Consider the following 60948-nt stretch of genomic DNA (forward strand, 5'->3'; position numbering starts at 1 on the left):
TTATCACATTAATTTGCAACAATTAGATACTGTATTTTATCACATGGTATTATGTATAATATAAAAATAATAAAAATAACTTTTTTGCTATATTATCATTTTTCTACTGATAACAATTATATATATATATATATATATATATATATATATATATATATGTATATACATGTATTGTATATTATTTTATACATGTATATATGTATATGCGTATATTTTATATAGGTATATCTTTTAAACAATTGTATATATTTTTATATAAATAAATAATTTTTCCTAGAATTATTAAAGATGAAGATAATGAATTATCTCAATTAAAAATATAGTATGTAGATTCTTTCTCTAATGCTCTAAAAACATATTTATAAACTGTAAGGAACTGTAATTTTGAAAATACAACCGAGATAAATTAATTGTATATATTAACCATAAATTCATTTATTGCAAATTTTTTGTTAAAAATTTATTGAATTCTCAAATTACTAAGCTCTGATAATAAAGTCTAATATAAATTAATATGCGTTCAAAATATAATACAAGTCCTGAAAAGATGCTAACAAAAATAAAATATATTGAGACAAGTAAAGATGTAATTTTATTTTTTTTTCATTCATTATTAATACGCACTCGTCGTACCATAGGAACGTCATATACCAAGTTTAAGAAGGCATTTATTATATGGACGAATGTTCTTATCCATGCAAGAATCTTATAATTAATTTCTTTTAATAATCGTGGCGTATCTTCTATTACTGGAGGAGGTTCTCTTCTGAAAAAAGGAGACAAAGTGTATGATTTCTAAAAGAAATTGATTTGACTTCAGAATTTTTTAATTTAATGTATAGAAGTTTTGTTTATTTTATTTAGTATAAAATATAAGTTATATATTATGAACACTGTATAAAAATTTGTAGAATTTGTTGTATTGAATCAGGACATACCAAAACTTTAATTTTTATGAATATGACATATATTGAATAGTAGTAGTTTACTAAAAAATTTAAATAAAAATGTTCTATATTTTAACTTCGAGATATATATATATATACATATATATATATATATATATATATATATATATATCGTATAATACATATATTTACATAATACGGTATTTACCTTTTGCTATCCAATTGTTTCGTTTGATTCGTATAAGTGTACATGTAGCATGCAGGATAAGAACTCATAGTCTTTATTCGATGAAACCTCCCTGTTTCGACAGGAATTGATTTTTTCTTCGACACAGTGATCACATCCATCGATTTTTCTTCACTGAAAGTTACTTCACCTTCCAGCACCGTTAAAGAAACGTTCGCAAAATCGGTGGATATGTAATTTTCCAAGTACATTCCTGGAAAATCGGCCACGAACAACACATCCGTGTAATTGGACCAAGTGAATACATGCTGCTCAATTTCATCCATTTTATGTCTGAAAACGATAAAAAGTAGAATTGTTAGACTAAGAAAATAAACGTATAGCTATTATTAAATTAATAACAAATTTTAAATAATTTTCCATAAGTTCTCTTGATCAATCGAGATAGTTGCCAGTTATTAATTATTTTTCATAACTTTTGACGATATATTTGATCGCGAATATTAATCTCATATTATATCTAATAAATTAATTTAATGATTATACAGATATACATACCGATACGAATTATACTGCGTGAGTAACGGCATCAGGAACGAAACGGGCTTAAATGGATGCCAGTCGACTGTCAGCATATCGACGTTCGGGTCAAATATTCTCTGTTGAAATCTGCCATTTAGCGAACACCACACGTCCATGTAAATGCTTAAATTCGTAGATAGTTTCGTCCACTTTTCTTTATCCTCAGACTGATGATTGATCCTCAATCCTTTCTCTTTTCGATGCATCAGATTATCCTAAATTTACACACAGACAAATTCGATATTAGATTAACGAGATAAATTGTTTCATAAATAGCTATGTAACAATGTGGCATATAAGAAAGAAAATGATTAAGAATTTTAGGCACTTATTTATTTGTGGCACTTTAAAAACCTTTAAACATTGCGAATATTGTATCGCCATGTCTCCGTGCTTCAGCCATCGATCTCCTTGCACCCATGCGTCAGGATCTAAATATCGTATCTCGTTGTTCGCGTTATCGTGCACTTTGATCACTACGAGTATAGTGTCCCAGGCATGAACCATCATGTCCCAGGAGTAACCATATAGACCAGGTACCCAATTGTTATAGCCCTGAAGTACAGAACGTTTTATTTTCATTATAGATATGGCGATCATACGATGATTTATGTAAATTTATACAAACTTGCATTAAAGTACTTTTACGTATTGTGTGTAATTTTGCAGAATTAATTTAAGTGTGAAAATAAATGTATCGCCACTTTTTAAAAATACGATTACTATTTGTGTGAATACTGCAGTGAGATACAATATAATGTAATAATAATATTGTTAATGGGCTTGATACCTTCGATATGAAATGCGAGTACGGCAGAAAAAACTGCAATACAACATGGCACAGCAATAGCGACGCTACAAATTTTTGTTTCCTCGTAGCTTTCGACGATTGCCGAGCTATCTGAACCTTTTTATAAATACTTGTTGTTTCTTTTTCATTAGGCTTAATCGAATTGTTAGATAATTGTGTATCGTTATTTTTTTTGTCGGTTTTCTTTTCAGATTTTGATTTAACAGAATAATTTTCATTCTTTCCCTCGCTCGTTGCTTTCTCTGAAAATAGTTGTAAATATTTTTAAGCTCGTATTAAATTATTATTGTTCAAAAAGAATTATTTACCTTTATGTATCGCTTCATTACGCGAGATCTCATTTGAAGGCAATACTAAGCAGTTGGGCTTCATAGATTCTTCTGCTTGACTATCAGTCTCTCTTTCGTTATTTGCGTCGATTAAATTTGCATTAACCGATAAAATCTTTTGCTTTCGTCTAAAGTACAATCCTAATCTACGTGGCCAGTCTACGCGACAAAAGAGTGGCATTGTTGTCAGGCACACATATGGAAACATTCCTGAAAAGATCTTTTCTGAAGCCTTTTCCAAAATTTTGTATAAAGAATAGGGCACAAAAAATCTTCGAATATTCTTATCAAGTGTTATCCAAAATTTCTGTTTGTTTTAAATAATAATTATATTACCTATGCTAAATAGTCTTGAGTTCATAAAATGAAAAGCTGTGCAGAATACCATGGAGGGTATACGTGTTTTCTCGAGCAGCATCCAAAATCCGACGGACAGATCGAAGATAAAGCCGAACCAATGGACGATTAGAAAGTCGATCTGTTCAGTAGACAGAAATATTCTAAAAGAAAGCATTTTCCTCGTAGATATACTCGTCAGTCGGAAACAATCCTGTTTTTATTTTACAACAGTGAAACTTTGCTCGCTAGAATACGAGATTTGTTTTGGTTTCGAATAATGTGAATTCCACTTACTTAAATGGATAAAACACCCAGTGTCTAGACAGATTCATCATAGAGTAACCTTCGAGCCATTCTCTGCCGGACTTCTTCAAGCCGGCCAAGAAGTAAAGCGCGAAGAATTGAAATTTCAAGATAAAGTAATTCCAGTACGGCACGGAGTCCCCATCTCGTGTAGCATTACTTGCATCTAACGCACTAACGATAGCACATTAAATTTCACTGGCGACTAATATGCGTGTTTAGGAGAATTATGAAAATACAGATATTCGACTTACAAATATTTGTTTGCTTCCGTTCCCCAGAACAAAGTGGCGACGATGCCGTAGAGATAGGTATGATTGTTCCAGTAGCTCTTTTCTAGCAAGAAGATATACCAATAAGGCAACACGAAGCAGGCGCACGCGATCTTGAAATGCAGACCGAGCGCGATTCCGAAGGCACCTATCCACATCACCGTGTATATCATTATCATCCACGGCAGCGATGGTGATTTCATCCCGTGGATCAATGGGAAGTGACAGTCCCACGGATCTCCCCATTTTATGTCGACGTCTGCGAATCCTCTCTCCTCGACGACGTCTATCACCATGCACAGACCTGGAGAAAGATTTGTCACTGAATTATTAGGATGTACTACTGAAATTCTACGAATACATCGGAAACTAGATTGGGATTGTTTGTGATTTAAATTGCTTTATAAATGTATAAAAGAATTTTTCTGTGCTTTAAATGTCAGCTATTTTAAATATTTAATCAAACTAGATTGCACACTGCACAAACGTTATGAAGATAAAGACGTTCGTAAGTAATACACTTTTTCTACGGGCGATATAGAATCACGGTCGTGCTTTTATTGGCTCGAGCCATTAATTCTCATGACTGCTTTAATAGGTCTTAAATCGTGTCTAGTTCTTACAATTCAAATTCTTCGCTCCGTTTATAAAGTGTTGCGATGAGTAGGATTAAACTGTATGGTAACAGCGATGAGCCAATGTGTTGATTTGTGAAAAATTAACTCACAAAAAGATTCTTTCAATCTTAACGTCAATGCTATATTATATGAATTACGTAATAATACAATTATCAAGTTAACTTACCAAATAAAGCTCTGGCTACTCCTAGACTGGCTGGATCCGTCGGACGATATAGGAACCGAGTAAATTTCTCTAAACTCGACAAATCGTTTACTTTAAAGCCAAATAATCTTTCGAAATTGTTATTAAATGACAATTTCAATGATAACCAACGTTCAGACACGAATTTCATGAAATTTTTTATAAGTGGTCCATCGTTTGGCGACGCATCTTTCGTCGGCTCATCTTTTTTTCTCCACATACCACCGCTTCCAGTTCTGCAAGCAAACAACAGATTCCTAATTAATTTTATTTTTTAATTATTTTGCCTTTTTAATCTTATTTGAAATTATCAAAATGAATTTATAAAAGACACACGTATAAATAAATATTCTATTTAATAGCTCGTTGCATAAGGTGTTAAAGGCCTTTAATTTAAAAGACCTTCGAAGGATTTAATAATTCTTTAAAGAGCGAGGCATACATTTTTCCAAGTACTTATTTCTGTTAATTTGTAACAGGAAACTAGTTGTAATGTATGGTGATTGAATGAATTGTCGCTGCCGACGAGCAAATCAGACTTTCGTTGAAGCAATTTTATAATATTAAATAACATTTAATTTATTTACGTGCTACTTCAAATCGATTCAAAAATTACATTGTTGTATTAAATTAATAAATTAATTAATATCAGAGAATATATTGTTACATCGATACCTCTACTTCGTAAACCGCAATGCAGTTGTGATTCTAGGAAATAGCACGTGCGACGATTATCGAAACAATTCTCGCGCATGCAGAATATGTTGCACACTCTCTGTTTCTCTCTCGTCACGTGTTTCTCCCCCCATCAGACAGTCGACGCGGTTTCAAATGCATAGATTTTAAAGGACGAAAGAAAAAAAGATCAAGCGCGAGTCACACTTAATACCTGGTTCTCTTCACGAACGGACACTGATGACACTGTGAGGAGTCAGCCGCCGAAGTTGGAAGACAAGATTTTCGTCTTCGCTCTCGGTAGCGCTGTGTGGTAGGCTGGTCGGCTTCTGTCTGGAGTCTGGACAGCTGGAGAAGGAAGAGAGGAGCACTTCGCGCCGGTTGTTCCAGAGGTTCAGAGTAGGAATACCGTCGCCAGGCAACGTGGCACGAATTATTGACCCGCGCCCGCGCAATAATTATACTTCACACCTCTTCATCTTGCACGCACTACGATTTCACTGATAGAGACATTATCGATATTTAAGAAACGAAAGACTACAATCGAAAAATATTAGCTGTCAAATAATTATACAACATGTTAAAATTAGAAAGAGATTGTTCTCAAACATTTTGATAATTATCTTTGTATAAAGTGCAATAATACAAGAATTAATAGTTCCAATTTGATTATTTTACCAGTGATAAATTAAAAATTAAAATAGAAAGAAATACAAATAATAAGAATAAAATATTTATCTTAAAAATAAAAAAATATTATTTTTAAATGTTTCTTAGATTGAAAACCCAATTAAACAGCAGACTCAAATGTATTGTAGCATATATAAGTCCGATGTCTTCTATATATAGAATACATGATTCATAAGATCTCATTAGCAGTGTCTAGATTACGATTACGAGCTATATTTATATGTTACTCACGCAACGATCGCAGCTTAAGCAATTATTGTTGCGCTAAATTGAATTGCGCATTTTAAACATGTTTTCTAATTAAGATAACAAAAATAATTCTTTATTAGGACAATTATTGAACAAATAGTTTCGAGATATATTCCGATAGATATTCCTGGAAAGGACATAAAAATTAAAATATTTTAGATAAATTCGCGATAGCGAGTGAGTAAATCAAACTCAAGACGTTTTTTTCTCCGTGACAGAAATATTTGGAGAGCAGGGTTAACAGCTTCAGATATACTCAGGGTTAACAGCTTCAGATATGCCGACGTTATATCACAATCAAGCTGCTTTTTGTGTCGGTTGTATCGCAATATCGAGCGAGAAGATCGACGCACGCACAATTGCAATAACAATTTGAACTTGGAATATTCGCGATAACAATTCCGGGCGACTGGCGAGAGGCGGCGAAGACGATCTTGCGAGTACCGCGTATCTACGGGCTGCTGTGTCAGAGTCCACAGACTGTCTTCTCCGCTAAGAAAGCATCTCCTTTTTGCCCACTCGTCCCGCCGCGCGCGTTCAGATACAACTCGCGTTATCTCTGCTCGCTAATTTCGCTCCACATAACTGAACCCGGATTCTTAACGAGGCAACAAATGAGGGCAACAAATGCAATCGCAAGCTGGTTGTAAGGTTTTACTTTATGTTTTGCCAACGGAATATGTACATTGTGAAAGAAGAGAAAATATATTATTTTGAAAAAGTAAAGATATTCAAAGTCAGAAGACCTGACTTTAATTTTAAGAATAGATTATCAAACAAATCTCGGAAATCGATTCTCTATCTTAGAACAATTTCAAGAGCAGTCATTATATAGACAACTATTTGATACCATTAACTATTTTTTATTTCAAAATATTTATTCGCGTCCCTTTCCAAATTGCTAAAGCCCAGGTGCAACATTATGCTGCATGCAATAAAATTTACATGTATGCATACGAGAGCAATAAATAAGTGTACGTAGCAAATAATGACTCTGTCACAATGGCCGAGATTATTTAATCGCGCTGTCCGGAGCCGCTGAATCGGCACCAGGAGTCTTTTTCGATCTCGCAGCTGGGGCGTTTTAATGAATGGACGTCATTTCGCGCGCTGTATATATTCCCAACGGCCGTTTTAGGGCTGTAAAACAAAAGACTGATTTATTTCAGCACGCCCCTCAATCTGTCTCCGTGGACCACTTTTGATTAGTGCTGCCTCTTCAAGTTTCGGCTCTCTAAAACCGTCTCGTGACGGATTTTAGCCCGACAAAATCTGGACGTACATTATGTCATAATTTTATTAATATATCACTTAGTTGTAGATAAATGTTATTTATTATTAGTAAGGGAGTAGAATTGGTTGTTTTTTAAATAAATAAGAGAGATTCTAGACAATTGCTATAATTATATTATAAACTATTTTACGACAATTATTTTGCATTTTAATAGAATAATAAATAATAGAACCATGGTATCAAAAGTCGATTTTAGCGGCCGGCCATTTAAAGCTGTATGTGCAACAACGAGCGAATGTTTCGCGTTTTCTTCCATCCGGCGACAAATCGAGTTAGGTATATTTTCAGCGTAAGCGGGGAAATTAATACCGGTATTCGTTTATTCCGGCACGGGCCACCCCGTGTATTTGCCGAGCATATTTATTTTGGAATTCGAGCGGCCACACCTGGAATTGAGAACAGGCGGAGGAGAGAGACGGAGAGCGATAGCAGACATGTATTTGCTCAGCTATTTATCACGGTTTATTATTTCCCATTGTCGGCGAAGTCGGCGCATTGTTGACGCACGAGAAGGGCCAAGGCGAATCTCTAAAACCGTGTCCGATCGAAATTTGCATAGAGAGCGCAGGGTGCATCCGATTACGGGTTCTATTAATTGCGGCCTCGCATTGTTCTCGCGACTCGCCGGGCCCGATTTGCCCGTTTCTCAGATTACTGACTCTTTTTCAGATGGAAGGTTCGATTGAACCCCAAAATATTGGAAAGTATACTTGTCTTAATAATAAATATCGGCGTATGTAACAACTTCCTTTCATATAACTGCATTTTCAATTTTTCACTTATCTTATACATACATTCTCATATAATTTTTTATAGTTATAGTTAAAATTTTTAGAAATCGGTATATTTGTAAAATTAGAATGAGATTCTTAGATTATTAATAAGATTATTAAAATAAAAATTTTTTTTACAATGCACACAGTACAGTTTAGAAGCTAAGTGATATAAGGATCGATATTATTTTACGCGCTTCTTTCGATATTGTTTCTGAGAATAAGTCGATGAATATTTATTGTTATTAGCACTTCGGATCACGGACTCTCCGTGTAACAACATCGAGGGATGGCTGCCAAGAAAGCGAGGGCTGCGAGGTGAGGAGGAGGGGTGGAGTTAGATGGAGTGGGCAAAAAAATCGGGCATAAAATTAACAGTATACAGCCTGCAGAATGCAGTTTGTTGCTCGGCAGTAATATTTCACGAAGGTCTCCCCTGCGGGGCAGAGTGGGTTTGTTCTCCAGGGGAGGACGCAACAATGGAACCCTTTACCGTGCCCCCGGTGCCCAGAGCCAGCATCCATACATCATCATTCATACTGGGAAAAAAAGCCGGGGGCACCTTTGCAGAGCGCAGAGGTTGGGGGACGGCGAAACTTTCGTGGCACCCCGAGTATTCCGCATCAAGTATTTCCCGGACGTGTCGAGAGATTACGTCTTGTCCGAAAGTAAACCTCAACGATTTGCGAAGCTATGTCCAGAAATTGTGATCGTTTTTTGTAACGGTACGAAACCAATTGCGACGCTATTTTTCATATTAACAAAACAACAATTTAAATTTTAAACTATTTAACGAATATATATCTAAATACATTTAATGTATGTGTCTAACTTTGTCATGCTAATTTTCTATATTATAATAAGATTATGCAATGAATGTGACGTTCCAACACGCAAAATTCTCAAAAGAAATGCGACGTCCCTCATAAAAATCGCGGCGTGTCATTTTCGTGGCTATTACGTTTTCAGAAGTCAAACTTCACCCCTTGGACAGACACGCCTTCTGGAAAAGAAAGGATTGCTTCGTGTAAACAATGATGGGTAAAAATCACCATGGCGAGCCGATAAACGTGCGAAACCCATAACTGGCCGAGGGAAGAGAGAATCCACGATCGTCGAAGGAAGATACGCGATCGGTTCAACCCGGGGTCCATCGATCACCCGAGAAACGGCAGCCGTCGAGTTCGCCGCCGGTATCGAGACTCGACTCGGCGTGAAGTGAGAACTGGTGAAAAGAGAAACGCGAGCGAGAGACGAGCGTAATCCGCTTTCCGAAACGAGGCAACCCCTTCGTAGATGACGACCCATCGGTCGTGTCACAGCACGGGTGACTGATTGTAAAACCATAGAGTAACCCACAAAGGGTTGCGACGCGAGGCGAGAGCGACGGAGAAACGCGGAGTGAGCGCAGACTGCAAGAGGGAGAGGGTTTAAAATTGCGCCTCGTAATCGACGTGTAATCCTCTACAACCGTGACAGCCCGGACATAATGCGCGCAACGAGAGATGACCAGTTTGTTTTCTCCGGTAGATAATGGGCGACGTTGAATGGCGACGGTTTATTCTGTTAACCCTTGCCGCACGGAAAATCGTGGTGGGCAGTACCTATAAGTGCTATAAATGGAAATTTTAACATTTCTCGTGGAAGTCGATATAAATGCCTTCGCCAAGCGCAATGACATTAAAATTTTTCTTTTTTAAATCGACCTTAACTTCTCAATATACTTAGTCTTACGAAACATAAAAAAGTTAAAAAAAAAACCAACTAAACCTTTAAGATAATAAAATTCAATATTGCTATCTCACGCACAATTTTCCGTCAATTAATCTTGATTATCAAAAGCGATTTTAATACATTGCCTTGAATATATTATTTTAATTATGTCTAGACGCGATTTACACGTAGGCAGATAAACACCTGATCAATATTCCTTTCGATTAGCATGACTTAGGGCAGTCTTCCAGAAGTGTGATCTCGATCATGCTTTCTTCATGCTTCGCTCGTCGCAGCTGCCGCTTAGTTACAGCTTTGCACAGAACTCATTTACTTTTTTCCGCTGAAAATCGCAACAGAGAAGTTTTTTATATTAGTTGTCTGAAGGGTGTCTTCGCACCCGAATTTTCGTTTCTTTTCAAAATATAGCGTGTCATCTGTCACGTTTTCATAATCCATCAACAATATTCGTTGTCATAATTGTCATAGTCTGTGTAAAAATAAAAAAAGGGCAAATAGCATTTCTTATATTGTATACGGTTGGAACACAACAAATTTACTTTAATTTATAATTCTATTATAATTCTATTTATAACTCTATTAGTTACTAATGAAAATGAAAGGCTTTGTGAATTAAAAGGGTGAAATTTCGACTTGACGCACGTCGAATGACCTACGGGTTGTTTATGCGCGCACATTAATTCGCTCGGATAACGTGGGCGAACGAATTAGAATCTGATTAACATTCGTCTTCGAACAACGGTTCATAATCGTCGGAGCGGGAGAGCTGACGTGCTCGCATTATCGCGTACCGAGGGACTTCTATTCTGCGCGCGCGTTCGTCCGGAAGGACGTTTTTAGGCCGTCGAAACTGCGGGGGTTACAGGTACCCCAGTTAGGAGACACCCGCTCGATGGAGCGCGGACGATTGTCACACAGGGGTTGACGTCGAAGGGATCTGTCCTGCCCCGCTGGACCTTGTTTTCAGGAAAAAATGTAGCGATTTTTATCGGTATTTCGTTTCTCCGCGGGGATCAGATCCTTTGGGAGTCTGCAGTGTTTTCCTTCGACCTCGACGACTTACGACGAAGGGGATGTAGAAGGGAGGAAAGGAAATATCACCCTCGCGGTAAATGGATTTCTATTAAAACTAATTGTAAGTATATTTCGCGTATGTGAAATATATCGTGATATTTTGAGAATAAATATAAAAATATAAATAAAAATATATAAGTAATTGTGTGTGTTTATTGAGATTATAATTAAATACGTGTATTATGGGAATAGATCTGCTTTTCAATAAATAATGTAATATAAAAAGAGAGAAGTTAAAATCATTAGTAATAAAAATTACAGCATAATTTATTCGTCAATTGAATTTTTTTCGACACACTTAAGCATTTATTTATGCTGCTGCAGTTTATCTTATAACATCGCAATAGAAGAGCAATGGCGCGTGCGGCCTTTTTTCTCGACGATATTATTTCACGGCCAACGGCAACTGTTTTACTTGCTCGCGGACCGGACCACTTCGTTCTCAAGTGGCCGGCAGCATCTGCGATGATTACTATACGTGCAACACGCACGTGCAATTCGTTTTTTTATAAGAGACTTGTTCGTGAAAAAGGTTGATTTAAATGATAATTTCTTTTTCAATAGACCAACCGAAAGAGTGAAATGATTATTTTTTAAAAATACAAGATACAAAGAATAGTCTTACTTCTGAAAATTCAAAGTTTGAAAATCTCACTTTTTAATAATATTTTTATAAACTATTCGGAATCGTGCTTTTTGCACAGTGATACTATTAATATATATAGCTACTATTAATATAGAGGATAATTCCTACGTTATTTGGCCCATATTCCTGGCCCCGAGTTCCTAAAGAGATAATGATCGCTCCTAGGAGGGCGACCGGTAATATAATACACGAAGAATCCCTCGGGATGTCGAGAGGATGGATCCTCGCGAACTACGCGGACAAAGGCTCTCTCCCTCGTCGAGTATTCCCCAGAAACGGGCTCCCGTCTCTCTCGAATCGGTCCGACCGTCTCGGATTTTGCGATGCGATGAGTCGGTAAATCCTATTTTTATCGTAATCAATGACTCACATGACGGGAATTCGGCGAACGTATATAGTTTCCCCGTAACTTATCAAAGCGAGAGAAAATTATATCGGACAGAGTATTTTACGTTGTACGACAGTGAATTGCGAAGAGTTAGTCTTTCATTTATATGAGATATAATGTAGCATATAATTAAAATAAATATAGTTAAAACAATACATGTTCCATTGTGCAACAATATTATTAGTAAAACGTGCAAGTATTATTTTCTCTCTGTACTTATTATTTCATTATGAAGTAGGAGCAAGAAATTAAAATTATGCGAATCCATTAATATGAAAGACAGCCCTCTTTCTCGGCGACGCTCCGGACAGATAAACGAGACAATGAGGTGATAGTACACGAGTACAAATATAATGGTAATGGTCGCTGGTAACCAGGGACCGAGGCGGAAGATCACAATCTGCTGGCCATTGTGCGTCGACGAGCATTTACGGCGTACGGGACACACGAGAGGTGGTTGGCGTTAACGTCAAAAGGCGTTATTCGCTCGAATTGGCTCACCTGGCAGCCGCGGAACATATCTGATCGAAAGGTATCTCGACCTCGATGAGATTCACGGTGGATTCTAATGTGACCACTTTGTTTCACTCCCTTCGAACCGGCCGCAACCGTCGGTGGTCTTCTCTTTCATCCGTTAACGGAAATCGAATTTGCCGACCTAACTCTTGACCCATACTTTCGCGGGCAGCCGGACATCGAATGCTTCTCTTTTGCCGACAAACAGAGAGCTATTGAATTGATCCTTCGCTGTATTTTAATATAGATTAATCCGATATTGACTACGTGCGATTTGTCGCGATCGTTTTCTATCTCGAGATAATTTTCGTTTTCAATTTGTATGTTTCATTGATGTATAACTCGATCGATCGGATATCCTCTTTGAAAAGTAATCTCATGTATTTCGTCGAGTTCGTTTGTACTTGCGCGGAGGAAAGCCGTTATCTGAATCAGATTTAAGTGCGGGCGCCTATGATCATCCGCATGGGAGCCAGGGGTGCTTTTGTGAATAGCCTGAGCTGAGTACGAAACGATTGAAGCTGCCGTATGAATAGTTACGACAATGACGTTACGTCTGTGATCGTCTAAAATTGTTTTTTGTGTATCCTTCATACGTTGCAATGCTCTTTGTTCTTTTCTCATTTAATCTCTGTACGCGATATCATTGAGATCTATGTAAGTCAATTTGAAATATAATTATTATGAAATCTAAGAAGAAAGATCTCTTCGAGACGTTTAATTGTAAAGTGTTTGTTTGCATTAGATTTTATATGTGTTTATATTCGTCTGTATGCTTCTAAATTATCGTGCTTCAGTAGTTGGAGCGTTTTAATTGAACTCTTCTGCAAACTGCCACGGGCGTATCACGTGCCGCAAACATTTACGACGCGACAGGCTGCTCCAATATCCTCCGGCGATTCCATTCGATCGCTTCCAATCCATCCTGTCATACTATTTTGTTTCCTCTGATTGTGGCATTGTTGAATTTGCTCGAATCATCGGTCGTCGTTTCTGCCCTACAAAAACAAGAATTAATCCAAATTGAAAAAGAATTGAACATATGTATTCTTAAAAAGATATATAACTTTAATTATTTTAAGTGTTAAGACCATTTTATCTCTCTTCGTTTCAACAAACTATAACGATTTCAAATCTTTATTTCTGCTTTTGATTATACAAATTTAAAAAATCTGTAAAATAAATTATGACAATGTGACATAGAGTATCATATTAATTCTATGATATTTAATTAGTTTTTTGAATTATTTTAAATTTCTTAAGTCTTCCCAAAAGAAGATATTCTTTTGGGAAGACTACAAGGATTGATAGTAACGTAGAGTTAAACACTGGCGTGAATAATAATTCAGAGTTAAAGAGTATCTGCTTAAACTTAGCTACACTTCCAATCACTGTGATGCTAATTACACTAATCGACACGCCAAGCGCCACAAATAACGAATTTGCCAGGCGAGCAGTCAACACGTGGCAGCCGCACGTGCGTGCGCGGCCACGGTGTGAAACCACCGAGAGATTAGCCGAGAATCTCTCGTTCGGCTATGATATCTCAATTACGGTCACTTTTACACGTTGCTCGTTTGACACGTGTCGCCGAATTCGGGGTTGGTGATACGGACACGTGGCGAAGGCGTTCGTTCGCGCTCACTCCTCCTCGTTTCGTAGTCTTTATTCACGTGCACAGCGAGCCGCACGTGACCGCCGTCGTTCATCGCGTTAACTCGAGATATCCGTTTAAAGAAGAAGATCGATGGCGGATGCGATCAATGGGTATGCGGCTGATAACGGTGGGAAATATGACGAAGGCATGAAGAGGCGATGATTAATCATGCCGGATTATCTTTCAAAATTATCTCACCACCTCGTATATCTGTTTACTTACAATTAGTAAAATTAGACTAACGTGTCATTTGAAATATGTTTGCTTGTAGATAGTCACATAATTGCATTTTGTAAATTAGTGATATGTTTGTTATTCATGTACTCTCTATGCTTTTATCACTTCTTAATATTTAATTTAATATAAAAATTTAATGTAAAATTTATTTAAATAATGTTTATTTAATATAAAAATATATTTATTCTTTTGTGCATAACATATATTGTGAAAATAAGCGATATATCATTAAAATGACGCTTGCCTTAATTTCATTGACATATGTGGATCAAATGGTTCGAGACTCTAAGTGCCGAAATAACACCTATTCGTCTTTGTAGTATTTCACTTAAATGCTATTCTCCGCTTTTTTAATCACTTTTTTAAAGCCACTCATGTTGCCACGTGACGCACGCCGTAGATGAGCGGATTATTATTTTATCACTGTCCGATATTTTTTATCGAGACACCCGTTATCTATGGGCAATTCTTGGTCGAACTGACACGCACTTTGTGGGCAAATATACGCACAGAGATGCACTATTACAGTTCTGGTTCTGGCACGTGACCGACACGTGTCGTGTGGCGGTAGTTTGCAGTGCGAAGGTAAAGCGTGGCACGATTTCACCAGCCAATTGGCTGGAAAGGATTGTCACATGATAACGTGCATAGTCTGTTAAATTATCTCATCTTTGTCATAAGAAAACATTTCAGATAATATAGAAGTATATCTATAAATAAGCAAGAATTTTAGACTATTTTTGATATCACAGTATTAAGAGTCTATTTTAATATATCATTTATCTTTGTTGTACTTTTCTATTATAAAGATATGAAAAATAATACAATTTTATTTTTCCAAAAAAATATGCTAAAATAAAAATAAAAATAAATTGATATTATAAGAAACAATTTATTAAAGTAATACGTAAACAGTTTTAATATAAAGATATATGTATATGAATATTATCTTTTATTATCACTTCCCAAATCTGAAATATAATTTCAAAATTTCATATTTTTTTGAAATAATTTCCGAGTCCCGTAAAAACATTTAATATTGAAAATGATCTCATTCCTTAGGGAATGGGCAAATGGGGTGAAAATCTCGTTAAGCGGCTTAAATACCTTGAAATTACACGTTCGGTGGTTCACAAAGGTGGACGAGCACCCCCGTGCACCGCATTCTAATCGATTCGACATGGTCGTCGTAACTTCGATTTTCCTGCACGCTGGCGCTTTCCCCTCGCTCCACTTCGGACCACCGTGAAAAATGCATAACTTAGTCCTTAGCGTGTTAAAGCCGTCTGCCGACCGCGAGTTGTCCCACGGAAGCTTTTTTTCCACCTTCCGGAAGCGACGCGCGATAAAAAAAATTAAAATGTCGACCGTGATACCGATTCGTTTCTCGCCAATCGTTTCCGGAATATAGACATATGTCGTCCGAAGATTATGATCAAGGGGGACGGATGTTTTTTCTTTGTAGAATTTCCACAGAACAGATTATTCATATAATAGATAAAAGTATATTTTTTATTCTAAAAGATTATATTTGACGATTCTAGCGAATACGTGACTAAAAATATAAGTTCTTCTATAATTTAAAAATGTAAATTTTCGTTGTAAATAATTTTCTTGTAATATGACATTTTTTCATTATTTAACAAATTTAGTGATGAATGACATCGATACTTTACACTATATGCACTAGATATTTATTTACCGTTAACCCTTATTAAAATCCTCCTAAGTAAACTCATCCGCTGAGCAAAGTGGCAGGTATCTAAACGGTCTAACCCTTCTTCTTTCAATCCTTTTAAATTCTACGAGATCATATATAACGGGGACTTTCTGAACCTACATGTAGTACTTCCTGCTTTCTACATATCTCCGTTTGATGATTTGCCCGTTACTCAGGTGCGATATCGGTATCTAATAAACTCCCACGAGGCATATGCGGTCGGAAAGAAAAATGAGGAAATCCACCCTCGCATGGCCCTCCTCTTCTCATGCTCGATCTGGCGCATCGGTTACGTTCTAAGGATCAAAAGGATCCGGCCGGATCGATATTTCCGAAAGTTGGGTAAATCGAGAGAGTGTATATCGCGCCCGTCGAAGAATCCCGTCGAAAAGGGGCGAAACTGAGGGCTCAAGAGCGCGAAAATCCTTTCTCGGCGGCTCGCCTCAGATCTTCGCCGCGAAGTGGTGGATTTCAAAGGGCCGCGGCCCGGCCGGCTTCTTACGAAACAACCGTGAAATGGGACGCACGCTTCAGCAGGATTTCGGGGTGGCCGAAGCGATGGTCAGGGCGCTTATTTCTCGAGGACGCACTAAACGGCCGCTGATACGCGTGAGAAAGCACAGGTTTGCGTGAAATGAGAGAGATTTATAAAATATATAAATATATATTCTTAGGCAGAGCTGTGCATTACACAGTGTACGAGATCAAAGACTACGATCTTAAAATCTACTTGTTTTATTCAAAGAAGTTCTTGGTAATAAATACAATTTTTTCAGCTAAACGTTCTTGTTTATGAAGAATGTATATCTTTTACAAATCTGTGCTTATACATTTAAAATATATCTCATATATGTACTAAAGAAGTACCTGAAGAGCTGTTGTAGCCATTGTTAATTTATTAATTATTCAGTTTTTTGCTTAATGTAATTATTTCCAAATGCGTGTCTATTCACGTAATAGAGAGTTATATTAATATCTCTTATCCTTGCGTAGGAATAATGAGAGTGGACAGAGTCCACTCCAAGCGAGTAAAAGCTTTTTTGTCGATCCTTTAGTCGAGATGGATAGCGGACGATTTAATTAACTTCTTGCTTGCCATCGTTGGACGGACGTGGATGAAATTTAAACTCGTTGGCAGATGATTCAATAGACGGATGGACAACCGGACAAACCAGCGGACAATTGTCCATCTTCTCTTATTACTTCGATGGAAGTAATTAGAAAGAGTTAAAACGCGCTTAAGTGTTCCGCTTTCGAATAGATTATGCCTCTTTTATAAAAAAAACTTAAGCTGTGTTATTAATAAAGTATGAAATGAAGAAATTTATAACTATTCTTCTTCTGTTTCTTCTCTCCTTTTTTTTTTATATTATCCTTTATATTATCTCGAATTTTGTTATCATCAAAATTATTTTTAAACTATATATTATGTATAAAAATGTAAATGCGTGTATGAGCAAATATAAAAAATAATGTGGAAAGAATAAATAATAAAATATCAATACCAAGTGACGACCTTTGTCATCACGCATAAATTAATAAGCGTACAATTCGATTTTCGTTATCGAGCACATTATGATCGCCTTTAACTCGTCGCTTGCTCGTAACAGACAGTTATCGTTCCACGCAACGGTGTGATTGTTATGAAATAATAATGTGCGGGGTGGCGTTGGCGCGAGCAAGAAAGGCGCAAAGGGGTGAGGTACGTTGCTGGGGTTGAACGATCGCAATCAAAGCTCGAGCCGGTGTATACTGCGAGAGGGACACGTCATTTCTGTATTTCCGGCGGTGCTCAAAATCCGTGACTGGATTTAGGTAGATAATGAACGATGATTAAAAGCCTGGCGCCGAAAATCTCGAGCGTATTTATAACATCGAACGTATGACTTTAAAACAAAGTTCAAGAATATGTAAATTTTAAAAATTAAAGATTTAATTAATTTAATTTATTTAATAAATAAAATGTGAAAAGATTGTATATTAATGCGATTTTTTAAAAATGTCTGATATATATGTAATATATTTTGAGTTTTATGAACAAAATTTATGTAAGATGTATTCACGTTTATTATATACTTCTCTGGCTTTTTTTAATTATCTTTTTGCAAGCCCTGTAATTCAAATAATGGCTGCACGACAATGTCGCAATTAAATCGAAAGCAATTGAAGCAACAAATTTAGCTGATCGCTGTCGACCTCGTTAGAAGTTCTCTCGAGGTTTGCCTGAAGGATGACCCGCGCGACGGACGACGGGCGCGAAATTTCGCCTTCTCACCCCGCCTGCATAACTCATCGCATGAACTGCGCGAAGTGCATCAAAATAAGAACCACTGCCATTCGTACGTACGACACGAAAATACGGACAGATGGCTCGTTCGAGGCCCTTTGCTGGTGATGGTGAACGCATAGTGGTTGTGACGATGTTGCTGATCGAGCACACATTAGCATGGTCGTATACAGGGTGCTTGAAAATTGTTGATGCAACCCGGAAGCAATCGTTCTTTTGATATAAAAGAGGATAATTCTGTGAAATTTCGTTTAATATGATTAGATTTTTATAAATCCAGGATCTCAGATTGCTTCAGAGCCATAGACTGTACTTCCCTGAGTGTTTAGTTTCGAGAAGCGCATACTTTTATTTTCATCGATCCTTCAATTTACGCTTTTTTTTTATAAATCTTCTATTTGCAACGTTTTATTTTACATTTTCTCGCACCTGTAAATGCATGTAAATCTCCTCGCTTCTTTTATCGTGTAATTCGAGAGACGCGTGCTGCAAGGAGCTCTTTCTTTCCCAATGAACGACTTCTTCTTCTCGTGCCATTAATTTCTCGAGCACCCCATACACGCTGCGACGAGCCTTCATCGGGTCCGCTCCGTGCGGACGACGATGCACATACACACGTACACACGTCCGCTAAACAATAGTTAAATCAGGACGAGGGGCGACCAAGGGCGCTGTGGGTGTTTAATGAGCTGCCAGCCAGTGACTGAAGGGGGATGACGAGAGGGGCCCGCAGGGGGAGTCTCTGAATTCGGGATTTCGTGGTACCCGTTGGTGCGACGAGGACGGGGGGATTCGCGTGGGGCACGAGCTACGGCACCACTTGACTGCTTATGGGACCAGCACCCGTGTAAAGTGTAGGAATAACATTGAATATATTTAAAAGGAGATCTCCGCGCGCAATGCGCTTTCGTCATTTTTAATTTTCGGGGTTCAGTCGCGGAAAAAATTGACTACGACGTGTCACCCGATCAAAAGAAGAATAATAAGAATTAATTCTGAAATTCTTAGGTAAATATAGAACAACGTTATTGGCGTTTGATCTAACAACGAGACTGAATATATGAGAATGTGTTAGAATAACTTCTTTTATTCGGAATTCCTTAACGCAAACAACTTACGATTAATGCATTTAAGATATTTCTCCTTTTTTGTATCTTCATGCTATTTAACTTACGTGTCGACCAGATTTTATGCTCAACTGATCGTTGATTTCTAGCGGTTGTTCCGCTATTCAAGAAAAGAACGTTCCCGTGAAATAAAACTAGTAGCTTCTTCCCATTGAATCTCCTCCATAAAAGAGTCGATGTATGATATTAAATTACTAATTTGCTGACACAGTAGTTAGCGATTTCAAAACGAAGGGCTACGTTTGGTTACTAGATTAAGTTACTATTTGCGGACGATTTGAACAGTTAGGGAAAACCGCTCAGCGGTTCGATAATTGGCCATGAAAAGGAAACTCTATCCATCATCTGTACAGGTAAATCTTTTAAAGACGAATTCCAGATGTAATATAGCTCGTATAACTGTAAATAGCCGCTACAGAAATAAACAAGCTATACAAAACGTTCCCGTTAGAACATGATCAATAATGTAATAATAATTATTTATTAATGTAATGTGCTAAAAATTTCAACTGCTTACACCGGTATTAATTTACATTAATTTTTTTTGTATGTCTATGTCATGTATTTGACATTTCAATATTTTAATTAACATGAAACGATTAGCACGAACGTCAGATAAGCACTAATTAACTTCCAATTGTAATTTAATAAATGTTAATATTTTAAATTAACAGTCAACCGTAAGGAGGGTAAATATTCGTTTGTTTCAATGAGTCTACTAAGCTCCATTTTAGTAGGGTTTAAATGGACTGTCTTTTTTTGAGCCCCTCTGATTCAAATAAAACTCAGGCAGATAGGAGACGAGAGATCAAACATACTTTCAGCGCGCATGTAATCCTGCATAATCTCGGTCCTACCAGCCCAATAAAACGCGTGCGCTTCCAACTTGCTTCACAATAAAGCTAAATCAATGATTTGTCCGACGGGGCTTTGGCGCGGACTTAATCCCAGTTTTACATGTGATTAAAGTCCGGGGTGAGGAAGTGTCAAGACGGTTGATGCCATTACGAAAATGCATCATTCGCATCTAAATCCGAGCAATATTGCAAACAGTCAAATATATATACAAATATACACCTTATTTTAAACTTATTTTAAAAAATTTAAAAAAAAAGGTGATTTGCGACAGCGAAGAAATATATGTAACATTTACGGATCAAGCGGATGTTAGGACAAATAAATTTAAGTAATATCTTCATCATACTGTAATCTGCAGATTTCTAAATTCTCGACAATTATAATTCCCGCTAATTTGTTAACCATTCATCGATGACATCGTTATTGTTGTGATAGACGCGATACGTCTACCGATGTCCGACGTCGAGGGTGGCAATCGGACTCATCTGCGATCGGCTTCTCGCGATCGAGAACCTCGCTGTTAAATCTAAGGCAGCAACCCACGTCACTCTGGGATGAATGCCTGGCTGGGTCGGGCATTCTTCAAGTAAATTATAGTCTTGAATGGGTGGCGCGGCGGGGGGTTGGTTGGCACGCGCACCACTGGGGTACACCTGCCCCCCGTAGACATCTGTCCCCCTGTGCGTCTAGCGCTGGAGTCAAACCATGGGGTACGTATGCGCGTACGTACGTGAATATGTTTGTGCGTATGTCTGTATGTGGCAATGACCCCCCTCTTTTTCTCTTTCTCTCTTTTTCATCACAAGTCTCTGTCATCGGTTTGACGTTTTGCGAAACCGTCAATTTTCGCGACACCGATGATTAAAGAATGGCAGAATAACGGCTGCCGGATAACGTTTCCGAAATTGTTCTCTAAGTATTTATTATAAAATACAGATAAAATATATAACAATATTTTAAACTTTAGATTATTTGAATTTCCTTTCTCGTTTCACTATTTCTCATTATAAACCTTATTCCGGAAAGAATTTGTCTTATTATCTTAAATGAATTAATTTGATATTAGATATTTTTAATTTAATTTAATCTTTCTTAATAAAATAACAAATAATATATTTGATTTGAAAAGAATAAAATTATCATATAATAAAATTTTCATTTTGGACTTATAATTCACATAATAACTGTAAGTGTTTCTATCTACAAGTGCTTCAAACGTAGAAAAATTAACCGCAGTTAACTGTGATTAATTTTTCTACTCACTCCGATTCTACTCACTCCGTAAATTTTATTGTTAATAACGCCGATGCGTAAACGCACCAGCAATTCGTGCATGCTTCTTTCTTCGGCGTTTTATTTATCCGACAATGCATTATTTGAGACGAGGGTGCGCACATTAATCCGCGGTCCATTCTAATTAATTTCGTGAATCTCGGGTGATGGGGGCGGCCGATCAGCCGCAACTCAAATAAGGCTTTCCATATTTTAGCACGAGCGAGTCACCGCGAATAGAGAAAGCGCGTGGTGTGCTCCGTGGTGTGTCAGAGCTGATCGCACAACGTGGTAGCATAACCGGTATTGTTCGTGGTTTACCACAAAGGCCTGCAAATGCCGACTTGCAATGGAAAACCGGCTACCCTGCACACGACGCGTCTAAACAGATGCGGAAATACGATGCTCACTGAATTTTCCTCCGGCGTATGAGTAAACGTTGTTTGTACGCTTGCAAATAAACACATCGAGACCCCAGAAATTCCAAGATAAAAGCAAAATAAAAATAAAAATAAATTCTTATGAAATTCTTTGAAAAGATTATTTTATAAAATATTTATATTATATTTATAGAATGTCTATATAGCGTTCTAATTTCGCCACATTAGAGATTCAGGATTTATTGTCACGGAAGCTGATTACCCGTATTTTCTTCTTTAAAGAACATTAAAATCGTTTCATTGTCTTTTCAGAGTAATGATCACACATCTATGATAGCACGATCGTTTCGATAATGCGGAATTTAATTGTTAATCTCGGCAGTTTCGGTCGCGAATGACACGCGACTACCGATTCGTGAAACGAATTAAATCTCCAACGCGGGGATGAATCGCGCTCGTGGAGCTCCGGGCCTTCAAAAGCTACGGCCATTAATCTTCGATTAAGTGCTCAACGATCGGTCAAGGTAATTTAACGAGTTTTCCTGAATTAGGAAAGACCGTCTCACCCTCCCGATGACCGTGGCCCCCCGTACCCGTGCTTCGTTCCCTTCGTTGCCGTGCGGCTTTCTCTCTTTCTGTGGGGGGGAACTACCGTCTCTGTCAGCCACCAGTATGTCACCGTACAGACCAGCGCGCCGGTACAATGAGGGCCGACCGTGGCGATCGATATGCGCACTCGACGGAAACGACCTAACGAAAGGTCGATCGAAGCGAAATCACTACGACTGCGACCTCGCAACGTGCAAAAAAAAACAGAAAAACAAAAAAGAACACCGTACATTCGGGAATAACGTAAATTATTACGAGAACCTGACGTAAATCACTATAAATCCCTCTTGCATCTACACCCACAAGCTATATATTTTGAAAAAAAATGTCTCGCTTCTGCAGAACGGAATAAACGATCAAAATTATGTTCCTGTAATTGATGACAGATAGATGTGTCTGGTTGAAAAATTAATTAATACTCATACAAAAATAACGTGGTTATTTTAATTGAATGACGCAACTTACAATTGGTATTCTGCGATATAAACAAATCTTATTACTTATAACGTTTGATACTCAGTGTTGCAAAAAGAGATGTCAAAAGAGGTGCATCTAATTTTTTTCAAAAAAGTATTAATTGTTAAATTGATCAAAAACGAATTTATAAATAAAAGTTTTGGCACGTTTTTCGAAAAGTACTCTGTAGCAAAGGTAAAAAAGTAAGCGATGGAACTGTTTGTGTTGCGCCTGTTTATACATTATTATCTTTTTTTTTAACTTACTGGATACGTGGACGGGATGTAAGCTCTCGGCAAAAACTGATTGAATCCCCCAAAATCCAACACCTTTATGGATGCTGGCCGTCTGTCGTGCGCTATGCACACATTGATATATCGTCCACATAATGGCACCATTGAGGCATTACTATTATTGGCAAGATTTGGGGAAACGATCGAGCGTGCTAACGGATTCGTCGCAGCTTGCACGCTGTTTGCAAATAGATCTTGTATAGGAAATTATTGTTCGCGCAGCAGTAGTCTTGATGGATCAGTGCGTCTACATTAGCATTCCGCGAAGTTCTCTCAGCTTATTACATTTATTTGTACAGAAATTAAGTTTTAGTGCGGAACAATAATGTAGATAGCAAAAGATCATTAGAAGCTTCAATCTTTGCAATGTGTGTGACAACATTAACCAAAAATATTTTATTACAATAATACCATGTTGATTAAAAATTCACGTTATAAATATGATAATTAGAATGTAAATCTAAATAAATTGAAGTAAATACAGAAATTTAAGTAAAAACAGGAGGCATTACTTTTCCGTTTATATAAAATAATTTTCATGACTTATGAGATAAATACATGATTATGAAAAATTAAACATATAATATGTTATCAATAAAAAATAAAAGAATGGGTAATAAATACGTGATGTAATTTTTAATTGAACAATACGTCGTGATGGTTAATCATAAATCAATATTATCACAACGAACGGGTGGATCTCGGAAGTAAAGTGAATTTTTTTCAAAGATTAGACAGGAAAATATTATCCTTCCATTTTGGACGCTCCGAAGGGCTGTTTTGACAGATCTTCTCTCACTCGTACTCCGTTTGATCGAACGATCGAATTCGCCTATTTATTTTGTTAACACTTGGCCGTTACACTATAAGGGGATATCCACTTGCTATCGTTATGTAAATTGCTTTCTTCATCAAGATGCTCTTGCATAATAACGAGCAAATATTATTCAAGCACGGTAGAATTTATACACGATTATGGAATTATGGAAAATTATTACGAAAGTATTATAATTTATTTTCTGTTATGCAGATGTTTGGAAAAAATTCGCAACGCTATATATAATTTTGAATCGTTTATTTTAAAATGCTAAATATAATTTCGTAATGCGAAAGAATGCTATTATATTATAATAATTATTCCATATCAATTTTTATATTATTCTTAAAAAACTGTTAATGTATACAACTTTTTACACTTTACTTATGCTTATAATGTTTATTTGTTATTTTTTATAAAATACTGTAATAAAGTAAATAAAATAGAGTATGTAACAAAGTAGTTGAAGCTGATTGTAATAAGAATAAACCTAACGGGAGAACTTATTTCGGGATAATCAGCTAATTGTGTAAATTGGTTATTCAATACTTACATTGATTGAACGAATCGTAGTCATGTTTTACATGTAATCTCACGGATTATATGGGTGGATGTAACTTCAGGCACGATTTGTGATACATCTGCTCTGCGGTGGCTTCAGTGCAGAACGCGTGTCCTGACACGTGCTCGTTCATTCTCAAACTACTATTCCATTCCTGTGAAGTGGATCAGAACATTTTGTTGGGAGAATAGAATCTATAAATTAAGACTTCTGTGTTCTAGCAACTTTTCAATCTTTTATAAAATAATAAAAATATGACAATAAGATATAAAAATAATATTACATACTTTTCTATAAATTCTATTTCTCCCTCGTATTACGAAACTTCAAAACTAAAACTTTTTATTCTAGAAAATGTATAAATGTATTATAATTAATAAGATAGAAATGTTTAAATATAATTAATATGATATGTAGCTACATATATGTAGCTGAAAAAAAGGTTTAAAAAGAAATTTAGGTAAAATATGTTTTTATTTTTTTTGATTACGTATAAATTATATACAATATATTCCCTGAATCAGCAGTTGCGTATTATAATAAGAGCACTGGTGGGCATTATATACTTTTTTAAATTAATTTAAAAGCTTATATATATCTTAAGATATGCTGAACAAAAATGAGATCGAGCGTTCGAGATCAACTAAGAATATTTCTGACTAGAACAAAGGAACGCAGGTGTAATACAGTACTTGAAACGTAAGAAATTCATCATTCATTAATTATCTACAATTAATCTTCAATGAAAAATCCAACATTTTCCGCACTGAAACGTAAAATTAAACTACTTCTAATATTAACATAGAAAAAAATTTACATAATTTTAAAATAAAAGTGTCAATCTTGAAAAAATATTGTTATTCCTGTTGATTATATCATCTTTACCATTTTTCTGATTGATGTACAGCAAAATATGCTTATGGAGGATTAAAAGTAAAACTGAAAAAAACATCTAATCGACTTACACCGTAAGTAAAAGCGATTTGATACTTTTCTCGAATAAAATACTCTCTTATAAAGTAGATAACGATAATCATAGCACACTGTCCTTTCTTTTTACAATCACGTCAGCTCTTTGGAAAACACTTTTCAGTTATACTCGATTTCTTCCTCTGGTTGAGTCTTTAATTAAGTTATCCGAGAGATAATCATTCTTGTGTATCTCTTTAATTATTTGTAACAGCGTAGACGGAGAGATTGAGCTGAATCTACGGATAAAGATAATCAACGCTGAAGAAACCGACTCGTTCAAGCCATTAGAATTTATCTGCACTTCGTCGACGTTTAAAGACACTGATACATGTTGTTGTGATGAGACATGTGATGATGAGACGGCGGCGCTAGCTGATGCTGAGGACGGTGAACCTGGTACATCCTCTGATCGTAGCAGGGTTGATATTGCATCGGCGGGCTCACGCTCTGATCGCTGTAGCAATCGTATTCCTGCCATTCGGGCGCGACAAATCGCTCCTGAGGTGGATACGGGAAACCCGCGGTATGTTGCGGCCCGAGTCTCTTCTGAGCCGCCACCGCGCAACTTCCAGTTGACGAGGTGATCATGTTGCCGTTTTCGGTGATGCTGACGGTGACGTTGCCGACATTCACCGTAATCTCACCGCCGTCGGAGTTGCCGCCCAAAGTCTGCGACAGTGCCCAGATGTAGTTGTGCGCGAAACGGAGCGTCTCGATCTTCGTGAGCTTCGTATCCTCGGGGAAGGTCGGCAGGGCCATCCTCAGACGTTCCAGAGCATCGTTCAGCGTATGCATTCTGTGACGCTCGCGGTCGTTTGCCTTTATCCGCCGGTTCCTCTTTAATCTGAGCACCTATTTGCAGAATTGGGTATTGAGAGAAGGAATCAATGCCTGCACTACGAGAGTATAAGCTTTAAGTAAGCAGATAGGAACAAGTAGATAAAAACTCTGGCTGACAAGTAGATAAGAGTTGTAACTGGGTAGACTACGGATCTCAGGAATGCCTAAAAGATATCTTGATTCTTGAATATATTTTAAATAAACTTTTAATCTTTTGTTGTTTAGGAAACTTTTGAAAAATTCTATTTAAAAGTAGTAAAAACTATTTCATTATATTAATGGAATCCTCTATAGAGATAAATTAAATATTGAGAGACATTGATTAATTTATATACCTGCGTGGGACTTTTGCAACGAGTATTCCGCGTTTTTTTGCGTTTCTCTTCTTTAGCAGGAGGGAATAGAGCGTCGGCTGGTACTTCGTGTTTCGGCGATTCAAAGCTAACATCGAAACCAGAATCGGAGGAACTCGAGAGTTCGTCGAAGCCTCCCTCGCTACAGAATGAGTACTCTGACGACATCGTCGTGTCTTGCTGTAAACGCAAAGCGATAAAAATTTTACTCTGATGCTTTTATACCCATTGCGTGCAGAAGATTGTTATGATCACAACATGAGCGTTAAAAAAATAGTTTCCTTCAAAATATATATTCTTATTTAATTGTATTTTATAGTTCTTATTTCGCTTTCCAAGATTTCTAAATTAAATTATTAAATTTTTTATAATCTCTGAACAAAGCTCGATAAAATCAGTTTTAATTTTTTTTTTATCGAGCTTTGTTCAGAAAATTTTGCATACATTTCCACGTACCATATCAAAATCCACACTTGTACTTTGCCAAAATTCTTTTGGCAACTTAGAGGCAAGACAAATTTCCCGAAATAGCACACAGCACAGAGTAGAAATTGCACTCTCGGAAGGTAAGAACAAACATTAATGGAAATTCACGTAACGACGTAACGTCGATCGAAACGAGAAAATAAGAATTCACCGACGAGCGGACTAGGCGGGGTACAATTTGGTACTGTGCATGTGGCAAGGGGCTCTTAGAGCATATATACCGTCCCGGGGGTATTTCGTCCCCTCCACGAACCTAGGGCCACCGTGAGGCTCTATGGGGCACCGAGAGAGTTCACCCCATAATCACCATAGAGGGGTACGTCTAGCGTTCTCCCCGCTCCTCTACTCGTGTATGCATTAGACGCGTGCCACGGCGATGTAGCCGCCTTGTTAGAAGATTAGAGGTTTTTAGGACGATTACACCACTTTGAGATTATGATATATAAACGGTTCCCGAATTTACAATCAATTCTCGAACGCATTTTTACCGTATTTGCGTCGAAAAATCAAGATATACAATATTTAAAGAAACAAAGGTCAAAATTAACGTTTATATGCTGAGAAATTTTATAAAGAAAAATCTTGAATTTTAAATCTCTTCTTATCTCAAATGTTTACAGATTATCTTTTTATTTTTAAGTCGAGAATTGTACAAAAATCTTTTTAGTAAAAATAAAAACATTTTTCCATTATTAATGCTGCAAAGAAAAGATTGTATAAATGTTGTAACGTACTATGTCTTCTACAATGTTTAGATACTTTCGAATACCGTCTGTCTGTAAAGTACGACGGGTTAACCACAAACAGGCGTTTTCATCTTAGAAGTGAGTGCAAGCACAAAATTCTATTTTAAGGAAAAAAAACAATCTTTTGCATATAAATAAATTATATAATTTAATTATATCGATTATTAAACCTTATATATAAATATTTTAATACTTAATATATCTTCAATTAAATATTATATTGCGTGAAAGATAACGTGGAAGATTATAAAAAATATATTCTTATTACTTACAATATTTCCTCGTGGAAGTTCGTAGTCTTGTGGTTATCTAACGCTCGTGCACAATATACGGCTGAAAATAAGTTGCAGATAATCTAATAAAATCAACGGTGACCATATGTCATATACGCTAATCAGCTGATAATGTCAGATATATCACTATAGAAACCGCAGTACCGCGTTAACGGGATACTCGAGGAAGAATTTCAACGAGCAAAATTACGAAATACTGCAAGAATCGATCGTTTTATTATAGCGATTACTTCATCATTTTTTCTATATATAAATTAAATCTTGATAATCTTCTCCTCGAATTCGGCCTGCGTTATTCTGTAAGAGACACACTTTATTTTATTCCTATTTGATTACCTATACATTAGTCTAGTCATATTCGAAAAATAATATAACAAGGATAGACAGCCATATATGCAGACAACAATCGTTACTGCGCTTATCGTGCAACCAAATAAATATTATCGTGTTGTAATGTGAAAGAAAGTGTGCAGTGCCCATTAAACGAGACTATCAAAAAGTGTATCTTGCGCCTTTAATACCGTAGGATATTAGTTTGTACAGGGATCAATGAAACGAAGATACGGGCACTAATCAATTTGACTTGTGCGAAGTATTAGCTGCCATCGAGATCAGGGTATCATCAATTTTTGATATGAAGTATTTCGGAATGACAACTTTAATACCACATTCACACGGCCGGTATCAGCAAACTCCGGGATTTGATTCTCGTGATCGCGCGCGATTCTATAGTGAATAATATAAGACCGGCGCCTACATACACTTCGGGAACGAAAAATATCAAGAACACGTGTCGTCTGTTTACACGAGGATTCGTGTTATCGAAGGATATTCACATACATTTTGAGTGTACTGTCAATAATTTGTTCTACCGAAACAAACAGATCCGCCTTCCGGTGATGATTAGATGAAATTTTTACTTCTCAAGTCTGATATTTGTGGTAAATCGCGTGCGATTTTACCAGATTGAACACATGTCACTGGGGGGGACAATTGTAAATATTTTTTACTTATTAATACAATTCCCAAGCACGGGAAGTTATATGAGAAAAATTCGAGACATTGGAAGATACTCGTCATATAAATAACAAGTATCTTCGCTAGAGTTGCGTTGAGAGGATTCTGGCTTACGATTGCAGCACAAAATTTCGATAGTTAAATTTTGATAGTTTATACAAAATATCTCAAAACTTTCGCGCATTTACATTTATTATATACAAAGAAAAAACTAGAATACATTAAAATGTCAGAATTGGCTATTATCGTTATTATTTATTATTGTCAACGTCAATCTTCATTATTTTTACGATTAGCAAACTGCAAAATATTAATAGGACGCAATATCAATCGATCGAGTTATCAATTGGTTCTGTTTTGTTTAAAAAGTGTTATTATCCGTACTGTGCGACTGGATACAATTGCAAGATATTTTTCCAAAATTGCATTACGTCGGGAAATTGCTCGGATCATCGTAAAATCGCTTTTCAGACCCTCGGTTGTAATCTGATAACGAGCAGCAGTAGCACACGTGAGTTGCGCGGTTACTTTCGTCGCGCGCCGCGGGTTCTTGCGCTAAATTTCTCTTATGCCATAAACGGAAGATGGAGCGTTTAATGCGAGGATATTACGGCACCGTTCGATCAATTTGCATAATTATAATGTTCCTAAGTAATTTTCCGAACGCATCGTGTGTTTATGAACGTTGCACCTAGTAGAGGTACATCGACCGACTTAGCAAAGATCTATCTTCAACGTATCTCACGCCATTCTTTCGAACGCATTGCAACGGTTCAACGTGCTATTATTTGCATAGAAAAGAAGAGGTATCATCCATAGTCTGCTAGCTTCTTTTTTATAGACTGGAGTTTAAATTAGAAATAATTGCCGATGAGCATACGAAAGATATTTATTCGCTTGAATTTAGAAATACAAATTGCGAAGATTTGAAAATTTTATTTTTTTTTAGACCATTTTAGACAATTTTTTATTTATTTGCTTGTTTATTTGTTTCTTTATTTGTTTGTTTGTTTGTTTATTTATTTGTTTAGCAACAGCCATTTATTTTCACCGTGAAGCATGTAAAATACAAAAATCTAAGATTTTTACGACAGGATAAATAGTGTCATAGAAAAACAACTTATATAATTTTTCCGGGTGTTGTAAAGATTTAACTACAACGGTTAAATCTCACCACACGGATCGGAATAAAACCACTTTCTCCTCGTGAGACTATGCCACTATGTTTGGTATTATGTGCCTTTGGATGCTTGGGGGCCCCTAAAGTAAGAAAAGAAATTAGACGTTCAATATTCACGAAACAATGCTTGCGCGAGTTGGCCATGGAATATGATTTCCTATGTGGATGGCATTTATCTGATTTACTTCCCGGAGGCAATTCATCTCTACCAAAAAAAAAACGCCGTTAAACTTTTTATTGCTGACACGCTTTCTTGGAATGGTCATTATTATTTTGTGCGTCACGTGTTACTATCTTATGGAGATACAACAATCGTGACAGAATACTTAACAAAAAATCTAAAGTATACACGTGTGTTTGATCTTTGACGAAGATTCTTTAGAAAAAAGAAAAGAAAAAATTTTATTTAAAGAAAATAAAATAGTTTAAGAATTTTATAATGCAATCTGGCATATATATACATGTTATATATTTTTTATAATTAAACAAAAATAGAATTTATTTTTTCCAGAAAAGTATAGATTTCGCGCAAAAAGATGCTTTTATTTATGGGTTTTTCCAACACATATTTTTTCAGCAACGCTATTTGCGCACCCTTTAAAAGCATAGAGCCCCAAACCCTTTTCACACTTTGAAAATTCGCAGCGCCGATAAAAGGTTGCCGTGAAATCGATGCCGTTGCAGACACATGTTCGATCGGCCGGCGAAAATATTGGAAATTACACGAAAGATTTGTCCCAGAGGCGTGCAGAATCGAAAATCAAATAAAAAAGGGGCGTGTAGTACGCCGATCGCGTTCGCCCGAAACTGTCAAGCCCCCCCCCAAAAAAAGGGTTCGACAGAGCGATAAAGGCGATTCGCTCTGATTGGATAATTTATCGGCGAAGTGCAATCAACGAAATCGCGCCAACTGGTTTCGCAGGTATCCGTGAAATATTTCTGCGAACTACGGAAGAGAGAAACCTTTGTGAAACTATTTCTTCAAATTTCTTAAATAGGAATTTAGGCTGAGCAGTTATTGTGAATAAATACATTATTTAATTAATATTCTTACTTTAGATATAAATATTGATGAACCAGTAATAATGTTTAATTGTAATGTCGGATTATTTATCTTACCACATTAAACGATTGGCATATGTATCATGCTATTATAATGATGTGAGGAAAGTTGAGTGGATTTATTATAGCACATCATGAAGCTCATGAATAAACAGAAAGTTACGTGCTGTTACGTGCAAACCACACGAATGCAGTTCGAAAGTAGTTCCGCAAACTACATTCATGTTTTTTGCAAAATTGATCAGTTATTGGTTGTATCGACTCTACTTTATTTAGAGAAATTGAAACTGATAGAATAACATTGAGTCAAATAATAATTTACTTCAAAGACACGTCCACAGAATCAGCTGTGTCATTAGCCCATTTTTCGTTAAAATTATATCTTTACAAAAGTAACTGCACCTGAAGGCTTTAATGTACAATGTGGGAAACAAATCCGTAATTTGCAAGATTTGCTTTATACGAAATCGTATCATATAAATTACGGATTTCTTTCATTCTTATACCGAGCTATTGAATTATTTACGTGAGTTACACGAATAAAAATGAAGGCGCGATAGGTCACTTTCCACATTTTTTCGAAAATGTTGCGACAGGGACGTGGTACGGCCTCTCGAAATCGCGATCTTCCGTGCGATCGGTTCGCGATCGCGATTATTGCGCGAGAGGAATCGCCATGCTGATTCGAAAGGTCTCTCGCGTGTGAGAGGCGCGCGCGGGCGCACGCGTGAGAAGTGGGTTATCTAACTGACAACACCCTGTTCTTCATATAGTTCACGAGAGTTTTCCCATAAGTCGTAACAGGACACAAACGTCTGCAGAAACGAGTTGCAAAAACAAAAAGATGGGAAGAAAGAGAAAGAAAGAGGGAGAGAGGGATTGCGTCGGGAGATGATGCTGGCAGACACGATCTCTCCCACGACGCCGTTCTTTTCTTCCTTGTAGTCTTATTAACGTAATTTATTATCCTACAAACTGTCGCACGCGGACACAACGCGTTACGTATCTTCTAGATTTCTGCAGCCTCGCAAACACGAAATCCTTGCTAGAATTCTTGCTAATTTCTTGCTAGATACGCGAGACATCTCTAATTATATTTAATCATAAATTATAAACGATGAGACCTGTGTAATTGTGTAATGTATGATTAACATATAACGTAGCTTGATATTAATAAGTTAATTTGATGACGGATGACTATAATTATGTATAATGCTGTGAAGATTATAGTATATTTTACAATATTTTCTAATAAAAATATATTATACCGATTTTTAATTGTTATTTCTTTTTATGAATTGCATTTTTCATCAATCGACAATCAGCTAACTCAATTATAGAAATCAAAACATAGATTCTTGAGACCGAACGTCAAGGCAATCCGTTCACCAGCGTGGCGATTTCGACAGCATGCTATGGAAGCCGAGGCGCGTGCACCGCGATTGGAAACCCAGAATCCGGTCCGCCCGATCTCCGACAGACTTGGATAGGTCTTGATCACCGTGTTGTCCCGTTTCTATAGAGAGGAAAACAATCTCCGTCCGACTTTAGATGCTGGCATGATACTCTATCGAAGGTGGAGTCGCGCTTGCCGCACAACCTTTGCTAACTGTACAAATCCCCTTCCCCGCACGCTCGCCGTAGCGAGGTCGTCCTCCTCTTACCTGACTGATTTTCTGTACCTATCTCTCGGTTCCTCTCTCGTCGTTCTTATTCCCCTTTCACGCTACGATTCACGGATACCCCTTTTCCGCGTCCTTTTTATCCCCACCGAGCGAAAGAGCGAGAAAGGAAGAAGAGGGAGTGGAAGAGAAGGGGAGGGAGGGAGGAAGGGAGGGAGAGAGAGAGAGAGAGAGAGAGAGAGAGAAGTGGAAGAACGGGTGAAGAGAACGGAGAGGGACGAAGCACATCGAGCCTTCGGCATTTTAACGTTGCTCTTTTACAGCCTGTACACGTTAAACGTTCGCCTTAAGAAAGAATGAGAGAGAAAGAGACCTTTTGAACTATCTCTCTGATGAGATGGACGAGAACGGGGAACTTGAAGATAAACTTAGCCGCAGCTTACACTGCATCTAGATACCATCTTTAAAATGCTATTTAATTACTGACATAAATTGTGTTATTCTTTTCTGTAATCTGTTTGAATTTTACAAAAACTAGCTTGTTCAAAGTATACTTGAAAAAATTGAAAATTGTATCTTTGATAATATGTATAATGAGAAAATAATACTTTAATCATTTTTAAATAATATACATACATATTACCGTTAAATGTATTTCTATGTTAATATTATAAATTAGGTACTGTAATATTATATTGCTTTTAATAATTTTCATTTTAAGTGGCAACATCTTGCTGATTGGATATTAAAGTTGAAGCGGCTCTTAAAGCTTGAGATTATAAAAAGATTCTTAAAGAAGATAATTGTTTAATTTTTATGGATACGGACACACTTCATTGAACAAAAAAAATTTACTTTCTCTCTTTAAAGCATAATTATTGACATGCATTTCTTTATCGCAACGTTTGTATGACTAACGATAAGATTAACTTCATTTTTTAACGTGAATATACTTGATCCAAAAAAATAACTTTCATAATGTACCTGCAGATTAATCAAGGAGCTGCATTGAAAGGTCACAACACCTTCAAGATTGCTTCTAGCAAACGAAATGTCAGGAAAACTGATGACGCAATTCCGTTCTCATCATCGATTCGTTTCTTATTATAGTCCCAATCTTCTGTCATTTTTCATTAAAAATGTCAAATCATATGTTATACTAGATGAGTCATTACAATTTATTATATAAACCACAACAATTTTCGACTAATGATTTAACTTGGTTATTCAAGAAATTAACAAAAGATTGAAGGAGAATTTTTTTTGTTTTGCATTATTAAATCCTTGCCGCAAAAATTTGCTATTGTAATACCTATATTACAGAAAATTTCATTTATTTTGCATATAAATTGTTATAAAATATAGAGAAATAAAAATTAACTATATATTACAAAAACTGAAATTATTTTTATCCAATAGATTTCTAATCGTAGAAAAATCGTTTTGCAAACTATTAAATTTTTTAGACTAAACGCAATCTTTAGATTTGCTACCGAAGGTCGAATCAAACTGATTTCGAGGGTCACTCTGAGTAACAATGGGAGAAAAAAGGCTCGCACCTCAGGTCGTCGTCGTCCTCGGTCGAGCTTTACCGAGTACAGACTATAGGCTCTCCTTACTCCGAGGCGCGCGGCTTCTCTTTCTCTTTCTCTCTTTTTCTCTCTCCATACCTTCCATTCCCGTGGTGGAGGCCGCATACCTCCTTAGGATGCAGTATAGACCTGTCCATTGGCTGGCAGACACCGGTTGGTTCTCTTTTCGGTCCGGAACGACGCCGACGTTCAATGATACCGAGAGAGTAGAAGAGACACTTTCTCGCGCCTCTGTTCGTCCTCTTATTTACTTTATAGTTACTTCTCCGCAGGTGTGTCATGCGGATTCGACGCGATTTCGCGAATACGTTTAAGTGAACATAGAACGAATGGTGCGCGGGAATATAGCACGTGCGGTGTCGTGACACGATGAGGTGATAAACCGTGTTGTGCAGAGCGCGGTATCTTGGAGCGACTTTGGAAGGTAAGTCGTGTGAGCTTATGGAGAAGTGTGAGATGAACTTCTTGATTTCGTGACACGTGCGTTAATTGCCGAAAACGTCGACCTGGATACTTACTTTTTATGTGAAGAGACTGATCAAATAACGGAGAGTCCTTTGTGGAGGTGATGACGACCGATCAGTTTCGATTTCCGTGAACTTGACAGGTGTCTGAGAATACTGCCAATATTGAAGATTTGCTCGTCCTGAAACAATAAAATATGAGTTAGATAGATGCTGATTTATTTCTTGTTTTAATTGCTGATTGGAAGAGTTCTTATTGTCTCCGTCACTAGAGAAACGTTTCGCTAGGATTTTATATCTCTATACTCTTTGCAAAAGACACAGGAATTTTTTGAATTTATCAAATATTCTTAAATCATCCTTGAAATAAAGCTAATAAGCTATTTTCTTTTTAATTCTTCGTATATCATATAATAAGAATTGTGTATGCAGTTTATGATTTGTTCGTGAGTGTGAGATCTGCTCGCTCCTTTCGGACTACTGGAAATTCGAGTGACTTGGGGTTTCCCGTTTCTGTTCTATTTCTAGTTTGTATTTGCGTCACTCTTTTCGTAATTATTATTCTCAGTTGAATACATTAGAGAGCACTATTTACAATTTCTAAATTCATTGCACATTGATGAAATAATATAACAGAAAAAGAGGGATCCAAATTGGACACTGGACCTGAATACGATTGCAAATCGACGCTCATGCAAATCGAGGAATCGGGGTCGTCGATTGAGGATGTCGTCTCGTTCCTTGACGATTTCTTGGTGCAACGGTATAATCGTGCTTCTCCTTTTGTTGGGTACCTGCAGAACGGTGATACATCGACGGCACTGAAACCTGTATCGGTTATCTGGTTTTAATAATATCTATATGTGTGTTATGACATATATAAATTCAATAAAACAACTTCAGATAATATCGGAAAATAGAGAAAAGAATTTGGATATTCATATGTTAAATATTTTATACAATATATTATATTATAACTTATCGCGATGTTATATATAATATATTAAATTAATAATTCGCGCTGTGTTAGAATTTTTGAGAATTGATTGATGCATTGTCAAAAATTCCAACATATTGCTACAGATAATTGACTTAGTCTGGCGAGGCCACGTAAGTCTTCGATCAAATTCTTATTGTCTTTTTCGTCAGTCGTCGCGGAGAAACCAGTTCCGACAGTGAGTTTGCGGTCTGGCGAAGTCCTGGATTCAAGGAACCAGTGTCAAGTTCGAGGAACAGGAAAAGCCGTGGGCGCGAATTTTTCGACGACAATTTTCTTGCGCGCGTGCTGCGTGACTTCCGTCAATTAAGGGGACAAATGATTCCAGGGATTGTCTGAATTTCCAGTAACCCGAAAGGAGCGAACAGTCTTATATTCGCGAACAAATCATAAACCGTATACACGAAATTCTCATATAATACGAAGAATTAAAAAATAAGTGGTTTACTAGTTTATTTTAAGGATCATTTACGAGTGTTTAAGAAATTCAAAAAATTGCCGTGTTCTTTACGAAGCGTGTTGATGAAAGTGAAGATCTGCAGGAAAAGATGCGCACACCAGAATATTCCTTTTCTTCGTCATTCATCCTGGCATCACTTGGTCACGCAGTGTCAGGATTCCAACCGCGTAACGTAACGGAGACCAGAGGAAGAGGGGTGTAACGGTTTTTTTCTTTCTCTCTTGCTCTTTCCTTGCTTATGGCTTCCTCTTTCGCTCGTTCCTGCTATTTGTCCCACTTGCGCTCTTCTTTCTCCGTTTCCCCCACTCCCCTTTCCATAGATTTAGCCATCTATTTCTTAAATTATTTCTAGAATAGGTCCGATAAGCTTGAATCTCATCACCTACATAATTTTAATTAATTTCTGTTATTGTTTACCTCCAAGGAAATAAAGATGATAGAAAGTTTCGCGGTAAATTAAACTCACTTCTATGATTTGCAGAAAGTTGTACAGATTTCTAAGTAATAAATTAAAATATTTACTAATTACAATATAAAATTGTACTTTTTTTTTTATTGATGTCCAGCATTACTTTAACAAAGGCGTAAATTATCTATAAGTTATCAATATTTTTTTATTTGCTAAAGAAGTGTTATTTAAATTTTTGGTCAATTGGAAAAAAATTACAGATAAGAATGTATGCACATTCTATAACGAGAGAATATTCAATTTGATATATTATATAGATTTGTAGAAATTATTCCCAGAATCCATGATTAATATATGACACACGTTATTCGCAGAAATCAGCATCTTATTTATTAAATGTCCAAGAAATTTATTCGCGCTGAGTAATCAACTTACAAGATGTAAAACATTAATTACATTTGAAATTGATTTATACCGCTTTATTATGGTAAAAAATACTATTGATATAAAAAAATAAGAATTATTATAGACAAACTAAAGAATTAGTTTATATTATCTGCAATGTATTTTTCATTTGCCTGTTCAATGCATATATCTAAATTCTTAATACAAATACGCAGGCATGTGTAAAAACAATAGTAACAAATTTACTTGTCATAAAAATAAAATTGCAGTAGTTGTAAAACCACAATAATTAAACATAGAGTAGCGATGAGTCCGTGGCGATCTTTCGCAAGCGTTAATTTCCAAACAGTTTCGTTGCATGGGAGTTGCACTTGACTCCTTTCTCGTCTGCACAGCTGCGACCGCAGTCATCATTCAATCTTTCGGTATCATTTTATACTTGGCTTGCAGTAACAGTCGCTTCTGTTTAAGGTTCTCCGTACGTGTCACAATCCGCTCGGTAAAGCGTCGATACGCACGCGGTTATATCGTCACGGTTTTCGCACCTCGCAGTTTTCCGCATTACTCCAAGTACACGAAGTCGGAGAAACCGAGTTCGTTTCGAGATAATGCGCTCTCGTTAACGTGTGCATCATTCAATGTTCGCGTTAAATAAGAATTGCGAAATCATAATAGCGGCTTTCAATTATGGATTAGTTGCATAAAGAATCTTGTTTGAACTTTGAAATTTTTATATTTAACAAATAAACCCTATTCAATATTATTAAATTCACTTTTCTTTCTTTCTCTTTCTTTTGTATATAGTATAGGATTACATTTATCTTATTTTAAGTATTCAAAACATGAAACTAAGTATTAATGTTTCAAGTTTCAAGTTTTAGAGATTTCGTTGAAAGGATAAATTTGCTTCATTGTCCGCAAATCTGCATTGACTCACGTTCAACAATTAAGAGTAATTGTTCTACGTAGTGAAATCTCGCTTTCAGTGTATGGTAATTACTGCAGGCCTCTACTTTCATTGCGCATTCACAGTCGAGTGCTTGATTCTCAATTCTATTCGTTTATAAAAACTAAAGGACAAGGAAGACAAGAGACCGAAGAAAATTGCATTTTATCTAATCACGGTGGTACAAAGGAACAATGATGAAAACTAAGATTTAATACGTACGGTGTCTTTGCCAGCATTATGACGTAATGTAACGTTACCAAATAGAGCTCAAGTTATAACGATCACACGATTATAGGAAAGAAATATTTGAAGAGTTCTGAAGAAATTAGCTCAAAAAATATCTAGTTATCTAAAATAATGATTATATAAAACTTAAATTTGTATTAATACTAGCAGCTTCAGAAATTCCACAGCATACACGAGCACGTATTATTCGCATTTATCAACCATCGTCTTCGTATCCTTAGAGAGCATTGCTTCTCGTCTTATTACGAACTCGCTCGTGCGCGTTCGTTCGCGTGTCGCACTTATCCTCGCTGCAGGAGATTGCATCTTGCATCGCGCGTAACACGCGCTTCCTTCTAGCCGGCGCGGCGTGTAAATATGGATTTCGCATTCGAGAGCTGTTCTTAAGATGTACGAAAAGAAGGGGGTAGCATCAAGTATGTACACGGCAACCGTAAATTTTCTTCCTCCGACCGATTAATAATTACATCTTCCGGGGCTGCGAGACGCGATTCTCGATGCCGGCCGCGGCCGGCAGAACGCGGAAGTCGAGGTCGCTCTGCACGCACCAAGGCGTCGAGGAAATGCAGGGCCATTACCCCACGCTGTGTGTCACTGTTGCTCTTGCCGGCATCATTCCTTTCTAGTGCCTAGTAATACGGTAACGCAAGGCGCGTCGTATTTGCCCACGCGATATCAAGGGTAGGACGCGACTGATGTCTCGTTGCGAACGTTGCGTGGGAGTAGTAGTTAAGAAAGCGAGCACAATTTTTTACGACGGTCAATGATAATCTGCTAATGTAAATTCTAAATTAACCGTTTTTGTTATTAAAAATAAATTTTTAAGTCTATGTAAAATTTAGATATTTATATAAAAATTTATATTAGATATATACAATAATGTTGGTGTGATACATTATTATACACTTTTTCGAAGTTAAAGCCTTCTTCTCGTATCGTAAGATATAAAAAGATCTCTCACTTATACAAAACAAATTTTTCTTGTAACATAAATTTTCTTAGAAGATGAATTAAACCCTTGAAGCGCAGACCCTATTTTTTTCCCTATAAAAATAGCTTTCTTCGAACTCGCACGACAGATTTCTTCATGCAAACTATGAAAAGAAAAAACGTCACGCATTTCTGCCGTTCGATTCTCCCTACGATTCGATTTGGTCACGTTGTCGAGCCATTCTCACATATAGATCGGCTTCTGCGAACTCCTGAAATGGAATCTGATTTCTAACGGCATTTCACTCGGCGGAAAACGCAATTTCGACGAGCCGACCGACTGCGATTTGTCGGTAGTACCGGTCGCGGATCGCCTGCACGCCAAACTTCTCTCTCCCGTACAACGACTTAAGAAGAATGTAGTAGTAGACGGCAGATAGTCGCATTTAAGTGGAGGCTAAAGCGCGAATCTTGTATCCTACTCACGCGATAGCTGTTTCCTATCCGCACGCTCGTTTGCATGCGTCGATCGTAACTTTTCGAATAATGGTTCGACGAACTTGGGCACGACAATCCTACAGGCTTTAATAATAATTTTCGATCGATAGCAGATTTTTCTGCTTTGATAATTGTAATCTGATTCTCTTTTATGTATCGGAGATAGGCGTTAATTTTATTTATTGTCATTTAAATAAGAATAAAATTAATTGTCTGATTTGTGTCTCTAAGATTTATATTTAAATAATAAGCCATATTTTATTTTTTATTATTATGTTTAATTTTTAAATTAAATTTGATTAACTTTAATTGGTTTATTTTATTGTTTTGCTCTTTGTCGCTATGACTGACTTATAGCACAAATTAATCGCAGGTGACGATGTGGGCGATTTTTTTGCTGTTGATCTCCACGTGGTCTTCGTCATGGGGTCAAGTGATAAACAGGGCGCCTCACTTCATTCAAGGTGGAGACATGGCCAGGTTGGCTGTGTCAGAGGGTGCACCACCCGGTGCTCCCGTTTATACTCTCCGGGGGGAGGATCCTGAAGAATCCAAATTGCATTACTCTATCAGCGGCGAATACTTCACCGTGAACAGGGAGACTGGAGTAGTGACTCTGAGGAAAGCCTTAGACAGAGAAGTACAAGACCTCATCGAAGTCATTATTAGCATAACAGGTAAAATGATATGGCTAATCTATTACATAACAAAATCATCATACATTAATATATAGCTAAATTTCTATAAACAATCCTTACAAAATTAAATTAAAACACTTGCTCTATATTTTTTATGTACCATTATATTAGATGTCTTTATATATAAGTATTGCTGTGTGTATCGAATGAAATATAACAAAGTTATTTTATCGAGTCATAATAAGAGAAAAATTGATTGAATTTATTGAGAATAAATTTGCTCGTTCCAGATGAAGGTGTCGCCGGGTCAGAACCTAATACGGTGTCCCTTCGTCGCGAAATAGCGGTGCTCGACGAAAACGATAATCCACCGGTTTATCACGGCCGGCCGTATGCAGCCAGAGTGCCGGAAAGTGCGCACGTGGGTGACCTGTTACTTCCTTCGGGCACGATCATGATCACGGATCGCGACGGTGGTGTGAACGCCGATGTTCACGTGCAATGCGTCTCGGCGTCGCGCGACGACGACGTCTGCGAGGTCTTCAACGTCTCCACGGAGAAGGTAACTAATTTGTGATTATTAGAACAATTAAATTAAGAAAATTAATTGCTCAAATTAAATTAAGCATAAATATAAATATGTTTAAAATATACATATATGTATTATTATTCTTTAGTTGATGGAAAATGATTGAGATTATTGCGGTTTGTTTCAGCTCGCTGAAGGGAAATACGACGTGCAAATCACGTTAGCAAAACCGTTAGATTATGAGAGGAGAAATTCATATTTGATTAATTTGCTGGCTGTCGACGGAGCCAATGATCCGTCGAAGAGGTTGCAGGCCAGAGCGACCGTTGCCGTTGATGTCCTCGATGTTCAGGTAAGTAGGTCTTGATCATCACTAAGATAACTGTATACAAAGTCGGCGTGGCGGTAGTTCTATATTGGATAATAACATCATTTACGATAAAATTAGTAGGAAATCATCAACCTGTTATTCAATCTCTGCCTGTCAGCGCGAACGCTATCAAGTGAAGACTCATCTCGGTCACGAGTAACGCACAGGGGTCATTCACGTTAAAGTAACGAGATTATCGCAATGTTATTTTTATCTCATATTCCTCGCACTACTAAACACTTGGTACATTCTATTTTTAGATATTGATTTTAAATTTAATCTCACTTTTTATTAAGTTAAGTTTAATTGTAGAAATCTTGAATATAATAGAGACGAATATTAACATGTAATAGCAAACAAAATTGCGAGACTCGTTATCTCAGTGATTACAATTTAATTTACTTAAACGTATGGCACAATTGTTCAATTTTTAATGATAGAAGTAATGTTAATCTAAATCAGCAAAGTATAGGCCTTATAAAATCAACAGAAACAGATAAGAAAGTAATTCCTTGTAAAAAAGCTGTAATGTAATCAGCGAAATGAACTTTTGCACAAATTTCTCTCTTAGGATCAGCCACCTATCTTCCTGAATGCGCCTTACAGCGCGGCGCTTCCGGAAAACACAGCAGCTAGTCACACGGTTTTGATAGTACGAGCACGTGACGGTGACACCGGTCAATCGAGAAATCTGTTGCTGACGCTGGAGGACGACGACGCGGGTCACTTCGATCTCGAGATGTCCCGTGACGGTGATGTCACGGTTGGCAGACTGGTCACGACCAACATATCACTCGATCGCGAGGATCCCAGGATCCTGCAGAACGGCGGTATTTACACCTTCCAAGTTAGAGCCACCGAGCTGATCAACAATGAAATACCAGCCGACACCGCGACGTCGATCGTCACAATCGTCGTCACAGACGTGGATGACCTCGTGCCTACTTTCAACGAGGATTATTTCAGCATCAAGATCTCCGAGGATATTGGAAAGGACACTCCTCTACCAGGTCGTTGAGCTTGCTAAAAATCGTGTTCTTTCGGTAAAGTTAAATGAATCAGTGTTTTCACATCATTAATTTGAGATATTTTTCTCTAATTTGTTTCAACGATTAAAGGATAATTTTATTATATATTCTTTACTCTTTTAATTATAAAACAGATATAAGTGTTGAGATTATTTATAAAAATGATACAAGTAAAATTTGGGATTTTCTTTATTTCGCGTTTCTCTACTTACCGTTTTTGTTTCTTCTTCGGGGAGATCCTCGTGTTTGACGACATCATGATTAAGCAGGTCTGAATATGATTGTGAGCGATGGCGACGTGGGCGACAATGCCAAGTATTTCCTGGCGTTGCGAGATGTGCCGCGATACCCTGGAATCAGCAAAGCATTCATTGTTAGTCCCGAAGAGGCTCAGGGTCGAGTACCGGTAGTGATCAAGGCTAAGGATGTCAATGTTCTCGATTACGATGTTGACGATCCTGCAAAGAGAGAAATTGAGTTCGACGTCATCGCGACTGTAGCGAGCGAAGTGGTTAGTTCTCAATAATATTTAAAATTAAAAATATCATTACGTAGCTTAATTATATCGCTTAAAGAATTTGTGATTAATTTTTATAATAAGACAATTAAAAATCATTTAAATAACTTTGAAATGTATATCATTTTGTATATGCTTACGTAAAATAGAAATAATCAGTTGTTTTATTCCTCCTTGCCAATGTGGTTTTTATAACGAAAATCATTGTTTTGTAGGTAGCCACTTGCAGAGTGCACATCCAGCTATTAGACGCCAACGATCACAGCCCCGAATTCTCTCGGTCGGTGTACAAACTGTCGGTCCCGGAAGACGCGGAACCCGGCACTCGTTTCGGTGACGTTTATGCGAAGGACTACGACAGCGGTTCTTTCGGCAAATTAACGTACACCCTGCGTGGTTTCGGCGCGGACAAATTCAAGACCGATTCGCAGATGGGCGGGATATTCGTGGCGAACAAATTGGACTACGAAACGCAGAAGTCTTATTCCTTGACGATGGAGGCGACGGACGGCGGCGGTCGAGTGTCCGCCGTTAATATTCTTATTGAGCTCGACGACGTTAATGACAACAAGCCGACGTTTGAACAGCCGGAGTATTCTAGGACCGTTCGCGAAGGTGCTACCAGCTTTGATCCGCAAATGTTCGTCAGGGCGACCGACGTTGACGGACCTATGCAGGGCAATGGGAAAGTCGTGTATTCGATTAGCCGGCATAATAGTATGACAGATGACGTTTTCAAGGTTCGTCGTTAAAATCCTTTTACATCTTTTTATAGGGATGCATTTTTTTAACGTTTGCTTTTAAATATGAATTTTACAGATTAATCCGGACTCAGGCGAGGTAACTATGTCGAAACCGGTTCGTTCTGGCGACACTGAAAGGGGCATTTACGAATTGATGATTCGCGCGACTGATACCGGCACACCGCCATTATATTCCGAGGCGAAGCTTTTCGTTCGCGTCGGTGTTCCCGGAAACCAGAAGCCTATCTTCCGAGGAAACTACAAGTCGAACTTGCCAGGTCCTAATGCTTATCGTGCAAGGCTCTTGGAAAACGCATCTCCCGGAACGGAAGTCATTCGAGTTATCGCTAACGATCCCGACGGAAGAGATAATTTGCTGCAGTATTATATCGCGTCCGGTTCCAAGGATAATTTCGTTATCGATTCCAGGTGCAATATAAAGTCCACTATAGATAACTGAAATGTAATATGTTAGAGAATTTAAAGCCGTTTTCTTATTAATTTTTTTTCTGGCCTGTTTTTATTATAATTATTTTATTTCGCTATTTTAACTTGCAAGATTTAACAGTCATGATACAATAAAATAAAGATCGATACCAGTAAAGTTAATAAGAGCGGCTGATTACAGTTCTGGCATCATAACTGTCTCACCTGACGCTCGCTTGGATCTGGAGACTGGCGGTGAAAAATACGAGGTGATTGTGTACGCCGTTGATTCAGGTACACCTGTCAGAGAGACTGCCACCACTACCGTCACCGTGAACATCATAGATGTAAATAATAAACCGCCGACATTCAATGAATCAACGTGCACCGTTCATGTTTCGGAACGCGCAGCCATCGGTACGTTGCTAATAAACAGTTACCTATTAAAAATTAACTTTATATCAAACGAGTCATTTTTAGAATTAAAATTGAAGATCCCAGATTTTCTATACTTGGCTGTTATTAAATACTTTCAGACATTACAGCTTCTGTGAAAATATCGCATAACGGTTTTATTTTCGATGCTTTAACTACTTGTCGGTAAATTATTGTTGCTTATGAAGAATTTCTTATGAACAGGTGAAGTTGTATTGAGGGCGGTAGCAAATGATCCCGACGCAGACGCATATTTGGAATATTCTCTGGTAGAACCGATACGGGCTGTCGACAAGACCGGCGTAGCCTTGAAGAGCACTGCCTCTTACGATTACAAAACGGCGTTTCGAATAAATTCCACGACCGGTGTAATAACTGTTAACCGAATGCTAGATTATCAAGTGGCCGCTGTCATAATACTTACGGTGCAGGCGAAGGATTTGAATGCCGTCGTCGACAAGGATAAACAGATAGCCAAGGTGGAGGTGATAATTTACATACAAGCTTACAGCGATGACAATCCGACGTTCACCAATTCCGGGTGGTCACCAAATAATCCGACGATAAAAATCACGGTTCCGGAAGAACAACCCTTGGGTACGACGTTGTTAATGTTGTCGGCGAAAGAGCCGACGACAGGATATTCGGTTCAAAGGTTCGAATTGGTGAGAGAGGACGATGACGAAGGCTACGTTAATGTGGGTGTTCAGAGCGGTAACGTGGTGCTAAGCAAGAGGCTGGATTACGAAGTGCTGAATCAGAAGGTAATTGTAATTTTAAAACTACATGGTTTAAATACAGATCATAAATGTTGAGACTAAAAATTGTGTAATAAAAAATTCGGAAAATCTAAAATAAAATTTTAGCAAGATTATTAATGTATGTTTTAAGATGTAAAATTTTGCTCCTACTTTCAGTTTATTCGCTTTAAAGTACGAGCGCTTGCCAGAGATTACGATATAACGCGAAAGATGTCGGAGGCCAACGTAATCGTCGAAGTTCACGATATCAACGACAACAGTCCCGTGTTTGGACAAAAGGATTACAAGATCTCTGTATTGGAGTCAGCTAAACCTTCGAAAATCGTGTTGAACGTGCAGGCATTGGATATGGATAGCTCTAAAACTGAACAAGAAGTCCAAAGAGGATATGGTGAAGTGAGATACTCTTTAACAGGCGAGAACGCCAATCTTTTTGAAGTGGATCCCATAATGGGCAATATCCAGGTAAAACTGTGATCTCTAACAATGTTCTAATTTAAATTTTAGAACTCAAAGAATAAAAAAATATCTGAAAGATTCTATTTCTTCAGAGCTAATCTAAATTTTAAACGTTAAATCTAAAGGATATCTAAAAAATACTCCAATTTTTTAAACTATGTTTTCCTACATAATTTTTATAGTTTTTAAAATGAGATGAATAATAAAAGAAATAATTTATAGATCGCCGCAAACACAACTCTCGACAGGGAGAGACAATCGGTGTTGCGTTTTTATGTCGTGGCGTCAGACATGCCCCAAGGTGGAGCCGAGCAACGAAGTAGTCGAGCCTTGGTGACGATAGATGTCCTCGATGTTAATGATAACGCTCCTAGCTTCGAACAGGAATCTTACACCGCGGTGATTCCGGAGAACGCACCGGTGGGAATCAGCGTGGTGAACACCACAGCTACCGATCCGGACGAAGGTGAAGGCGGGACGATCCACTTTGAGATCATCGACGAAGGCGAAGCTAATGGTAGGGTCAAAATATTAAAGTTAGTTACAAATATAGATATAAAAAATGTCACATGATTTGAAATTAAAATTATTTTAGAAGTTTAAGAATATTTCTTTCTATTTTTATGCATAGAGACTAATTAAGCAAAATAAAACATTTTAAGACATAAAAAAGAAATAAAAAGTAGTTTGTACATTTGTGACAATAAATTGTTAGAATATTGATTGTGTATTTGACTTATACTCTTTCAGGATTATTTAAAATAAATCATACAACGGGCGAGATTTACTCGGCACGAGCATTGACTGGCAAAGGCAGAACCGAGCCATACAATATGCGAGTGCGAGCACAAGACGGCGGCGAGCCAACTCTGTACTCGGACGTGAGCCTTACCCTGTACATCGGCGATGTGGTGAGCAACGACGGCGTACCTCTATTTATCAGACCAACATTGGAGGAGGTAGCCTACATCGCGGAGAACTCCACCGTTGGTAGTCCCGTGTTCCAAGTGGTGGCGTCCGATCCCGACGACCCAAATTTGCCGAACGGCAGAATTACCTTCCGTTTCCTGGAGGACGGTAATTTTGGCAAGGATGCGAGCGCCTTCAGGATTAACAGCGACACCGGCTTGATCAGCACGCGAAAGTTACTCGATCGAGAAACCAAAGACAGCTATACGTTGATCTTGGTAGCGCAGGATCTCGGCGAGCCGCCTCAACAGGCGACCAGGGTGCTCCAGGTGATCGTAAACGACATCGACGATCACAAACCGCATTTCAAACGCAACCTGGATAGTCCGCCGATTGAGCTGAACGTCCTGGAAGAAGAGCCGGTGGGTTCCAAAGTCGGCGTGATCGAAGCGGTCGATGAAGATATCGGTGAGAACGGAATGATCGGCTATGAAATCGTGTATGGGAACGAGGCGGGGTCGTTCGTGGTGGAACGCCTGGAAAATAATTCCGCGATCATCAAATCGAATGGTCGTCTTGATCGGGAAACCGCCGAGTTTCATTTATTGACGGTGAAGTGTTTCAAATACTCTTCCAAAAAGTCAGACACAGTACCGAAACCGTACAATAGACAGGACCCATCGGAGAGGCAGGTACTCGTCAGGGTCCTGGACATCGACGACAATAAACCGCGTTTCAAGAAGGACAACGTGACTCTGGGGGTTCGCTTGAACGTGCCAATCGACACCAGCTTAATCACCCTAGAGGCCTATGATGCCGACTCCAGCGCGTTGTCCATCAATTACAACATGAGCAAGGTGTCTTTCACGTCTCTGGTTGATCCCTCCATGTCACAGAAGGAAATACCGTCGCAATTGTCATTGAATGCGCGCACTGGCGAGCTCAGGACGACGGGTTCCATGGCGGGATACGCGGACGGCTTTATGGAGATGATTGTATCGGCGAACAACTCGGTGACGCCGGGAGGCGAGACTAATATTACTGTGAGGATCTTCCTGTTGCGCGACCGCGACATGCTGAAGTTCGTGTTCTCGAAGCCGCCGGTCGAAGTCAGGAAGACGTTGGAGGACTTCGAAAGAGCGGTTCAACAGGCTCTTTCGCTGCCGATCAGTGTCAATGTCTACGACACGCAGTTCTACTCGAAGGAGGATAACTCCCTGGACTTTTCTTCGACCAGTTCGTGCTTCCAGATGGTCGGCAAGGAGTCCTACGACCTGGACGAGATGCGATCGTTGCTGACTGACCCGAGGAATAAAGAACTGAAGAAAGTGTATAAGACATATCATGTAGAAAAAGTGCAGCATTGTGCAGCCGTTGTAGCCCGCGCTGATGCCTCCATGACGCAGATATGGGTCTTGGCCATCGCGGTCCTCGTCGGAATCGCTACCATAGTCTCCAGCTGTACATTGTGTTGCATGCATGCCAGGTAACTCTCCTTTTCTCTTCCTCTTTCTTCTCTCTGTCAATATATCAATTATTTATTAAAAGTTAGTAGTTTATATATAATAACAGAAAAATTCTCTAAAAGTAGAAGTTTTATAAAATTATTTTATTTTTGACAGTAATGTGATGTGTTTTCTATTATTTTATTAATTTTTAATATCGATATTTTCTCTTAATATTGCTATATTTTTCCTTCAGGTATAAAAGACAAGTGAAACACGCGCGTTTGCGCGATCAACCGCGACCACCTCTCAGTTACGTGTCTTCCGGACCAGCTATGGTCAGTTCTGGATCTCATACAACGTTGGGTCCTGGCACGATGGTCACGCTGGGCCCACATGAGGGCCCGTACGAATGGGGCGCCGACACGACGCTTTACCATCCGAGTACGCTGGGTTCGAGAACGTAGAGAAGCGTTTGGAAGAAAAAAATCGATAGTGCTATACTCGCAAATGTAAAAAGTATTTGTACGATTGTAAGACACACACATGTAATGAAGCACATGATTTGTAAAATTTTACGATGTGTTATCCTTAAGTAACTTTAAGATTATACATATAATTATACAAACATAGTATAAGTATTAATGTACAACTGTAAACTTTAGACGAATTTAGAGTTGTATATTTTACTTGTACTATGCTTGTGATATTGTTAAGAAGCTTCAAGTGCGTTCTCTGTTGTAATATAATGTAAGACAAAATAAAGTTGTACATTTTATATAGCCGACAATATATACATTTTCAAATTTGTATAAACTAGTTTTGATTTTTATTTCTGTGTTTAAATAGAAGAATGTGATGAACACCTATATCTAAAACTACAACAAATAATTTATAAATGTGTTATATTATACATGCTTTTTTAGTTAATAATAACGTAATACATAGAATTAGTTTTTATATATATAATGAGTATATATGTCAGGTAAATGTCAATTGAAAATTGTCCTGGCCATTAAAATTGCTAGAAACAATAAAAATTTACATTGTCGAAAACTTTTTCTGCTTGTAAAAACCGAGATATATTATAAATTAAATCAAAAATAAAATAAATAAATTTATACTCAGGCTCTATTATTTTAAATCGGTTTAAACTTCTTCAAAATTTGTTATATTGCAGCAGAATTTATATGCAAAAGAATTGAAGATTTCTAGTTGTTTAAATTTGATAATCTCATCTAGTAAATGTGCATTACATCCAACATTAGTGGCCTATGATGCAATCTTCTATTAAGCGACGAATATCTCCCGTCCATTCTCGCTGAAGATCACGAGAGATTTCCGAATGCCTTCGACGAAAATGTCAAGGCGAAGAAGCAAGCCGGGCTGGATTCAAACGGACTATAAACACAGTATTGAAATATTTGTCTGGTTACGTGAAAAGCACGTTGACGTCATTCTTTTCTCCAAAATTACTTAACGTATAACAGAAACGAGTCACTTTACGCGCCGGTGATTAATGAAAGTTTGTCGCGCGATTATTGAACTCAGTTGAAATCTCCATATTACCTTGTAGATATCCTTACAGATATATGCTATGTATCTTATTATAAGTTAATGACTTTTTGCCTCCTCTTTCGGTAGTATCTCTCCAAATTAACAACAGCACACGTTTCCAAAAATCTAAAATAAATTCTTGCGAAGAAGTTGTGATTAAAACACAATGGCAGAACTATAAAAATATATTTCGTCAAAACAAAATACGATAACAATTGCATTGCATAAAGATATTTTTGATGATTCAAGTACTTAATAGTGACGTGACGTGAAATTTTTTACGTAACATTAGAGTGTCTCGTTTGACATTGAATTATCAAGAGATATTTGATAATCTTTCCTTACAAATCACGAATCACGTCTCCAATAACATTTTTAATCTCAGCGGAAGAGGCTGAAACGTTGAGATCCTTCGAAGATATCGATATCCTTCGAAAGATCGATGCTTTTGTTCGTGTTGGCCTCCGGGCTGTCGATCATCGTTGTGTTGTCGCAATTCGCGCTATCTTTCTCCGTGGTCACAATCATTTTTTGCGCATTAATATCATACTTTTCCGTGCTGGCATAATCCTCGTCGATGCCTAATTTATGATTGGAAGGCACGGTAGCATCTCCTACGGTACCATCGCTGTTAACCAGATCCGAATAGGTTTCTGAATCATTATCCAATAGAAGATCTCCCTCTTTCTCGTTTTTATCGTCCAAACTCATCTCGTGATATCGCGTTATCGGAAGACTGGTTGTTTCTGAGTTTTGATTCTCCTCCAACTTTGACTCCTCGATCGCGGAATGATCAGTCAAATGTTTGGTGATCGATTCCAAGGGAGACATTATCTTCTTTGCAAATTCCTGCTGTTCTGCGGGTTTCATCGATGCCGATTTATGTATGATATCGTTTCTAGAAATAAAATTAAAATTATTAAATTAAAAATCAAATTAAATTTTTGATAACAAAGATATCAAGTGTTTTTAATTTTTTTTTTCGATAAATATAAGAGCGAAACAATTATTAAGCTACGATTTATAGTGGCAAGACAAACTTTAAATTTAATTTTTTAAAGCGAATTTTATGGAAATATTAAAAACCAAAGGTGATTAACGATAAGGTATTAAGAACCGCACCTGTTGAACTTATTCTTTTTCCGAGGATACAAGTTTAGATGAAGTATCATTTGCTTTTTCTCCTCTTCTTCCGATACAGTCGTAGGACTAGGTACAGCTATAATGGGTATAGGTTGCGGGGATGGCCCATAAAATTTTTGTCCACGATATTGGATGGGCCTTCTGATATCGTAATCGTCCGTGGATCCTTGAGGCCTAGGCCACGTCGTCTTCTTATTCTGCTCCATGATATCGGTAATAGGATAAATGTCGAGCATTACGCTGAACGGCTTCGGTTTCCGGCTCTTCGTTACGGTGTTCATCGAGTAGGAGCCGACGCTTTCGTATTGCGGTTCCGTTATGATCGGTTTGTTGTAATTGATTAAAGGTCGAGAATATACGGGATCGTAATAAGGGCTGTATCGATGTATCCCGCTCGGAGAGAATCTTAAAGAAAACGATTTGATTAGTACATTGTTATTAATTAATCTGTGATATAATGATTTATTCATCAAATAGAAAGTTGTATATTTTATTATGAGATAAAAGATAATTTTATATGATAATATATAAATTTTTATCTCACCTACAACTCGATTCATTAATATCTAATATTCTTTTAGACTCAAGCATTAAATAATAACTTCTTTTCGTTACAAACCTCACGTTAGACGTGGCTAGGAGATTTACGTCCGCCGGGTGTTTCGGTTTGTACTGGTAAAAGGGATCGTTACTGTACGACCCCGATTTGATCGGATAGGGGGACATCTCGTGTTCCTCGGATTTATCGCTACTGGACATCATCTCGCCCATGTCGGGGATTAGATCGTACTTCTTCGGATTTACGTAGACGCCGGTGAACTTGATGCCGCGATTCGGAATCTCACCTCTGTTTGTCAGATACTTGATGATGTCCTGAATGCTCCTGGACGAGTGCGGATATCGATATTGCGACAGCTGTGGATATCTTGGCCGTTTAAACGATGACGGATGCGGTGTCTTGAATTCCCAGTGAAACGGCGTAGGCCGTGTATCCTCCGTGCTCACGTCCTCGTCCGTATCCGCATATTTGTGCCTGCCAAATTGATGAAGAACCATCGGGTCAAACTGGCCGGTGCGTAAAAAATTATCTGACGCATTATGTAAATTTTTGCGATATCATTAATCTCTCTATACGCATCACGATAAAATGTGAGCGGATGATGAATTACATCGGCGAGATCTATGGAATGTGCAATTTTTAGAATCGATTTAGCGCGCGCAATGGCACAATGTTACATAACACAGAAAGTATTCCTGGTATCATTGACATAATAAAAAAGATGTCAATGATATTCATGATATTTTCGGGATTATTAATGAAAGAATAGTATCGCGCCTAGTTGCAGATGTATTAATTTTTTGCGTTGGATCGTGCGAAGGTTGTAATGTCGTGTCAAATCGATATTTACAAATCGTTACAAATCGAAGAAAAAAAAATTTTCGGTTCTTAATATTTTCGTTTATTTTGATGAATAACGACCGGAGAAATCGGATACGCTATTAAGTTGATTAAGGAGATTAATGACGATGACGTATCGTTTACCTCCGTCTCACACGATAAATGATCGAATGATTGTCGAACAATGGCTTGGTATCGATTTCCTCATTTTCATTAGCATCTCCCACGGACTTCAGCACTCTCTTTCGCTGCTTGAAATTGTGCAGATTCTGCGCTCTCATCTCGGGCTCGTTCGCGATGCGTGTCTCGATCGGCATTAAATTGCTCGTTGTATTTCGTTGCATGAAACTTTCGTAGTTCTCATCGTCCGAACGATCTTCCATGGAAAGATCGTCTGTATGATTAATCGTGGTTTCGTACAGGATCGTGGTATTCGTGGGTTTTTTCGAGAGATTCGGTGATTTCTTGAGAGCATTCTGTAGTATATATATGTGTTTTGTTTCCTGATTGATTTTACTATTCCCCGATGTGGTGGATGTAAAATCGTACATAAATATCGCCACCTACGATGATATTAAACTATTAACATTCGAACATTTAAATAGCATTCATAGCATTTGACAATAAACAAATAAAAAGTTCTCAAGCGGAGCTTAATGATTAGTAATACGGAGATATTAATAAAATTATTGTTTTTAATATCTGAGAAGGAGAAATAAAATTTAGTACTTTCTATAAGATTTCAATAAATTAAATATTGCGCTACTTTTTAACAAGATTGACACGATGTTAGTTCTTAATGAAAAACGTTAATGTCGAATTTGACTACAGAAAGAAAATGAGCGATTGCAACGCAAAATTGTATAATCAACCGTTTATAATGCCGCGAACGATGTTTAGCCAGCTTCTGAAACAACAAAGATGCAATTAACCGACGTTTCCAACTGGCGAACGACGGTTAATTCGTACCGAAACACAGTTAACGCCCTATATGTGAAGCGTGCAGAAATCTTCGCTCGCTTGGCTCCCCATGCATGGAAGGGATAGCCGAAGATTCACGGTGAAATTACAATTCCACACGCGTCTCCGACATTAATCACCGGAGAAAACGCGCGAATTGTAATTACGTCTATTGTTCCTCACGCGTGGAAGAAACTCGCGAAAAACTCCGTACCGTTTAATTATCATAATCTCGGTGGCGCGTGCAACAGAATTGTGCGAAACAGGATACGTCGCGAATCATTGTGCAGACGTTTTGTCGTGCAAGGTCATTGCCCGATAGAAATTGTACGACAGAACAATGTAGCGAAATCATTGATTGTGAGATGTGCACAAAGGTGATGAATAGTGTCAAGCCACAAGCACCGCTTTATCTATTCAGTTGTAACGCGTTATTTTATATTCCTAATCCTAAAGATTCAACGTATTTAACAAGCTATTTGCAGTACGGTATTAATGCTTCCTCATTGAATAGGATCATTGTTATGCCACGACAGATGCAATCAACAGATATCCATGTTCACGCCACGAAGAAAGAGACATCGATTGTTAGAATATATAAGAAAATACCTAATTAAATGCTACAATTCAAACTGTTTGCCGTGTAATTGCGGTACACTTGATTAAAATTAATTACCATGCTTTTTCAACTTTTCTTATGCTTTTGAGCTTTGACTGTGAACTTCAATTGTGAATTTTAGTTATAAGCTTCAGCTGATGTGTTCTGAAATATTTCCTAACGACGAGTGTAACAAATCAATAATCAATAATGTCTGCAATTCTGCTCACGATTACTCACCAATATCACCGTTACCACCACCATAACTCCGATCGCAAGTTTTCTCACAATTAAACCGTAGCGACTCCTGTTATAACGATCACCGCGGTCAGAATAAAGCCCTAGCTCAGATGTACTTATGGCGGATCTCCTGCCGGTTTCAAGCATCGCCTTCCGAGAGGTCTGGCGATTTGTATCCTTTACGATTACACATTGACGATACTGAACATCCTTAATTAATCAGCTTACCGTTGACATGCCGCGATTTATCGATTTGTTTCACCTCGCCATTGTCAGATGTAATCGCGAACGATCGACAACAGGTGTTCCTCGGCAACGATTATTTTGACGAACGAAAGAAGACTGCTTTAGCCCGATGGTACAGCCGCTATTTCGGTCTATATGGAGCACGCGACGTTGCTCTTTCGCCGCTTCCCACGCAACTAACGATCGCACATTTCTCGGCACGCAGTTTTCACTGGTGATTCTATCAGCGCCGTAGAGATTTCCTTTGTTCGTGGGGGAGGCTCGTTATGGTAAGTAGAAGGCAGGTGGTTATGGGCTACTTACTACGACTCGAGTGCCACCGAGCGCGTACGACATGCGAGGAAAATCTCTCACCGTTCCGGTGCTTGACCTGCTAAATACGCTTCTAACGCTCCATTTTCGTCCGCTCGTTCGCCAAAGCGACACCGCAATTTCTTACTCGTGATGTGCATTTTTGTCACAAATGTCTACATGCTAATATCAAGGATAATAGAAAGCGGTCGGACGTTTACAGCAAAGTCTTTCAGATTTCAACATGTTAAGTTACATGGAGTAGGTATTTATAGAAATCTATACTGTAAGTCGCTGCAAGCTATAAATAAAAATTAATATTTTTCTATTAAAAAAACTGACTTATTAAAAAATTATTCCTTAAAAGAAAAGTACATATACATATATTTACGTGTGAGAGAGCCTGGTAAATAAACATCGACTGGGGTATAATAGTACTAATAATCTTATATACATCAAAAGCTCTTAAAAAATATATGTTTAACAAAAACATTTTAATTAAATGTATTTTAATGGATAGCGCGTTATATGTTAATTTGTTAATTTATTTAAAAAACAAAATAAAACTGTGTAGTTACAGTTTAAACGTATATGTATTGTAATAATTGCGTTTTTAAGTACACTTCCCACTGATTAACGCAATTAATGCAATCTTTTACACGTCTTATTTTCACACGTTAAATAAGTTGCTGAATTTTATAACAATGTAATATACGTAACATCTGTAAAATATTTCTGATTTCAACGTTCGCACGAATCAAAGACACATTTTACGTTAAGGCGGAAAGGTATGTAGGTAGCATTTAAAAAAAAACTTTTATTCCTTTTCCACACTCGTTACACATGTAAAAAGACACTGGTTGGTCGACACTAAATCCTTATCTGGAAGCAGTGTGGCGAAAACGATTGATATATAAAAAGGCAATACTCTCTAAATGTCTGGTGAACGAATCAGCGCTATCATCGGTCATTAAATAATAATCTTTGCTAATATTAATATTACGCATACTAATATCCAAGATTTTGTTGATCGGTAACACATTGCAAGCCTCCCGCGTCAGCGGCTCTCATCGTTTGCGAGTTTCAAACGGGATGTCGGGAATCGGGTAATTGTATCCTACGTATGGCTTAGCTGTCGTGGGCGGCAGAGTCGGGGGTGGTGCCGGTCTTCCGGTTGGTGGCGGCAAGGTCGGCGTGCTGGGTGTGATGCTGTAAATGGGCGAGGGTGGCGGCGGAGCGGTCACGGTTGGATATACCGGCCTCGGGGTTGACGGGGGAAGATACGGTGGTGGTCGGGTTTTCGGCGTTTCCGGGGGAGGCACATAGGTCGTTGGTGTATACCTTGTAGTGGTAGGCGTATATCTGCTTGTGGTAGGTGTATATCTGCTTGTGGTGGGCGTATATCTGGTCGTGGTTGGAGTATATCTGGTCGGAGTGTATCTAGTTGTGGTTGGAGTGTATCTAGTCGTGGTTGGAGTGTATCTAGTCGGGGTTGGAGTGTATCTAGTCGTAGTTGGAGTGTATCTGGTCGTGGAAGGAGTTGTCGTGTATACAGTTGGGGTATATTTAGTGGATGGCGTAGAGTAAGGCGGAAGGTAAGTAGATGGTTGAGCAGTAACTCTCGTACTGAATCGAGTGGTAGGTTGCGTTGTGTATTGTGTAGGAATTCTTGTCGTAGTTCTCGCGGTAGACGGCTGTCTCGTAGTATATGTTCCAATTCCAGTCTCAAATGATCCAGCTCCATAATCTGTATCTATTTCTGTTGTTGTCCTTGGAGTTGGGGGTACGTAAGGAGGTCTAGCTGAAGATGGCGGCAGGTAAGGAGGTGCGGTTTTAGGTGGGGGTGGAGGAGGTGGTGGTGTTCTGGTTACGGGAGGATACGTAAAGACTGTTCCTGGTGTAGTATATACATATCCTCTCGTACTTGGCGTTTGCGGAGGTGGTGTCCTTGGTGGTGGTGTTCTTGGTGGAGGAGTTTGGGGAGGCGGAGTATATGGTGGTGGCGTTTGCGGAGGTGGTGTCCTTGGTGGTGGCGTTCTTGGTGGAGGTGTTTGCGGGGGTGGTACATATGGTGGTGGCGTTCTTGGAGGTGGAGTTTGTGGGGGACGTGTATATGGTGGTGGTGTTCTTGGTGGAGGTGTTTGGGGAGGCGAAGTATATGGTGGTGGCGTTTGCGGAGGTGGTGTCCTTGGTGGAGGTGTTTGCGGGGGTGGTACATATGGTGGTGGCGTTCTCGGAGGTGGAGTTTGTGGGGGACGTGTATATGGTGGTGGTGTTCTTGGTGGAGGTGTTTGTGGGGGAGATGTGTATGGTGGTGGCGTTCTCGGTGGCGGAGTTTGTGGGGGTCGAGTATATGGTGGTGGCGTTCTCGGTGGCGGAGTTCTCGAAGGAGGAGTCTTGACAGGTGGTAAGTATGGTGGTGGTGTTCTCGGAGGTGGAGTTTGTGGGGGTGGTACATATGGTGGGGGTGTTCTTGGTGGTGGAGTTGGCGAGGGTGGTACGTATGGTGGTGGCGTTCTTGGAGGTGGAGTTTGTGGGGGTGGTACATATGGTGGGGGTGTTCTTGGTGGTGGAGTTGGCGAGGGTGGTACGTATGGTGGTGGCGTTCTCGGAGGTGGAGTTTGTGGGGGTGGTACATATGGTGGTGGTGTTCTTGGTGGTGGAGTGGGTGAGGGTGGTACATATGGTGGTGGTGTTCTTGGTGGTGGAGTTGGTGAGGGTGGTATATATGGTGGTGGTGTTCTTGGTGGAGGTGTTTGTGGGGGTCGAGTATATGGCGGCGGCGTTCTCGGTGGCGGTGTTCTCGGAGGAGGAGTCTTAACAGGTGGTAAGTATGGTGGTGGCGTTCTCGGAGGTGGAGTTTGTGGGGGTGGTACGTATGGTGGTGGCGTTATTGGTGGTGGTGTTCTTGGTGGGGGTGTTTGTGGGGGACGTGTATATGGTGGTGGCGTTCTCGGGGGTGGTGTTTGTGGGGGTGGTACATATGGTGGTGGTGTTCTTGGTGGAGGTGTTTGTGGGGGACGTGTATATGGTGGTGGTGTTCTCGGTGGCGGAGTTTGTGGGGGTGGTACATATGGTGGTGGTGTTCTTGGTGGGGGAGTTTGTGGGGGTGGTACATATGGTGGTGGCGTTCTTGGAGGTGGAGTTTGTGGGGGACGTGTATATGGTGGTGGCGTTCTCGGTGGCGGAGTTTGTGGGGGTGGTACATATGGTGGGGGTGTTCTTGGTGGAGGAGTTTGTGGGGGTGGTACATATGGTGGTGGCGTTCTCGGAGGTGGAGTTTGTGGGGGACGTGTATATGGTGGTGGTGTTTTCGGTGGCAACGTAAACTCTGTAGCTGGAGTTGAATAAACGTATCCTCCTGTGGTTACTGGAGGTAGTGTTTTAGGCGGCGGCGGTGGTGTTCTAGGCGGTGTCGGGAATGGAGTCCTTGGGGTAGTATATGTATATCCATCTGTCACTACACGTGTTGTCGTTCTTGGTGGTGGTGGTGGGGTTCTTGGTGGCGGTGGTGGTGTTCTAGGCGGTGTCGGGAATGGAGTCCTCGGAGTTGTATATGTATATCCATCTGTCACTACACGTGTTGTCGTTCTTGGTGGCGGTGGTGGGGTTCTTGGTGGTGGTGGTGGTGTTCTAGGCGGCGTCGGGAATGGAGTCCTTGGGGTAGTATATGTATACCCATCTGTTACTACACGTGTTGTCGTTTTTGGTGGTGGTGGTGGTGGGGTTCTTGGTGGCGGTGGCGGCGTCCTTGGTGGTGGTGGCGGTGTTCTAGGCGGTGTCGGGAATGGAGTCCTCGGAGTTGTATATGTATATCCATCTGTCACTACACGTGTTGTCGTTCTTGGTGGTGGTGGTGGGGTTCTTGGTGGCGGTGGTGGTGTTCTAGGCGGCGTCGGGAATGGAGTTCTCGGAGTTGTATAAGTATACGGTGGCAATGTCACCGTCGTTGGCCTTAACGTTACTATGCTTGTCCGTGATCCTCTGTCAACATAAACATAATTTACAATATGTGTTTACTAAGAAATTATTATTAATTTTTACGTAAGTATTGTTTGATTACAAATGCCTTTTTTAAAGGCAAATTTAATTTCAAGCTGATATAGTGTTAGAAGCATTAAAATTCTTAATTACTTACTCAGAGGGTAAAGTAAAAGGCTTAGATGGTGGCTCATAGATGTAACCCTGGAACTGTGGGCTGTTCTCTATCGCACGTTTGCTTCTCTCACGGTTTGCATCTGCATGACACGTGGAGAGCACGGCCACCAGCACGGCCGCCCACAGCAGCTTCCACTGCAACATAGCTTTCGTTAAATTTTCACAATTCCAAATAATATAACTTGATTTTGTTTGTATATATATATATATATATTAGATTAACGGTAATTATAATTACAAATATTTTTTTGCATTTAAGCTTCCTAGATAATTATTGCGTCAACGATCGCCGATTGAAAGAATAAATAAAAATCATTTTATTCATTCTTTCTCGCGATAATTAGTCGAGCGTTCACGTATGCAATCATAATAGATTGGAGATCATCTCCGTGGGATAATCTCACGCTTCACCCACGGTGATCTTACATAACGCATCTCGGCCACGAGGCGCTATGTATTATGACGATGATGATCGTGAAAGGTTCGCGAGCGTACAATACGGTGTATCGTCTTTTCATTGATTAACGTTCGACGATGCAAACAGTGCCATTTACTGCAACTAGGCAAAATGCTTCCCGTTAATATAAAAATTTTTATACGGCAGTTTTAAGTGTTTATACTGTGCTGTTTTTATTATTTTATCTTCTTTTTGTTTAATTTTTATTATTTAATATTTGTAGTATATAACATATTTTATATTTAAGTTCTTTTATATTAAAATAAAGATGTCTTTCTATAATTCACTGTATTTGTTTTTGTAATCTGTATGGATAATCTCACACTTTCAAGCAGGTACATCGCGGTTTCGTTAGCGGATTCAAAGGCGTCCGTTTCATTTCATCAGATTCAACTGGCACTTCTGACTTGCGAATTAAATCGCCGTTGTAATGTTTGTGCGACGGCATGTGTGTTCGACGAATGATGATTCTGTCTCGAAGAAGCGCGTCTGGTAACCTTTAGCTTTATAATTTATATATATAGAAAGATGGCAGCGTGCGCGCGTGTGTCACGGGGAAAAGATAGCCTCTCTCGACTTGTATCTTGCTAGTATGTGAAAGATTTTTGTTGTAGAAGTGCTGGAATCGGTGAAAGAAGCGATACAGATCACCAATACTATATGTCCCAAAATTAACAATGTAGTAAGATTCTTAAATTAAAATTTACACTTTTTCAAAAACATTAATTTTTAAAGTATTAAAATCTAATTAAAATAAACATTTTTAATATTTTAATTTTTTCATTAAAAGGAAGATGACTCCAAATTAATATTCTGATTCCTGGGCTTTAAGGCAAATTATCTAAATTTTGAAATAAATTTTTAAATATTTTACCGATAAAAAGTTAAAAAAGATATAGCGGAGCTTGAATTTAACATTAACTTTTATGTACCGATTGTACAGTCCCTTTCTAATTGCTGTGTAATTAGAATTGTTCTAATGGAGAGATCTAATTGAATATCAACGTTTGTTAACATTAAACATGTAATAGTAATATCGTGCATATCATATTTGTGGCACAATACGTGTAATAAAATTATTATAAAAAAAGTGCAGAAAATGTAACTGATGTGCAAATATTTTTAAACTTTTTAGGTATATAATGATATAAGAACACAAGTATATAAAATAGCAATGATAAAAGTGTAAAGTATTTAATAACACTCACTCGAAAATAAAAATTGACCAAAAACCGAAGAAATAATTAATTT

The 60948-nt window shown here is 38.2% G+C and overlaps 4 protein-coding genes across 6 annotated transcripts; 1 reads left to right on the forward strand and 3 right to left on the reverse strand.

The window, feature by feature from the left end:
- Positions 1 to 307: 307 nt before the first annotated feature.
- Gc (gamma-glutamyl carboxylase) lies at positions 308 to 6606 on the reverse strand. Of its 3 annotated transcripts, XM_071790999.1 has the most exons (12): positions 6424 to 6606; positions 5443 to 5728; positions 4536 to 4789; positions 3714 to 4035; positions 3451 to 3633; positions 3154 to 3317; positions 2797 to 3027; positions 2468 to 2730; positions 2032 to 2232; positions 1654 to 1892; positions 1117 to 1428; positions 308 to 766 (listed from the first exon to the last, which is right to left on the reverse strand). In XM_071790999.1, the coding sequence occupies exons 3-12, from the start codon at positions 4771 to 4773 to the stop codon at positions 604 to 606; spliced, it is 2316 nt and encodes a 771-aa protein (XP_071647100.1). In that variant the 5' UTR covers positions 4774 to 4789; positions 5443 to 5728; positions 6424 to 6606; the 3' UTR covers positions 308 to 603. The 3 variants fall into 3 exon arrangements, with proteins under 3 accessions (XP_071647100.1, XP_071647099.1, XP_071647102.1); XM_071790998.1 differs by lacking the exon at positions 6424 to 6606 and having other exon boundaries at positions 5443 to 5860; XM_071791001.1 differs by lacking the exons at positions 5443 to 5728; positions 6424 to 6606 and adding an exon at positions 5229 to 5249.
- Positions 6607 to 25387: 18781 nt separating this feature from the next.
- Positions 25388 to 27206, reverse strand: Tap (uncharacterized). The gene is made up of 2 exons (XM_071791286.1): positions 27015 to 27206; positions 25388 to 26691 (listed from the first exon to the last, which is right to left on the reverse strand). Exons 1-2 carry the CDS (start codon positions 27198 to 27200, stop codon positions 26152 to 26154), a joined length of 726 nt encoding a protein of 241 aa, XP_071647387.1. The 5' UTR covers positions 27201 to 27206; the 3' UTR covers positions 25388 to 26151.
- A 7945-nt stretch (positions 27207 to 35151) lies between these two features.
- Cad74a (cadherin 74A) lies at positions 35152 to 49426 on the forward strand. Its single transcript, XM_071790643.1, has 14 exons — positions 35152 to 35454; positions 40762 to 41065; positions 41317 to 41588; positions 41743 to 41907; positions 42497 to 42935; positions 43223 to 43464; positions 43686 to 44210; positions 44290 to 44642; positions 44842 to 45056; positions 45279 to 45838; positions 45992 to 46300; positions 46517 to 46811; positions 47045 to 48689; positions 48905 to 49426. Exons 2-14 carry the CDS (start codon positions 40768 to 40770, stop codon positions 49113 to 49115), a joined length of 5529 nt encoding a protein of 1842 aa, XP_071646744.1. The 5' UTR covers positions 35152 to 35454; positions 40762 to 40767; the 3' UTR covers positions 49116 to 49426.
- Positions 49427 to 50407: 981 nt separating this feature from the next.
- On the reverse strand, positions 50408 to 54950 carry LOC139820577 (uncharacterized). The gene is made up of 6 exons (XM_071790940.1): positions 54774 to 54950; positions 54546 to 54722; positions 52892 to 53310; positions 51968 to 52381; positions 51328 to 51753; positions 50408 to 51103 (listed from the first exon to the last, which is right to left on the reverse strand). The coding sequence occupies exons 1-6, from the start codon at positions 54780 to 54782 to the stop codon at positions 50587 to 50589; spliced, it is 1962 nt and encodes a 653-aa protein (XP_071647041.1). The 5' UTR covers positions 54783 to 54950; the 3' UTR covers positions 50408 to 50586.
- Positions 54951 to 60948: the final 5998 nt, after the last annotated feature.

This window comes from Temnothorax longispinosus, chromosome 10 (genome assembly GCF_030848805.1).
Source record: "Temnothorax longispinosus isolate EJ_2023e chromosome 10, Tlon_JGU_v1, whole genome shotgun sequence".
NCBI lineage: Eukaryota > Metazoa > Arthropoda > Insecta > Hymenoptera > Formicidae > Temnothorax > Temnothorax longispinosus.

Coding starts and splice junctions, on each gene's coding strand:
- Tap (XM_071791286.1), bottom strand. CDS start 27,200: ATGTCGTCAGAGTACTCATTCTGTAGCGAGGGAGGCTTCGACGAACTC. Junction 26,692..27,014: donor GTTGCAAAAGTCCCACGCAG/GTATATAAATTA, acceptor TTCTGCAAATAG/GTGCTCAGATTAAAGAGGAA.
- Gc (XM_071790999.1), bottom strand. CDS start 4,773: ATGTGGAGAAAAAAAGATGAGCCGACGAAAGATGCGTCGCCAAACGAT. Junction 3,634..3,713: donor ACGGAAGCAAACAAATATTT/GTAAGTCGAATA, acceptor TGCTATCGTTAG/TGCGTTAGATGCAAGTAATG. Junction 1,893..2,031: donor AATATTCGCAATGTTTAAAG/GTTTTTAAAGTG, acceptor GTGTAAATTTAG/GATAATCTGATGCATCGAAA.
- Cad74a (XM_071790643.1), top strand. CDS start 40,768: ATGTGGGCGATTTTTTTGCTGTTGATCTCCACGTGGTCTTCGTCATGG. Junction 41,066..41,316: donor AGTCATTATTAGCATAACAG/GTAAAATGATAT, acceptor TGCTCGTTCCAG/ATGAAGGTGTCGCCGGGTCA. Junction 44,643..44,841: donor AATTTCGTTATCGATTCCAG/GTGCAATATAAA, acceptor GGCTGATTACAG/TTCTGGCATCATAACTGTCT.
- LOC139820577 (XM_071790940.1), bottom strand. Junction 53,311..54,545: donor TGGTGGTAACGGTGATATTG/GTGAGTAATCGT, acceptor ATATCATCGTAG/GTGGCGATATTTATGTACGA. Junction 51,754..51,967: donor CTAGCCACGTCTAACGTGAG/GTTTGTAACGAA, acceptor GTTTTCTTTAAG/ATTCTCTCCGAGCGGGATAC.